The sequence below is a fragment of the Chiloscyllium plagiosum genome, unplaced genomic scaffold (assembly GCF_037043375.1).
Source record: "Chiloscyllium plagiosum isolate Xiang-an unplaced genomic scaffold, Cpla_swu_hap1 HiC_scaffold_48, whole genome shotgun sequence".
NCBI lineage: Eukaryota > Metazoa > Chordata > Chondrichthyes > Orectolobiformes > Hemiscylliidae > Chiloscyllium > Chiloscyllium plagiosum.
The window spans coordinates 37,592,524-37,663,181 of NW_028270186.1; the positions used below are offsets into that span (position 1 = coordinate 37,592,524).

Consider the following 70,658-nt stretch of genomic DNA (forward strand, 5'->3'; position numbering starts at 1 on the left):
GAGTTCGACCAAATGATATAGCATTGGAAGTCGGATATTCAGCCCATCGAGACTGCTCCACCATTCAACGAACTCATGGCTGATCTGATAATCTTCAACTCCATTCTCATACCTTACCTCGACAGAGCTTCATCGTCTTTCTGGTTAAATATCAGTCTGGCACAGTTTGAAAATACACAACTCAGCCTCAACAACAGTTTTAGTAAAGTGTTCCACCGATTCACTGGTCCCTGAGCAAAGAAATGACTCCTCATTTCTGAATTAAATAGGTAATATCTAATTCTGAGTTCATGTACTCTGGTGCTCTCCTCATACCAGAGGGTAAACCACATGCCTGTACCTACCCTGTCAAGATCCTATGAATAATGAACGTTTATAAATATTTTATGTGATTATACAGTTCCCCTCCGCATCTTTTGTTCTAACGGGAAGGTTAGAACTGGCGGAAGATGAGGGAGTGGGGATGAGGAAACTGATGAAGTCCACATTGATGTCATGGGGTTGAATGGTCCCGAGAAAGACGATGAGGCGTTCTTCCTCCAGGCATCGGATGGTGAGGGAGTGGTGATTAAGGTGGCTCAGGGCCTACATGTCCGTGGGAGAGGGAGTCGAAATGTTTGGCCATGCGTCAGTGGAGTTGAAGCTTGCAGTTGTGCTGAGATGTTCTCTGAAGTGCTCTGTCAGAAGACATCCCCAATGTGGAGGCGACCGCATCTGGAGCAGCAGATACAACAAATAACACGTGTGGGAGTGCGGGTGAACCTTTGATGGATGTGGAAGGCTCCATTGGAGCCTTGGATAGAGGTGAGGGGGGAGATGTTCGTGCAGGATTTGCAATTCCTGTGGTGGCAGAGGAAGGTGCAGGGAGCGAATGGTGGGTCATTTGAGGGCGTGGACATGACTAAGTAGTCGTGGAGGGAAAGGTGTTTGTGGAAATCGGATAGGTTTGGGGAAGGAAATATATCCCTGGTGCTGGGGTCAATTTAGAGGTGGCTAAAATGTCGGCAGATGATGTGATTTATGTGGAGGTTGGTGCAATGAAAGGTGTGGTCTTTGTTCTGTCCTTGTTCCGTCCATGTTGTGTTTGGAGATGTGGGGTTCATGGATGGAGTGCGGGATATGGATGAGATGCATTACAGAGCATCTTCAAACACATTGGAGGGGAATTTCCGATCTTAAATGAAGGAGGCCTTCTGGTGTGTTCTGTGGTGGAACTGGTCCTCTGGGAGCAGATGCAGAGGAGGCAGAGGAGTTAGGAACACAGAAAAGCATTTGTGCAGGAGGTGGGGTGGGAGGAGATGGAATCCACATATCTGTGGTTGTCAGTGGGTTTGTTAAAAATATCAGTAACACAGACCTCCAGGGATATTTTTTTCCCTCCCACCCCTATCCACTTTCCGCAAAGACCGGTCTCTCCACGACTACCTCGTCAAGTCCCCGCCCTCCAATGATCCACCCTCCCCTCATGGCACCTTCTCTGCCACCACAGGAATTGAAAAATCTGCGCCCACACACACTCCACCTCTGCCCAATGCCCCAAAGAAGCCTTTCACATCCATCAAAGTTTCACCTGCACTTCCACACACGTCATTTATTGCATCCGTTGCTCCCGATGCAGTCTCCTCTACAGTGGGGCCACCGGCCATCTTCTCACAGAGCGCTTCAGAGACCATCTTCAGGAGACTGGCAACAATCAATCCCAACGCCCCGTGACCGAACACTTCAACTCCTCCCCGCCACTTTCCGGGGGACATGCAGGTTTTCAGACTCCTCCACAGCCACTTCCTCACCACCCAACGCCTGGAGGAAGAACGTCTCATCTTCTGCCTCATGACACTTCAACCCCATGGCATCAATGTAGATTTCACCAGTTTCCTTATTCCCCAGCCCGCCACACACCTTACACTCGCTCCAACCTTCCAGCTTGGCACTGTACTACTGACCTGCCCCACCTGTCTATCTTCCTTCATACCGATCCGCTCCACCCTCTTCTCCGAACGAACACTCTTATCCCCACCTCCATCCTCCTATTGCACTCTCAGCTAAATTCTCCCAAGCCCGACCCCTCCCATTTATCTCTCCAACCTCGAGACTCCCAGCCTTATTCCTGATGAAAGCCTTTTGCCCAAAACGTCTTTTGTTTCTGCTACATGTGTGCTGCCTGACCTGCTGTGCTTCTTCAGCACCACTCTAATCTTGACTGTGATCTCCAGCATCGACAGTACTCACGTCCATCCAACTGATTCTCCTGTCCATTGATCTTCAGCGATCATGAATGTCCACGCCAAGATCTCTTTGTCTGTCTGCACCACACAGAATACTCACTGCTATTATTTCTTCTCCCTAATTTCGTTAACACTCCTTGGTCTGGATTCAATTTCATTCGCCATTTTCCTTTCCACCAGATTGATACTTCCTTGCAATCTCTGACATTCGTCGTCATAGTCAACTGCACGACCAATTGTTGCATCATCAGCAAACTTCTGAATTTTGGCTCCTGCAACTAAGTCTACATCACGGATCTACATCAGAAAACAATGGAACTCCACTTGAAACACGCATCCAAACAGGGTTCATTGCTTGTTGGGATGAACAGCTGCAATAACAGCAGTTTCGATCTCCTGCTGTCATTTGTAAACTCACTGTTGACTCTGTCAATTGGTCTCCTGAGGGATCAGTTCTCACAAATGGAAGTTGTGAATGACCTGTGCGCATTGTGACTGAGCAAGTGAGTTTACACCTAAGCAGGCAATTGAATCCCTTCCTGCAGTCACCCCATGGCCATAACTTCTTGGCGCCGTGGATATCCTTGTGTCTATTTATTTTGATAATCAGTTGAATTCGAGTCCACACAGACACGATTCCCATTTTCCCTGTTGTCCATGTATTTTTATTCTTCCTTATTCTCCCATGGAATGTTGTTATCCTTGGTCTGAAGAGCATTTGTTGTTCATTCTTAATTCACCTTGAACTGAGTCAGAGGGCATTCATGGGTGGACTACATTTTTGTGGGTCTGGAGTCACATGTTGACAGGACTCGTTCTGGTCGGCAGATTTCCCTTTCGAAGGAACATGAATAAATGAGTTTTCAGCAATATAAAGTTATTGTCTCTGTTGCTGAGATTAGGTGTATTTTCCAGATTTTACTCATCGAATTTAAGTAACAGCAGCTGCCGCATTCCAGTCTCCAAAGATTACTAGCCCAATACATCGACGCTGCACTAACAACTCCCTGCTGCATTTCTCCATTCAAAGAATGACATTGTCAAATCAGGTTATTCCAAATGGAGAGAGAATAGGACGTGTTTCTGTGTTGGAATGGAAGCAATGTACGCTGGATTGGAATGTTTACTGGAGCAAGAGAATGGTGTGGAGACGATGTGAGCAAAAGCAGTTCTTCCTGTAAAAGTAACAAAATACCGCTTTGTTGAGGAAAATCTCTTAGAATGCTTTCAATACATCGACCTCTCTCTTAAGGCTCCAGCACGCTTTCTCTGAGCCAACCCTCAGTACGGGTTAATGCTGCTGCTGAATTTTAACAATATAATAAATTGAGACTAATATGCCCTTCCACCTCGCCTTTGACCAGAAGCACTCCCAGCCTCAGCATTTCACGCGCTTGGATAAATAGACAAAGTCTTTTACCTGTTTCGGGGAGTCCAGAACGAGAGGGCATAGATTTAGGTTGAGAATGGAAACATATAAAAGAAACCTAAAGGTTTTCTTTTTCACACAGTGGGTGATGCGTGTATGGAATGAGCGGCCAGAGGAAGTGATGGAGGCTGGTACAATTGCAACATTTCAAAGGCATTTGGATGGGTATGTGAATAAGAAGGGTTTGGAGAGATATCGGCCGGGTGCTGGCAGGTGGGACAAGATTGGGTTGGGATATCTGATCAGCATGGACGGGTTGGACCAAAGAGTCTGTTTCCATGCTGTACATCTCTATAACTCTATGACTCTATGACTGCACCTTTACCAGTCATGTCACTGGTGCCATAGAATAGCTTCACGTGCTCATTTCCACCCCTACTTCCGGTTTGGTATTCGTGGCTCCTCCACGAAGTTTGTCTGACAAGGGTTCTCAGAACTGGGGTTATGTGACTGACTACAGCAATGGGTAACTCCTTGTGTGGGGAAGTTGGTGAAAAAACTGTTATTAACACACTGTTATTTAAACATACATTACACTAATATCCCGCACTTCCCCCTGAACCTTGTTGTTTCTAGAAATCTATCAAACTCAGTCATCAACATGCTGTCCTCGATGGAACCACCACAGCGTCTGGGGATATCGAATTTAAAGATTCAGCTAATTCTGAATTCCCACATGTCTGATATCGCTCGCCTAATATTCCTGTTGTGCATCTGCTACTCTTCCTAACATATCCTCTGTCACTGTGATTATCACTGTTTTAAAAGCGTGTCTCCTCATGACTCAGTGATTGTTTAATTGTTAAAAGATTCTGCATTGTGGCCGCAGTCAGCTCGTTAGAATCCGAGTCACTGCATTTTCCTCCTTGTGACTCATGCTGAAGAAACACGGAAAGGAATTAGTTGATTTTACATGAAAGCATTCTCAGAGATTACGATTTTCCCCCATCAAACCCCACTCTCTGACACACATCTCTGCGATTCATATTTAAGGATTCAGACTCACCCATTCTCAGAGAATTCCCTCCCTCCCGCAATCACTTACCACCTTTAAGTTCCCCCTCCCATTTCCCTTACAATCACTTTCACATTGACCCCGTTCAGTCTGTGTTGCTGCGCTCACTGTTGCTGGGTGACCATGCGTAAGTCTCACCATCGGGACCTTCAAACCAGTTGATCCATTTCGATACCGCGGTTGTGAGATCAATCCTCAGGTTGCAGCTTTTACTGACATGGACCTGCGATTATTGAAACATCAGGCTCAGGAAAAGGGCACAGGGCAACATTGAGGAAAATAAACTTTATTCAAAAAGCACCAGTTTCTGTGGACTTCCGCATCATTTATTTCACTTGTTCATTCGGCTCTAGCGAGGCTATTGTGTGTAGTTATGCAATTCACATTATAGCAGGGATGCGACAGCACTGGAAACAATGCAGGGGAGATTTGCCAGGATATTGTACGGGCTGAAGAAGAGGGATTGGACAAACTGGAGACATACAAGGTTATGGGACAAGTGATTTTAAAAAGGAGTTAAGCAATTCTTATTGGGCAAGACAGATATTCCGTTCAAAGTACGGGTTATAAATAACTGCCCTTCCATTCTCGAAGGGAAATGTCACAGGAAGAACTGTGCTATTTGAATCAACGTGGGTGAGTACTACTGCTCCCGGGGAGACAGACTGACAGTGCAAACACGTGACTTCTGAAAGCTGTACCTAGTGTCGGCATTGGAATGAAAATCATTTGGCAGTTTTGCTCCATTGTGAGGTGTTTTCTTATAACAGGAAGCTCAGGATGATATGCATTCTACTGCCCTTTCTTCACTAACCCATACAGCTGAATACCGGCACTATGCAGGACAATTTCTCTCTGTACACCCTCGTCCAATCCTCCTTGACCCTCCAGCACTTTCCTATATTATGACACCATTCCACGAAATCCCAGGAGGTGTAATGCTGCTCGATTACGATGTTCTCCTCACTGTGTAATGTTCCAGTGATTTATCTTCCCATCACTCAATTTAGCAAACTGCATTTCCGGCTCACAATGTGATATCGTCTAGACTGGGGAGAGAAAAACAGAGCGGGTGACAAACGTGAGTACAATATACGTTCTATCTGCAAGCAAGAAAAGGTACTGAGCTTCAAGGTCCCTGTCACTGCAACATCCCACTGTGTTCCCATGCCTCTATTTCAGTTTGGTCTGCTGCAGAGCTCCCGCATAGCAAAGCGCAAGTTGGAAGAGTGACACGTCATTTCCTACTGAGAGACCATGCAATCTTCATATCCAACATCAAGTTCAATCATTTTAGACCCTGTGCACCTTCTTTCACCTTCCTGCCCCACTTACACATATCATTCGTTCCAAAGGCGGATCGTTTGGCTCGAAAATCTCTCCCCAGATCCACTAGACCTGCTGGTTTTGTTCAGATATTTCTGCTTTTCTTTGGATAATTTTGTTCTGTTCTGATCACCAGCCACAGGCAACGTGTGTTTGCACGGGAGGGTGGTCAGAGGAGATTTACCAAGGTGGTGCACGAGCTCGACTATTCCCCCTGCGAAGATAAGCGAAAGTGAGGGCTGCAGGTGCTGGAGCTCAGAGTCCAGAGTGTCGTGTTGGAAAAGCACAGCACGTCAAACAGCATATGAAGAGAAGAGAATCGCTGCTTCGGGCAAAAGCCACCACCATTCCATTACCAGCCGATGCCTGGAGGAAGAACGTCTCATATTCCACCTTCGGATCTTGCAACCACACGGGATAAATGTGTATTGCACCAGTTTCATCATTTCACCTCGTCCCCCCATTATTCCAGTCCAAAGCCCCCAACTAGGCACCGGTCTCTGGACCCGGCCATCAATCCCCCCCCCCCCGGAACTACCACCTTCTCCCTCACCTTCATTCACCTATCGCTTTCACCAACCTGACCAACAACCCCATTCCTCTCCCTCAACACCGACTCAAAATTCTCATTCCTGATGAAGGGCGTATGCCCGATACATCGATTCTCCTGCTCCTCTGATGCTGCCTGACCTGTTGTGCTTTTAAAGCACGACATTCTCGCCACTGCAAAGATAGATGCGCTCGACTGGAGCTCTTTATCTGAGAGCGAAGAAAGCTGAGAGGAATTGTTTAACGTGCACAGAAAGGGGATAGATATGTGATACATGAATAAACTTCTAAGGGAAGTATTAATAGCCAGGGATATAGATGAAACGCTAGAGAGAGGATGTTCAGAGAAGATTTAGGAAGAACGTTTGCATCCTGAGAGTGTCGTTTGTCTGGAACTCACTATTTGAAGGTGTGGTGAAGCGAAGGGTCATTAAAATGTTTCAGGAGTACTGAGCCGATCACTTGAGGGGCTAGACCATACACGGATAAGGACCAAGTACTGTAAACTGGGGCGAGAATAAAGAAATGCTTGATGAAAGACTTGAGCACCGTAACTTTGGGTGCAGTAAAATGGAGGCTAGAACAGCTCTGTGGCACATTAAAAGACGTGTTGGACTTCTACTGAATTGTTAAGATTGCGATTCAAAGTTTGTGGGTTTGAGTTACAACAGAATCGGAGTTTAGTTCAGATTTCTGCTGAATGAATACTGATTCACCATCAGTTCCTGTCGTCTGGAGGTCTTCTCCCTGCTACTGAACAGAGAAGATTCCTCACTTTCTGGGTGGTGAGTTTTAAGGGAATCATATCACTTGAAACATGATCACCCCAGAATCGACTTCACATTCGCAAAACCCACTGCGGAAGCCCACTGTCTATAAAGACATCCCCCTCCCACAGTTACAGAGTTTTTCAGCTTATTCTGTGCCTTTTTTCCCTTTGGGCGATATATTGATGTGGATGTTCTGGGAAAAGACATTGATGTGTTTGGTCAGTCATGGTGACATCAAATGGTGGAGTAGCGCTGGCAAGCGAAATGCCCCCCTCCTATTCCTCTCTGTCTGTGTTGTTTCTGACAGAGGGTTTTAAACAATAATATGATGAGGACCCTGTGAATCTACACTACGGAATACCATGGACCTCCCCTTTATCCCACTGCTCTTACAGCTGGAATACACAGCTCCTGTTGTAGCTTTAGATCAGACAGTGGAGGATTTTCCAGGTGCTCTGTCAAACTACATGCCCCTTCACACAAGTTTCCAACTGGACACATGGAGCAACGGCAGTGTGGATATTGGGGATTCAGGGACAGTTCTGGCCCCGGTAATAATCCTGAATTTGGGAAATTCAGTATCTCACTCTGGATTCTTAACACGTTACAATTTCAGTATTCAGGAAAACCGTGCAACATGTCCTTGGATGTAGCCATGGTGAAGATTGATGATGAGTGCAGTATCTTTCATGCTGTCAGTAGGAACTTGCAGAAGGAAGTTAATGAAGTGTGGTTGAATCGAATTCTGTGCTAAATTGAAGCAGACCGAATGAGAAGCCCTGTGACAGCGATAATATAACATTCTCTATAAACAACGCTGCGACCCACGGAAACCCAATTTTCTATCAAGTCTATTTTGCTCAACATTTTCCTGTGTCCCATTTCCTGAACCTGATGATCGAATAGTCACAGAACCATATCAGTTCCTCCTTCTCTGCCTTAGCTTTAATTTCAGAACCACAGCAAAAGTAGAACATGCGGGTCAAAGGTCCCAGAGGTACGAGTAGGGCACTTTATAGGCTTGCTGCCGGCGGGTGCAGTGGAGCAACTGATCCGCTCTTGGCACTGAACAGTGTGTTAAAATGCCGCAGTTGTAATTTCAATCCTTACCTAACGCTGGTTTTACTGACGTTAATCAGGAATTATTGGAGCATCAGACTGAAGCGTAGTTGAAGAATAATGTCGAATAAAGCAGCATGATTCTAAAACTCCAGTTTCTGATTTGTGGGATTGTTCTGTCTTTGGGAAAGGTATCAATTATTAACGGTAAAACTGCACATATTCCCCACGTGACTATCCATCAATGGATCAAGAAACAGAGGTGATATTATAGTTTGATGACGTTTTTCAAATCTCTGAAACTGCAATGGATTACATTCTTGAAAAGGCTGTTCAACTCGTTTCATATCATCCTGTTTGCTGCAAACTCACACAGCTCATGAAACCGTTCGAAAGGAATTCGATTTATCTCTTAGGGTAGATTGAATGTTGTCAGCGAATCTGGTAAAGTCATGACAAATAGTTTTGCTGCTGTGCAGAACAGAGGGTTCCAACAGGAGTAAGGATAATTCTTGTCGCTGGATTTTTCGGGAGGAGATCAGTGAGTCTGAAAAGGTCTCAGTCCCGTTCCTGGTTATTGTGAACAAATGTTCAAGGCAACAGATGGCAAAGATAATTGTGCTTGACATTGACAGGTCCATTCCTACTTACTAGAGTTACAATTGTATTACAGATCACATGAGTGGTGGAGATGATGATCATTATGGCAACCTGAGACAGTGCGACAATTAATCCCACGTTCTTAGTCTCACTCTATACCATAAACCATTTAGCCAGTGGACTGAGGTAACCGGCTTCCAATTAATGCAAAGCTAAAACAAACAGCTCAGTACATTAACAATTTGTAGTAGTTCACGCCGAATCAGCTGCTACACCTTTCAACACCACCAGCTCTTCTTACACTTAACATGTCCAGTTGCAGGTATGATGCAATTTCTTTCCGATGAACGCTAAACAATTTGTGAGCGTGTCACTTTTGCCTCCCCATCCAGGTAGCCCAGAATCCCTGCCCCTATTAAATTCGCTCTTTGTGTGTCTGCAACTGGCCTTTGAAATACGCTGGAATCATCTTCTAATTTTTTTTCTGTCTGAAAAGTAATCTGCGATTTCAAAATCTCAGAATAAAAAGTACCTGCTGCAAACTTCGTTGTCTTTCATCGCTGGTTTTGAAGCTCTAACCTTTCGTTATACACTTACCTGAACGAGGTAATTTCCCTCTTATTTACCCTTACCAACCTCACATCCGCTGGAAAACCTCCATTAGGGCACAACTCAGTCATTCCTGATTTATGTCGCGTGAATCTTTATCTATTCCACCATCTTATTAAATCCCTTCTTTTCTTTTATCGTGGCTATACCTCCCAGTAAATCTAATTTCCATCGTCTCTAACGATTTTGTATCAAGGGAACTCTGACCATATCCTTCCGAACCAAATTGAACCCCCCAACCCCCGTGTATTTCATCAGTAAATCTCGCCCTGAGAAATGATGCTGGGTCTAATTCAACTCATGAAAACTTACCACTATGCTATGCAATCTCATTACTGGTACAGGAAAGATGAAGGCTATTTCACTTACAGCTGAATCTGTTGGTTGTAGCAACATTGGGTCAAATCGCAGTCACATAGGTGACTGTTGTTCTCATTTTTATTTCTTCTCAACGTGTGCTGAAGTAACACAGTGCAAAATAAATTAATATTGTTAGACATAAGTAAGGAGGCGTGTTAAATCTGAGGTTAAGAGAATAGGGCAGTTTTGATTAACATAGACCAGAGATTGTTCAAATCTCAGGCACATGAGATTGACAGAGAGCGATGTTGAGAGAAATAGACTGTCTTGGCAAATGCCAGTGTTATGAAGTTGTGGGTGTAACGTAATTTTAATGGTGCTGAAATGTCTGGCGAGCACAAGGAGTCCAGAACAAGGCAACAACATAACATTTGGTCAAAACAACTATGAACCGTGTTACATGGATACAAAAATCAAATTTAAATTCGGCCAATCAGTTTAAATTAAGTCCCAATCAAGTTGAAATTTGGTATTTTTACAATATTCAAACCAATGAAACGATCCGACGTTTTGTGGGACAAATATCAGACATTTTAAACAGTTAACCAGAGCGGCAAAGAACAGCAAAGAGAGCAGCTAAAAGACCAACAAATGTAGGATGCTAGTAAAATCTCCAAGAGGTGACTATCTGGAGATATAAATTGCATCGAAAAAAGGCATCAACACCGACCTCGAGAAAAACATCTACAGAGGAAGATACAAAGAGAAGATTCGGAAACTAGCTGGTTTGTAAATTTAAACTTTTTTGTAAAAGTTATTGGGATCGGAGTGAGGGAAGGTATTGTAGAGCAGAAGGTTTAGAGAAAAGAGTTGTAGGTTGATTATTCTCTGTTATAAAAGCAGTAAAGTTGTTATTTTTAACTTTAAGTCGTGATTTTTGGGTTGGTTCTTTGTCTCTGGAATTTTAACAGAATACAGCAAGGGGTGAATCCTTTCTGTTTTGCTGGTTTACATTAGCAGAGGGGGTTTACCCCGTCACGTAACACCAGATTCTGTGGTTGCTTTGTTGTTTTGCTAATTTGTGCATTTTGCCTCAGTTACGATTTTGACGTTGTCCCCTCTACACAAAACCTCCGTGCTTTTGCACCATTGTACAAAAGGTGCAGTGTGTCCAAGCGACAGGGATCCCTACAATAACATTCGACGCTGATTCAATCTATCTATCGTGTTAGTGACCCATGGAAACAGCACTGCGCACTCTCCTCCAGTCTGGAAAACGCTCCCCACACAGTTAATGTTACATCCCGCTCTCAAGGGGCTTTTCAGTCCATCGCTTTCAATTCCTCACAGAATCCGTTTCAACAGAATTTGTCACTGAGTCATTTCTTTGTTTGTGCTCAAATCCGGTGAGCGGAGGGTCACAGTTGGAGCGTGCTGACCCCATAGCCCAGAGATTAGACCATACTCTGTGAACTGTACTCTGCTGTTCATCATTTCACTGACAGCAGGTAGACGTATCTATGCTCTGCAACATTTTCACGCCTGTTTTAAGAAGCAAGATAAACAGTTCCTGGTTCTGCTTTTGTTGTCACACAGACCAAGATTGTAAATGCTGGGAACATGCACTGGTCGAGACTGTTTGCTCTCCCACATCGGCTTTCTCCCCAGCAGGTGGTAAGATGATGGTCTGAATCGCTTTCTTCTGTTCCCTGTCACTCTGGGATGATGTGAGCTGTGAAATCTGTTCTCTGAGCTGTCGGTAACGTGATAAAACTTATACACATCAGGTGCAACGTGTCTGAGCGACAGGACTCGCTGCAGTAACATCCCATGCTGATTCAGACAGCAGAGCCCTCGCTGTGACTTCGAGAAGGACAAAGACACAGATGACTGGGAGAGATTCTCTTTCCCTGCAGTTCTTCACATTTCTATCTGTCTCAGATGGCGTTATTTGCACAAGGTTCCCTGAAGATTATTAAGTCCTGTGCATGCGCGATCTCTCTTTTGTGCAGCTTTCCAGAATTTCCATAACTCCCTCTACCTCTAACCCCCTCCCGCGCTCCACAACCCCGTGTTTGATAGTGGGCTGAAAAGCGTGTTCATGTTTCTCTCCCACAACACTAATTGCCAATTGAAGATGAGTTCGTCCAGCTGCCAATTATGGGAACCTGCTTGCAAAGGAAGTGGCTAGCACAGCCTCCGGGGAACCGGAAGTCAGAATGGCAAGGAGCTACTATTAAAACTCAGTGCGGCCTTCCCTCCAAAACACCAGAAAACCCCTATTTTTTAAACAAGGAAACTCACCTGATTTATGGATCATGCTTCTGTTGCGGTTATGGCTTGTTGGTCTTGGTTGTGATATCGCCTCGGGTGGGTGATGTTCGTGTGAGAAGTCACACTTGAGCAGTGGAGTTTTGCATATGGTTCTATTTTTGACTCAGAATGTATAATTTTGATGAGCTCGAGTTCAGAACAAGGCACCGAAGCTTAAAGACACACAAAAGCAACTTCTTGGAGGTCGTTACAAGACTGAGAAATGGATTCCCTAACTTCATATGATGTTGATCCTGTTAATGTGGATTTTGCCGAGTGCACGTCCTGTGTGGAGTAACCTGAAAGCCTTAATCAGTCCAAAATTTTGTTTTACTTATGCTGTTATCTGCATGTCCTTGATTAGTATGATCTGCCTTTACCAATCGCAGACAAAAGTTTTCACTGTACTGAGGTTCATGTTATAATCAATCAATCAAATAACGTCAATTAATCGACCGACATAGACATTTCGTTAGTTTGGGGGCTGCATAGCCTCACTTTGCACTGTGACATATTTTGTGATTCTGAGTGAAATCACAGTTAAACCAACAGAATATGGCAAGTTAGTCACAGGTTACATTGACACAGCCGGGACACATCTGTGCTACAGTGTGTCACACAATAATAGTGAAGACCTTTTGAAATCATCCTCTGAGGTACAAGCCACGCGCCAGACGAAAAGCTGAAGACTGTGTGAGACTGCTGTGGTCAGCGCTAACAGAGCGGCCCAGAGGGGCGTATTGGGCTCATAACCATGAAATTAATGGATTGAAAACATCTTCTCCTCGTTGACAATTCCATGTTTCAGTGTGTGTACTGCCCCCTCCAGTGGTTCTCTATAATAGATCTCCATTATAAGCATTGTGTGCTGTTTCATTTCTGCTTCCTTTCATTCAATGTATCAGAAATGAATATTTCATACCGATACACATGGGGAATTTTCACAAATGAGGAAACACACTTGTGAAGTTCTGGAAGCTCTTTACCTGTTCTCTGTCGGTGTGCTCTGATCTGATTCGCAAAATCTCTTGCCTGAGCTGGGAATAAACTGGTGAAGGTGAGATACATCAGTTGTAGAGTGCTCTATGCGCATGACTCCCTGCAGTTATTCCCCACGCCGTTTCACACAACAGTGTTCTTCCTGTGAAATGAAAAGCTGTGAATTACAATTGGATCAATTTGTTGCAGACAGAATTGCGATACAGGGACATCTCCACATTATTAGGACATACATCACCAACTATGAATAACCACAGGGATATATAAGCGTCAGAGAGTCGCGATGGACTCGATGGGCTGAACAGCTTCTATCGGCGCGTGAGTGACGCCACGGATTGATGCTGTCCCTCTTCCTGTCTCTGGGACATGGTGGCTGATGGTGAAACAAAGTCTCATTGTTAACCCAGTCTTCTGCGTTAAACTGTCTGCAGGCCCGCAGCTCAGGGACGTGGGGATGGCTCTCAGTGAGTGAGACTTTCAATCGAATTGTCTTTATCTAGGAAAGTTGGGGTTCAGATGTTCACTGCTGCCCGATTGCAGCAAAGAAGCCGATGTTTGTGTTACAAAAGCCTTTCTGCAGGATTGCTGTGTGAAGATGGATTTTGAACAGCAATCAGGCTGCACAAAAATGCCCTCACATGACTTTACCTGAGGGTGGAGAGTCCGGAGTACATTTGTTTCTTACCCACCAGCTCAACATCTTTATCGTTGGCTCAGACAAATGATATTTGCAGGAACCTCCCAATCAAATTTGCTGATTCGCAGCACTTGATGGAACTGGCCGGGCCGATGACAGCGAGCTTTAGAGTGTAACCACACTTGCCTCTCCTCACACTGCTTGCCGGTGGAGGGAAAGAGCTGAATACTCTGCCGATGGAGACAACTTAGTCCAAGCAGAAGGGATAAACAGTACTGTTCTGTGAACAAGGAGACAAAATGTCAAGGCGATATTCTCAAAACACTTTGATGCTTAAAAATCTGAGAACAAATTGGGATGTAGTTGGACCTGACCGAATCTCAGCTGGTTTGGTGTTGGCAATGTAAGAGTGTCTAGGGCATGATCTTCGCTCAGCAGCTTGTGTTAATACTGGCATGGGAGAATGTCTTACTTCAAGTTGCCATCGAGCCTTGGTTGTTTGACTTCACTTTTGCTCAGTCGTCCTATCAACTGTCTGATAAAAAGATGTAAATCATTAAGTTGCACCTTTTGAAATAACTTTGAGTTTTGGGGTCAGAAGTGTCATTGTAGTGGGCATGGCACAGTACCACATGTGGTGGAAGTCAAACAAGTGTTAGAGGATGTTCACCCACAGAATCGTACTCTGAATAAATCCACCATCTGGATATTCGCACAGTTCTGGGTGTGAAACTTTAGGAAGTGGGGACGTGAAATGATTGAAAACAGCGCTGAACAGGTTGATGAGAATAGTGTGGTATATGAGGAATATCAACAATAAAGGTCATTTGGAAAGTTGGGACAGGACTCCTTGGAGAGCAGAAGGCCAAACGCTGGCCTTGTTCAACCTTTCCAAGACATGAGTAGGTTAGACAGAGGGAATAAGGAAGGGGAAATGCTCCCTACGCCTGAAAGGATCGAGAACGATTCGGCAGAGTTTTAAAGATATTAGTAAAAGAAGAAAAATGTACATGAGGAGAGATGTTTTCACATTGGGAGTAGTTAGGGTCTGACATTGACAAAGACGCAGTTTCAATCGAGTTGTTGAAAAACTAATTCAATGTTCATGTAGAGTTACAGGGAGAAGTCAAGAGAATGATACGAAAAGAGAAGCACATTTATCTCTGTAGAGAGCCAGCACAGCTAAGGTGTTTTGTTACACATTTGTGATTCTGACTGGAATCACAGTTCGACCAACAGGATTAGGAAGTAAAACAACGGTGATATTGGCAAAGCCGGGACACATGACACAATAGAAGGTTATCCAGCACGTAAATGTCACAGGGAGGATGGCGCTGTCTGAAAATCCTGCAGGATGTCCTGCGGATCAGAAACAGGAAATTTCACTATTCGAACCGAATCAGCCCGATGAATGGGAGCCAAGGAGCCGGAGGCGCCTGCTTCAGAACTCAATTATGAAAGAAGCTTCGGCTCGAGTCACCACACTGCAATTTCTGTGGCTGCGGCGTGTTGAAATAATAAGGAGGATCGGGAGTTTGTTTTATGGAGACGGGGTCAGTGTCCATCTTGTCATGATCGTGTTCGCCTCCCACATGGTAAATCGCGGGCTCAAGCTGCATTACGTTCCTGACAAGTTGAGCTTGTACTGAAACCGAATGCAGACTGTTATTTCATCGCTGTTGTGAACCAAAGTCCTGCGGTGACTCGACTCGCCCTAATTTGGTTTTCTGGCGAATGGAAAAATCGTTCCGATGAATTTCGGTGTCATATGTTATTGAATTTCTCCCATTTCCTTCATTCCGTCCTAGAAGGGACAGTCAAGACTGTGATCTAATCGAGACTGTGAGTGGTGAAATTCACTTTTTATGGCCCATTCTTATTAGGTTCTTACTTTCTCTCTTTTCAGTATTGACGGGGAAATGGTGGCGGATGCCACAAAGCCGCAAAAATGGCGGTAGGAGCTGGTTCCGGTAGTAGAGTGGTCATCGCGTTCGTCTAAAACGCGAAAAGTCCCCAATTCGAAACTCGGCCGAAACTGTGTTGTTCTTCGACTGAAAGAGCAGTTTGGAATTGCCCTGTTGTTAGTTGTGAGATTACTTTATGACTCATGCCCCCGGCCTGTCTCACATTTTGCATTCATGCTCGCTGTGTCTGAAAATGCATTTGGTTTGCCAGTTTTGTTTCTGTTCCGTGTTAAATGCTTTCTGTTTTGCGATTCGCTCAATACATTACGAATTAACAGGGTTACTGATGTAACTTCCAGCTGCAAAAATCCTCAACTGAGAATCTGGGAAAATTTCCCGGAGTATGGTCAGTCGGAGCAAAAGTAAGGAAGTCGTTCGTTTCTTCAGTGTCTTACAACGCTACCTTTCCCGTGAGCAGTCGAATAGACTAAATGATTGTGCCACAGACTGCGACGGCAAGCTCCGCGAAAAAGTAATCCTTTACAGCCGGTGTCAGCAACACAATGTTATTGGCGCACACCGCGTGGAAACAGATACTCCGGTGTATCTCGTCCATGCTCACCACATAGCCAAAATTAAAGAAGTCCCATTAAACAACGAGCGATTGGAAACAGAAAGGTGAAAGGTAAAATGGCTTCAACTTTCAGCGCAGGGTGCCACTAAGCCGTAGCAGTGGCGACTGCGCCTTGTTTCTGTAGTGTAGTATTCAGCACGTTTGCCTTATCACGCGAATGATCCCCAGCACGAAACTGGGCAGAAACTGCTGTGTTCTTCAACTGCTGCATTTTACATGGACAGGAGCGGAGTTTTCTTGCTTGCTTTCCCATCTGCAAACCTGCCTTCGAATTTGCTTGAACAAATCTGCTCTCGTAGTGAAATGTAATGCAACTCCATTTAATTACTGTGCAAAGCATTGTAAAGTTTTTCTCCAACCTGGTTGTGATCATATGCCATTCTGTTTGAGAGTGTAGTTACCGCCTTCTGATCCTTCCACGAAAAGCAGTACCGCACTTGCATTCCTTGCGCAGGCGGCCCGTTTCCAAGACAGGGAAGAAGCTGATGCGCTGGTGTCACAGCGCACCGCGGATTCCTGAACTAGTCTGTCTGTCAAATGTACCCCCAAAGTCGTCTATGAAGGACATCATTTGGAAGCTGTCTGTCGTTATTCAACCTGCGTGAGTTGTTGCCAGAGGTCCTGAATCATGTTTTGGAGCAGTTCGCACGTTAGTGGCTCATTCAATTAGCAACAGCAATGAAAGAAATTACACTCTCAGAGGAACCTCTGGACCTGTGCTTTGATAGCGTCCCGATATCTAACCACGTTGGAACTGAAACGGAGGAATCGACAGAGAGGCTACAGAATGACATCGCATCTATTTGGTTTTCTTTAAATCACTGACGAGCAGGAAAATGTAAACTGGGAGGGGGAGTGGGGAAGTGAGGCAGTTGCAGCTCTGGTGAAATTCCTTCTTTGTGATTCACTCAGCAACCAGAGACGTGTGAAGGTGACTCAGGCGTGAGAGCTCTCCACATCGAGAACAAAAAAACAATCAAGGGCAGTTAGCACCTCTTCCGGAGAGGGGGGTGGGTGAGCTAATTACCTTTTGACTTCTGTTACTTGGTTCAGAAACTGCCTTTTAGATTGATGTGAACAGAAACTGCATTTCTAATAAGCACCGTGGAGTTTAGCAAAATTTATTGAGTCGCTTCTCGTCGACTCAGTTGGTATCCATGTGGCTCATATCCAGGTGTGAACATCTATGCAGCGAATTGCACGGTTAAGGCAAAAAGGCAAGGAAAGTGTCATCTCGAACTGGCTCCGAGGACAAGAGCATCCTCACAATGTGATCTGTCGTTCTCGGATTGTAATGCTACCTCCGGTTTTAGGGTGGAGAACATTCTTTGGGACTCTTATTCTGCAAAACAGACACAGTGACTGAAACTATGCTGCGCGGTATGATGTGGAACACGGCCTGTTCAGCTTTGTGCATTTTCCCTGTAGTCCGGTGTGTTTCATGTTCCGTGTAAACGTGAAAGTTGTCCTGTTTCGATCAAAGGGTGAAATCATTTAGCAAAGCAAGAATCGAAATTGCAGTAATGTCAAGCAGCTCATGGTAATTTGACCAAATCATAACCGATCGTATGTTCTCACGCACTCACAGATACATTTTTAGTTGAAAAGATTCTGAGAAGATAGACTCAGCTTACCATTGATAGTTGTCTGGATTGATGGGCTATCATTATCTGCTGCGAAATTGATATTGTAGACGGGCACATTCCAGCAGTTGTGCGAGTCGGAGAGGGATCATGGAACCTTTTTCACGTGGATTTGCATCGGTTACTATGCAGGAGCACAATTGGAAGTGAAAGAAAATGGGGCCGCCCGGCTGGCTGGTAGTGTGGCCGAGCGGTCTAAGGCGCTGGATTAAGGCTCCAGTCTCGACAGAGGCGTGGGTTCGAATCCCACCGCTGCCATTTCTGCTGGTCGTTTCCAACGACGCATTTTGTTAAAATGCTGTTTCGACTCCTACTGCATTTCTGCTTAAAACCGAAGCAAAATGGGTTTGCTCCCCGGGCAATTAACTGTGGAGTGGGAAAGTGCCGACTTTACCGGTGTCTGTGCTGTCATGATCGTGTTCGCCTCCCGCGTGGAAAATCGCAAACAGCTCTGCTGTCCCAGGCAAGTTGAGCGTTTACTGGAACCGAATGGCGACTGTTATTTCATTGCTGTTGTGAAACAAAGTCCTGCGGTGGCACGACTCGTCGTTATTTTGTTTTATGGCCAATGGGAAAATCGTTCCAATGAATTGCGATGTCACATGTTATTGAATTTCTCCCATTTCCTTCATTTCCGTCCTGGGTACATCGGAAGGGAAAGGTAATCTAATCGAGACTGTGATTGGTGAAATTCACTTTTTTATGGCCCATTCTTATTGTGTTCTTTCTTTCACTCTTTTCAGCATTGTCTGGGAAGTGGTGGTGCACTCAGGCTCCAGTATGTTTGAAAGAGCAGTTTGGAATTGCCCTGTTGTTAGTTGTGAGATTACTTTATGACTCATGCCCCCGGCCTGTCTCACATTTTGCATTCACGCTCGCTGTGTCTGAAAATGCATTTGGTTTGCCAGTTTTGTTTGTGTTCCGTGTTAAATGCTTTCTGTTTTGCGATTCGCTCAATACATTACGAATTAACAGGGTTTCTGATGTAACTTCCAGCTGCAAAAATCCTCAACTGAGAATCTGGGAAAATTTCCCGGAGTATGGTCAGTCGGAGCAAAAGTGAGGAAGTCGTTCGTTTCTGCAGTGTCTTACAATGCTACCTTTCCCGTGAGCAGTCGAACAGACTAAATGATTGTGCCACAGACTGCGACGGCAAGCTCCGCGAAAAAGTAATCCTTTACAGCCAGTGTCAGCAACACAATGTTTTGGGCGCACACCGCGTGGAAAGAGGTACTTCGGTGTATATCGTCCATGCTCACCACATAGCCAAAATTAAAGAAGTCCCATTAAACAACGAGCGATTGGAAACAGAAAGGTGAAAGGTAAAATGGCTTCAACTTTCAGTGCTGGGTGCCACCGAGCCTTAGCATGAGCGACTGCGCCTTGTTTCTGTAGTGTAGTGGTCATCACGTTCGCCTTACGCGCGAAAGGTCCCCAGTTCGAAACTGGGCAGAAACTGCTGTGTTCTTCAACTGCTGCATTTTACATGGACAGGAGCGGAGTTTTCTTGCTTGCTTTCCCATCTGCAAACCTGCCTTCGAATTTGCTTGAACAAATCTGCCCTCGTAGTGAAATGTAGTGCAACTCCATTTAATTACTGTGCAAAGCATTGTAAAGTTTTTCTCCAACCTGGTTGTGATCATATGCCATTCTGTTTGAGAGTGTAGTTACCGCCTTCTGATCCTTCCACGAAAAGCAGTACCGCACTTGCATTCCTTGCGCAGGCGGCCCGTTTCCAAGACAGGGAAGAAGCTGATGCGCTGGTGTCACAGCGCACCGCGGATTCCTGAACTAGTCTGTCTGTCAAATGTACCCCCAAAGTCGTCTAAGAAGGACATCATTTGGAAGCTGTCTGTCGTTATTCAACCTGCGTGAGTTGTTACCAGAGGTCCTGAATCATGTTTTGGAGCAGTTCGCACGTTAGTGGCTCATTCAATTAGCAACAGCAATGAAAGAAATTACACTCTCAGAGGAACCTCTGGACCTGTGCTTTGATAGCGTCCCGATATCTAACCACGTTGGAACTGAAACGGAGGAATCGACAGAGAGGCTACAGAATGACATCGCATCTATTTGGTTTTCTTTAAATCACTGACGAGCAGGAAAATGTAAACTGGGAGGGGGAGTGGGGAAGTGAGGCAGTTGCAGCTCTGGTGAAATTCCTTCTTTGTGACTCACTCAGCAACCAGAGACGTGTGAAGGTGACTCAGGCGTGAGAGCTCTCCACATCGAGAACAAAAAAACAATCAAGGGCAGTTAGCACCTCTTCCGGAGAGGGGGGCGGGTGAGCTAATTACCTTTTGACTTCTGTTACTTGGTTCAGAAACTGCCTTTTAGATTGATGTGAACAGAAACTGCATTTCTAATAAGCACCGTGGAGTTTAGCAAAATTTATTGAGTCGCTTCTCGTCGACTCAGTTGGTATCCATGTGGCTCATATCCAGGTGTGAACATCTATGCAGCGAATTGCACGGTTAAGGCAAAAAGGCAAGGAAAGTGTCATCTCAAACTGGCTCCGAGGACAAGAGCATCCTCACAATGTGATCTGTCGTTCTCGGATTGTAATGCTACCTCCGGTTTTAGGGTGGAGAACATTCTTTGGGACTCTTATTCTGCAAAACAGACACAGTGACTGAAACTATGCTGCGCGGTATGATGTGGAACACGGCCTGTTCAGCTTTGTGCATTTTCCCTGTAGTCCGGTGTGTTTCATGTTCCGTGTAAACGTGAAAGTTGTCCTGTTTCGATCAAAGGGTGAAATCATTTAGCAAAGCAAGAATCGAAATTGCAGTAATGTCAAGCAGCTCATGGTAATTTGACCAAATCATAACCGATCGTATGTTCTCACGCACTCACAGATACATTTTTAGTTGCAAAGATTCTGAGAAGATAGACTCAGCTTACCATTGATAGTTGTCTGGATTGATGGGCTATCATTATCTGCTGCGAAATTGATATTGTAGACGGGCACATTCCAGCAGTTGTGCGAGTCGGAGAGGGATCATGGAACCTTTTTCACGTGGATTTGCATCGGTTACTATGCAGGAGCACAATTGGAAGTGAAAGAAAATGGGGCCGCCCGGCTGGCTGGTAGTGTGGCCGAGCGGTCTAAGGCGCTGGATTAAGGCTCCAGTCTCGACAGAGGCGTGGGTTCGAATCCCACCGCTGCCATTTCTGCTGGTCGTTTCCAACGACGCATTTTGTTAAAATGCTGTTTCGACTCCTACTGCATTTCTGCTTAAAACCGAAGCAAAATGGGTTTGCTCCCCGGGCAATTAACTGTGGAGTGGGAAAGTGCCGACTTTACCGGTGTCTGTGCTGTCATGATCGTGTTCGCCTCCCGCGTGGAAAATCGCAAACAGCTCTGCTGTCCCAGGCAAGTTGAGCGTTTACTGGAACCGAATGGCGACTGTTATTTCATTGCTGTTGTGAAACAAAGTCCTGCGGTGGCACGACTCGTCGTTATTTTGTTTTATGGCCAATGGGAAAATCGTTCCAATGAATTGCGATGTCACATGTTATTGAATTTCTCCCATTTCCTTCATTTCCGTCCTGGGTACATCGGAAGGGAAAGGTAATCTAATCGAGACTGTGATTGGTGAAATTCACTTTTTTATGGCCCATTCTTATTGTGTTCTTTCTTTCTCTCTTTTCAGCATTGTCTGGGAAGTGGTGGTGCACTCAGGCTCCAGTATGTTTGAAAGAGCAGTTTGGAATTGCCCTGTTGTTAGTTGTGAGATTACTTTATGACTCATGCCCCCGGCCTGTCTCACATTTTGCATTCACGCTCGCTGTGTCTGAAAATGCATTTGGTTTGCCAGTTTTGTTTGTGTTCCGTGTTAAATGCTTTCTGTTTTGCGATTCGCTCAATACATTACGAATTAACAGGGTTTCTGATGTAACTTCCAGCTGCAAAAATCCTCAACTGAGAATCTGGGAAAATTTCCCGGAGTATGGTCAGTCGGAGCAAAAGTGAGGAAGTCGTTCGTTTCTGCAGTGTCTTACAATGCTACCTTTCCCGTGAGCAGTCGAACAGACTAAATGATTGTGCCACAGACTGCGACGGCAAGCTCCGCGAAAAAGTAATCCTTTACAGCCGGTGTCAGCAACACAATGTTTTGGGCGCACACCGCGTGGAAAGAGGTACTTCGGTGTATATCGTCCATGCTCACCACATAGCCAAAATTAAAGAAGTCCCATTAAACAACGAGCGATTGGAAACAGAAAGGTGAAAGGTAAAATGGCTTCAACTTTCAGTGCTGGGTGCCACCGAGCCTTAGCAGGAGCGACTGCGCCTTGTTTCTGTAGTGTAGTGGTCATCACGTTCGCCTTACGCGCGAAAGGTCCCCAGTTCGAAACTGGGCAGAAACTGCTGTGTTCTTCAACTGCTGCATTTTACATGGACAGGAGCGGAGTTTTCTTGCTTGCTTTCCCATCTGCAAACCTGCCTTCGAATTTGCTTGAACAAATCTGCCCTCGTAGTGAAATGTAGTGCAACTCCATTTAATTACTGTGCAAAGCATTGTAAAGTTTTTCTCCAACCTGGTTGTGATCATATGCCATTCTGTTTGAGAGTGTAGTTACCGCCTTCTGATCCTTCCACGAAAAGCAGTACCGCACTTGCATTCCTTGCGCAGGCGGCCCGTTTCCAAGACAGGGAAGAAGCTGATGCGCTGGTGTCACAGCGCACCGCGGATTCCTGAACTAGTCTGTCTGTCAAATGTACCCCCAAAGTCGTCTATGAAGGACATCATTTGGAAGCTGTCTGTCGTTATTCAACCTGCGTGAGTTGTTACCAGAGGTCCTGAATCATGTTTTGGAGCAGTTCGCACGTTAGTGGCTCATTCAATTAGCAACAGCAATGAAAGAAATTACACTCTCAGAGGAACCTCTGGACCTGTGCTTTGATAGCGTCCCGATATCTAACCACGTTGGAACTGAAACGGAGGAATCGACAGAGAGGCTACAGAATGACATCGCATCTATTTGGTTTTCTTTAAATCACTGACGAGCAGGAAAATGTAAACTGGGAGGGGGAGTGGGGAAGTGAGGCAGTTGCAGCTCTGGTGAAATTCCTTCTTTGTGACTCACTCAGCAACCAGAGACGTGTGAAGGTGACTCAGGCGTGAGAGCTCTCCACATCGAGAACAAAAAAACAATCAAGGGCAGTTAGCACCTCTTCCGGAGAGGGGGGCGGGTGAGCTAATTACCTTTTGACTTCTGTTACTTGGTTCAGAAACTGCCTTTTAGATTGATGTGAACAGAAACTGCATTTCTAATAAGCACCGTGGAGTTTAGCAAAATTTATTGAGTCGCTTCTCGTCGACTCAGTTGGTATCCATGTGGCTCATATCCAGGTGTGAACATCTATGCAGCGAATTGCACGGTTAAGGCAAAAAGGCAAGGAAAGTGTCATCTCAAACTGGCTCCGAGGACAAGAGCATCCTCACAATGTGATCTGTCGTTCTCGGATTGTAATGCTACCTCCGGTTTTAGGGTGGAGAACATTCTTTGGGACTCTTATTCTGCAAAACAGACACAGTGACTGAAACTATGCTGCGCGGTATGATGTGGAACACGGCCTGTTCAGCTTTGTGCATTTTCCCTGTAGTCCGGTGTGTTTCATGTTCCGTGTAAACGTGAAAGTTGTCCTGTTTCGATCAAAGGGTGAAATCATTTAGCAAAGCAAGAATCGAAATTGCAGTAATGTCAAGCAGCTCATGGTAATTTGACCAAATCATAACCGATCGTATGTTCTCACGCACTCACAGATACATTTTTAGTTGCAAAGATTCTGAGAAGATAGACTCAGCTTACCATTGATAGTTGTCTGGATTGATGGGCTATCATTATCTGCTGCGAAATTGATATTGTAGACGGGCACATTCCAGCAGTTGTGCGAGTCGGAGAGGGATCATGGAACCTTTTTCACGTGGATTTGCATCGGTTACTATGCAGGAGCACAATTGGAAGTGAAAGAAAATGGGGCCGCCCGGCTGGCTGGTAGTGTGGCCGAGCGGTCTAAGGCGCTGGATTAAGGCTCCAGTCTCGACAGAGGCGTGGGTTCGAATCCCACCGCTGCCATTTCTGCTGGTCGTTTCCAACGACGCATTTTGTTAAAATGCTGTTTCGACTCCTACTGCATTTCTGCTTAAAACCGAAGCAAAATGGGTTTGCTCCCCGGGCAATTAACTGTGGAGTGGGAAAGTGCCGACTTTACCGGTGTCTGTGCTGTCATGATCGTGTTCGCCTCCCGCGTGGAAAATCGCAAACAGCTCTGCTGTCCCAGGCAAGTTGAGCGTTTACTGGAACCGAATGGCGACTGTTATTTCATTGCTGTTGTGAAACAAAGTCCTGCGGTGGCACGACTCGTCGTTATTTTGTTTTATGGCCAATGGGAAAATCGTTCCAATGAATTGCGATGTCACATGTTATTGAATTTCTCCCATTTCCTTCATTTCCGTCCTGGGTACATCGGAAGGGAAAGGTAATCTAATCGAGACTGTGATTGGTGAAATTCACTTTTTTATGGCCCATTCTTATTGTGTTCTTTCTTTCTCTCTTTTCAGCATTGTCTGGGAAGTGGTGGTGCACTCAGGCTCCAGTATGTTTGAAAGAGCAGTTTGGAATTGCCCTGTTGTTAGTTGTGAGATTACTTTATGACTCATGCCCCCGGCCTGTCTCACATTTTGCATTCACGCTCGCTGTGTCTGAAAATGCATTTGGTTTGCCAGTTTTGTTTGTGTTCCGTGTTAAATGCTTTCTGTTTTGCGATTCGCTCAATACATTACGAATTAACAGGGTTTCTGATGTAACTTCCAGCTGCAAAAATCCTCAACTGAGAATCTGGGAAAATTTCCCGGAGTATGGTCAGTCGGAGCAAAAGTGAGGAAGTCGTTCGTTTCTGCAGTGTCTTACAATGCTACCTTTCCCGTGAGCAGTCGAACAGACTAAATGATTGTGCCACAGACTGCGACGGCAAGCTCCGCGAAAAAGTAATCCTTTACAGCCGGTGTCAGCAACACAATGTTTTGGGCGCACACCGCGTGGAAAGAGGTACTTCGGTGTATATCGTCCATGCTCACCACATAGCCAAAATTAAAGAAGTCCCATTAAACAACGAGCGATTGGAAACAGAAAGGTGAAAGGTAAAATGGCTTCAACTTTCAGTGCTGGGTGCCACCGAGCCTTAGCAGGAGCGACTGCGCCTTGTTTCTGTAGTGTAGTGGTCATCACGTTCGCCTTACGCGCGAAAGGTCCCCAGTTCGAAACTGGGCAGAAACTGCTGTGTTCGTCAACTGCTGCATTTTACATGGACAGGAGCGGAGTTTTCTTGCTTGCTTTCCCATCTGCAAACCTGCCTTCGAATTTGCTTGAACAAATCTGCTCTCGTAGTGAAATGTAGTGCAACTCCATTTAATTACTGTGCAAAGCATTGTAAAGTTTTTCTCCAACCTGGTTGTGATCATATGCCATTCTGTTTGAGAGTGTAGTTACCGCCTTCTGATCCTTCCACGAAAAGCAGTACCGCACTTGCATTCCTTGCGCAGGCGGCCCGTTTCCAAGACAGGGAAGAAGCTGATGCGCTGGTGTCACAGCGCACCGCGGATTCCTGAACTAGTCTGTCTGTCAAATGTACCCCCAAAGTCGTCTATGAAGGACATCATTTGGAAGCTGTCTGTCGTTATTCAACCTGCGTGAGTTGTTACCAGAGGTCCTGAATCATGTTTTGGAGCAGTTCGCACGTTAGTGGCTCATTCAATTAGCAACAGCAATGAAAGAAATTACACTCTCAGAGGAACCTCTGGACCTGTGCTTTGATAGCGTCCCGATATCTAACCACGTTGGAACTGAAACGGAGGAATCGACAGAGAGGCTACAGAATGACATCGCATCTATTTGGTTTTCTTTAAATCACTGACGAGCAGGAAAATGTAAACTGGGAGGGGGAGTGGGGAAGTGAGGCAGTTGCAGCTCTGGTGAAATTCCTTCTTTGTGACTCACTCAGCAACCAGAGACGTGTGAAGGTGACTCAGGCGTGAGAGCTCTCCACATCGAGAACAAAAAAACAATCAAGGGCAGTTAGCACCTCTTCCGGAGAGGGGGGCGGGTGAGCTAATTACCTTTTGACTTCTGTTACTTGGTTCAGAAACTGCCTTTTAGATTGATGTGAACAGAAACTGCATTTCTAATAAGCACCGTGGAGTTTAGCAAAATTTATTGAGTCGCTTCTCGTCGACTCAGTTGGTATCCATGTGGCTCATATCCAGGTGTGAACATCTATGCAGCGAATTGCACGGTTAAGGCAAAAAGGCAAGGAAAGTGTCATCTCAAACTGGCTCCGAGGACAAGAGCATCCTCACAATGTGATCTGTCGTTCTCGGATTGTAATGCTACCTCCGGTTTTAGGGTGGAGAACATTCTTTGGGACTCTTATTCTGCAAAACAGACACAGTGACTGAAACTATGCTGCGCGGTATGATGTGGAACACGGCCTGTTCAGCTTTGTGCATTTTCCCTGTAGTCCGGTGTGTTTCATGTTCCGTGTAAACGTGAAAGTTGTCCTGTTTCGATCAAAGGGTGAAATCATTTAGCAAAGCAAGAATCGAAATTGCAGTAATGTCAAGCAGCTCATGGTAATTTGACCAAATCATAACCGATCGTATGTTCTCACGCACTCACAGATACATTTTTAGTTGAAAAGTTTCTGAGAAGATAGACTCAGCTTACCATTGATAGTTGTCTGGATTGATGGGCTATCATTATCTGCTGCGAAATTGATATTGTAGACGGGCACATTCCAGCAGTTGTGCGAGTCGGAGAGGGATCATGGAACCTTTTTCACGTGGATTTGCATCGGTTACTATGCAGGAGCACAATTGGAAGTGAAAGAAAATGGGGCCGCCCGGCTGGCTGGTAGTGTGGCCGAGCGGTCTAAGGCGCTGGATTAAGGCTCCAGTCTCGACAGAGGCGTGGGTTCGAATCCCACCGCTGCCATTTCTGCTGGTCGTTTCCAACGACGCATTTTGTTAAAATGCTGTTTCGACTCCTACTGCATTTCTGCTTAAAACCGAAGCAAAATGGGTTTGCTCCCCGGGCAATTAACTGTGGAGTGGGAAAGTGCCGACTTTACCGGTGTCTGTGCTGTCATGATCGTGTTCGCCTCCCGCGTGGAAAATCGCAAACAGCTCTGCTGTCCCAGGCAAGTTGAGCGTTTACTGGAACCGAATGGCGACTGTTATTTCATTGCTGTTGTGAAACAAAGTCCTGCGGTGGCACGACTCGTCGTTATTTTGTTTTATGGCCAATGGGAAAATCGTTCCAATGAATTGCGATGTCACATGTTATTGAATTTCTCCCATTTCCTTCATTTCCGTCCTGGGTACATCGGAAGGGAAAGGTAATCTAATCGAGACTGTGATTGGTGAAATTCACTTTTTTATGGCCCATTCTTATTGTGTTCTTTCTTTCTCTCTTTTCAGCATTGTCTGGGAAGTGGTGGTGCACTCAGGCTCCAGTATGTTTGAAAGAGCAGTTTGGAATTGCCCTGTTGTTAGTTGTGAGATTACTTTATGACTCATGCCCCCGGCCTGTCTCACATTTTGCATTCACGCTCGCTGTGTCTGAAAATGCATTTGGTTTGCCAGTTTTGTTTGTGTTCCGTGTTAAATGCTTTCTGTTTTGCGATTCGCTCAATACATTACGAATTATCAGGGTTTCTGATGTAACTTCCAGCTGCAAAAATCCTCAACTGAGAATCTGGGAAAATTTCCCGGAGTATGGTCAGTCGGAGCAAAAGTGAGGAAGTCGTTCGTTTCTGCAGTGTCTTACAATGCTACCTTTCCCGTGAGCAGTCGAACAGACTAAATGATTGTGCCACAGACTGCGACGGCAAGCTCCGCGAAAAAGTAATCCTTTACAGCCGGTGTCAGCAACACAATGTTTTGGGCGCACACCGCGTGGAAAGAGGTACTTCGGTGTATATCGTCCATGCTCACCACATAGCCAAAATTAAAGAAGTCCCATTAAACAACGAGCGATTGGAAACAGAAAGGTGAAAGGTAAAATGGCTTCAACTTTCAGTGCTGGGTGCCACCGAGCCTTAGCAGGAGCGACTGCGCCTTGTTTCTGTAGTGTAGTGGTCATCACGTTCGCCTTACGCGCGAAAGGTCCCCAGTTCGAAACTGGGCAGAAACTGCTGTGTTCTTCAACTGCTGCATTTTACATGGACAGGAGCGGAGTTTTCTTGCTTGCTTTCCCATCTGCAAACCTGCCTTCGAATTTGCTTGAACAAATCTGCTCTCGTAGTGAAATGTAGTGCAACTCCATTTAATTACTGTGCAAAGCATTGTAAAGTTTTTCTCCAACCTGGTTGTGATCATATGCCATTCTGTTTGAGAGTGTAGTTACCGCCTTCTGATCCTTCCACGAAAAGCAGTACCGCACTTGCATTCCTTGCGCAGGCGGCCCGTTTCCAAGACAGGGAAGAAGCTGATGCGCTGGTGTCACAGCGCACCGCGGATTCCTGAACTAGTCTGTCTGTCAAATGTACCCCCAAAGTCGTCTATGAAGGACATCATTTGGAAGCTGTCTGTCGTTATTCAACCTGCGTGAGTTGTTACCAGAGGTCCTGAATCATGTTTTGGAGCAGTTCGCACGTTAGTGGCTCATTCAATTAGCAACAGCAATGAAAGAAATTACACTCTCAGAGGAACCTCTGGACCTGTGCTTTGATAGCGTCCCGATATCTAACCACGTTGGAACTGAAACGGAGGAATCGACAGAGAGGCTACAGAATGACATCGCATCTATTTGGTTTTCTTTAAATCACTGACGAGCAGGAAAATGTAAACTGGGAGGGGGAGTGGGGAAGTGAGGCAGTTGCAGCTCTGGTGAAATTCCTTCTTTGTGACTCACTCAGCAACCAGAGACGTGTGAAGGTGACTCAGGCGTGAGAGCTCTCCACATCGAGAACAAAAAAACAATCAAGGGCAGTTAGCACCTCTTCCGGAGAGGGGGGCGGGTGAGCTAATTACCTTTTGACTTCTGTTACTTGGTTCAGAAACTGCCTTTTAGATTGATGTGAACAGAAACTGCATTTCTAATAAGCACCGTGGAGTTTAGCAAAATTTATTGAGTCGCTTCTCGTCGACTCAGTTGGTATCCATGTGGCTCATATCCAGGTGTGAACATCTATGCAGCGAATTGCACGGTTAAGGCAAAAAGGCAAGGAAAGTGTCATCTCAAACTGGCTCCGAGGACAAGAGCATCCTCACAATGTGATCTGTCGTTCTCGGATTGTAATGCTACCTCCGGTTTTAGGGTGGAGAACATTCTTTGGGACTCTTATTCTGCAAAACAGACACAGTGACTGAAACTATGCTGCGCGGTATGATGTGGAACACGGCCTGTTCAGCTTTGTGCATTTTCCCTGTAGTCCGGTGTGTTTCATGTTCCGTGTAAACGTGAAAGTTGTCCTGTTTCGATCAAAGGGTGAAATCATTTAGCAAAGCAAGAATCGAAATTGCAGTAATGTCAAGCAGCTCATGGTAATTTGACCAAATCATAACCGATCGTATGTTCTCACGCACTCACAGATACATTTTTAGTTGAAAGGTTTCTGAGAAGATAGACTCAGCTTACCATTGATAGTTGTCTGGATTGATGGGCTATCATTATCTGCTGCGAAATTGATATTGTAGACGGGCACATTCCAGCAGTTGTGCGAGTCGGAGAGGGATCATGGAACCTTTTTCACGTGGATTTGCATCGGTTACTATGCAGGAGCACAATTGGAAGTGAAAGAAAATGGGGCCGCCCGGCTGGCTGGTAGTGTGGCCGAGCGGTCTAAGGCGCTGGATTAAGGCTCCAGTCTCGACAGAGGCGTGGGTTCGAATCCCACCGCTGCCATTTCTGCTGGTCGTTTCCAACGACGCATTTTGTTAAAATGCTGTTTCGACTCCTACTGCATTTCTGCTTAAAACCGAAGCAAAATGGGTTTGCTCCCCGGGCAATTAACTGTGGAGTGGGAAAGTGCCGACTTTACCGGTGTCTGTGCTGTCATGATCGTGTTCGCCTCCCGCGTGGAAAATCGCAAACAGCTCTGCTGTCCCAGGCAAGTTGAGCGTTTACTGGAACCGAATGGCGACTGTTATTTCATTGCTGTTGTGAAACAAAGTCCTGCGGTGGCACGACTCGTCGTTATTTTGTTTTATGGCCAATGGGAAAATCGTTCCAATGAATTGCGATGTCACATGTTATTGAATTTCTCCCATTTCCTTCATTTCCGTCCTGGGTACATCGGAAGGGAAAGGTAATCTAATCGAGACTGTGATTGGTGAAATTCACTTTTTTATGGCCCATTCTTATTGTGTTCTTTCTTTCTCTCTTTTCAGCATTGTCTGGGAAGTGGTGGTGCACTCAGGCTCCAGTATGTTTGAAAGAGCAGTTTGGAATTGCCCTGTTGTTAGTTGTGAGATTACTTTATGACTCATGCCCCCGGCCTGTCTCACATTTTGCATTCACGCTCGCTGTGTCTGAAAATGCATTTGGTTTGCCAGTTTTGTTTGTGTTCCGTGTTAAATGCTTTCTGTTTTGCGATTCGCTCAATACATTACGAATTAACAGGGTTTCTGATGTAACTTCCAGCTGCAAAAATCCTCAACTGAGAATCTGGGAAAATTTCCCGGAGTATGGTCAGTCGGAGCAAAAGTGAGGAAGTCGTTCGTTTCTGCAGTGTCTTACAATGCTACCTTTCCCGTGAGCAGTCGAACAGACTAAATGATTGTGCCACAGACTGCGACGGCAAGCTCCGCGAAAAAGTAATCCTTTACAGCCGGTGTCAGCAACACAATGTTTTGGGCGCACACCGCGTGGAAAGAGGTACTTCGGTGTATATCGTCCATGCTCACCACATAGCCAAAATTAAAGAAGTCCCATTAAACAACGAGCGATTGGAAACAGAAAGGTGAAAGGTAAAATGGCTTCAACTTTCAGTGCTGGGTGCCACCGAGCCTTAGCAGGAGCGACTGCGCCTTGTTTCTGTAGTGTAGTGGTCATCACGTTCGCCTTACGCGCGAAAGGTCCCCAGTTCGAAACTGGGCAGAAACTGCTGTGTTCTTCAACTGCTGCATTTTACATGGACAGGAGCGGAGTTTTCTTGCTTGCTTTCCCATCTGCAAACCTGCCTTCGAATTTGCTTGAACAAATCTGCTCTCGTAGTGAAATGTAGTGCAACTCCATTTAATTACTGTGCAAAGCATTGTAAAGTTTTTCTCCAACCTGGTTGTGATCATATGCCATTCTGTTTGAGAGTGTAGTTACCGCCTTCTGATCCTTCCACGAAAAGCAGTACCGCACTTGCATTCCTTGCGCAGGCGGCCCGTTTCCAAGACAGGGAAGAAGCTGATGCGCTGGTGTCACAGCGCACCGCGGATTCCTGAACTAGTCTGTCTGTCAAATGTACCCCCAAAGTCGTCTATGAAGGACATCATTTGGAAGCTGTCTGTCGTTATTCAACCTGCGTGAGTTGTTACCAGAGGTCCTGAATCATGTTTTGGAGCAGTTCGCACGTTAGTGGCTCATTCAATTAGCAACAGCAATGAAAGAAATTACACTCTCAGAGGAACCTCTGGACCTGTGCTTTGATAGCGTCCCGATATCTAACCACGTTGGAACTGAAACGGAGGAATCGACAGAGAGGCTACAGAATGACATCGCATCTATTTGGTTTTCTTTAAATCACTGACGAGCAGGAAAATGTAAACTGGGAGGGGGAGTGGGGAAGTGAGGCAGTTGCAGCTCTGGTGAAATTCCTTCTTTGTGACTCACTCAGCAACCAGAGACGTGTGAAGGTGACTCAGGCGTGAGAGCTCTCCACATCGAGAACAAAAAAACAATCAAGGGCAGTTAGCACCTCTTCCGGAGAGGGGGGCGGGTGAGCTAATTACCTTTTGACTTCTGTTACTTGGTTCAGAAACTGCCTTTTAGATTGATGTGAACAGAAACTGCATTTCTAATAAGCACCGTGGAGTTTAGCAAAATTTATTGAGTCGCTTCTCGTCGACTCAGTTGGTATCCATGTGGCTCATATCCAGGTGTGAACATCTATGCAGCGAATTGCACGGTTAAGGCAAAAAGGCAAGGAAAGTGTCATCTCAAACTGGCTCCGAGGACAAGAGCATCCTCACAATGTGATCTGTCGTTCTCGGATTGTAATGCTACCTCCGGTTTTAGGGTGGAGAACATTCTTTGGGACTCTTATTCTGCAAAACAGACACAGTGACTGAAACTATGCTGCGCGGTATGATGTGGAACACGGCCTGTTCAGCTTTGTGCATTTTCCCTGTAGTCCGGTGTGTTTCATGTTCCGTGTAAACGTGAAAGTTGTCCTGTTTCGATCAAAGGGTGAAATCATTTAGCAAAGCAAGAATCGAAATTGCAGTAATGTCAAGCAGCTCATGGTAATTTGACCAAATCATAACCGATCGTATGTTCTCACGCACTCACAGATACATTTTTAGTTGAAAAGATTCTGAGAAGATAGACTCAGCTTACCATTGATAGTTGTCTGGATTGATGGGCTATCATTATCTGCTGCGAAATTGATATTGTAGACGGGCACATTCCAGCAGTTGTGCGAGTCGGAGAGGGATCATGGAACCTTTTTCACGTGGATTTGCATCGGTTACTATGCAGGAGCACAATTGGAAGTGAAAGAAAATGGGGCCGCCCGGCTGGCTGGTAGTGTGGCCGAGCGGTCTAAGGCGCTGGATTAAGGCTCCAGTCTCGACAGAGGCGTGGGTTCGAATCCCACCGCTGCCATTTCTGCTGGTCGTTTCCAACGACGCATTTTGTTAAAATGCTGTTTCGACTCCTACTGCATTTCTGCTTAAAACCGAAGCAAAATGGGTTTGCTCCCCGGGCAATTAACTGTGGAGTGGGAAAGTGCCGACTTTACCGGTGTCTGTGCTGTCATGATCGTGTTCGCCTCCCGCGTGGAAAATCGCAAACAGCTCTGCTGTCCCAGGCAAGTTGAGCGTTTACTGGAACCGAATGGCGACTGTTATTTCATTGCTGTTGTGAAACAAAGTCCTGCGGTGGCACGACTCGTCGTTATTTTGTTTTATGGCCAATGGGAAAATCGTTCCAATGAATTGCGATGTCACATGTTATTGAATTTCTCCCATTTCCTTCATTTCCGTCCTGGGTACATCGGAAGGGAAAGGTAATCTAATCGAGACTGTGATTGGTGAAATTCACTTTTTTATGGCCCATTCTTATTGTGTTCTTTCTTTCTCTCTTTTCAGCATTGTCTGGGAAGTGGTGGTGCACTCAGGCTCCAGTATGTTTGAAAGAGCAGTTTGGAATTGCCCTGTTGTTAGTTGTGAGATTACTTTATGACTCATGCCCCCGGCCTGTCTCACATTTTGCATTCACGCTCGCTGTGTCTGAAAATGCATTTGGTTTGCCAGTTTTGTTTGTGTTCCGTGTTAAATGCTTTCTGTTTTGCGATTCGCTCAATACATTACGAATTAACAGGGTTTCTGATGTAACTTCCAGCTGCAAAAATCCTCAACTGAGAATCTGGGAAAATTTCCCGGAGTATGGTCAGTCGGAGCAAAAGTGAGGAAGTCGTTCGTTTCTGCAGTGTCTTACAATGCTACCTTTCCCGTGAGCAGTCGAACAGACTAAATGATTGTGCCACAGACTGCGACGGCAAGCTCCGCGAAAAAGTAATCCTTTACAGCCGGTGTCAGCAACACAATGTTTTGGGCGCACACCGCGTGGAAAGAGGTACTTCGGTGTATATCGTCCATGCTCACCACATAGCCAAAATTAAAGAAGTCCCATTAAACAACGAGCGATTGGAAACAGAAAGGTGAAAGGTAAAATGGCTTCAACTTTCAGTGCTGGGTGCCACCGAGCCTTAGCAGGAGCGACTGCGCCTTGTTTCTGTAGTGTAGTGGTCATCACGTTCGCCTTACGCGCGAAAGGTCCCCAGTTCGAAACTGGGCAGAAACTGCTGTGTTCTTCAACTGCTGCATTTTACATGGACAGGAGCGGAGTTTTCTTGCTTGCTTTCCCATCTGCAAACCTGCCTTCGAATTTGCTTGAACAAATCTGCTCTCGTAGTGAAATGTAGTGCAACTCCATTTAATTACTGTGCAAAGCATTGTAAAGTTTTTCTCCAACCTGGTTGTGATCATATGCCATTCTGTTTGAGAGTGTAGTTACCGCCTTCTGATCCTTCCACGAAAAGCAGTACCGCACTTGCATTCCTTGCGCAGGCGGCCCGTTTCCAAGACAGGGAAGAAGCTGATGCGCTGGTGTCACAGCGCACCGCGGATTCCTGAACTAGTCTGTCTGTCAAATGTACCCCCAAAGTCGTCTATGAAGGACATCATTTGGAAGCTGTCTGTCGTTATTCAACCTGCGTGAGTTGTTACCAGAGGTCCTGAATCATGTTTTGGAGCAGTTCGCACGTTAGTGGCTCATTCAATTAGCAACAGCAATGAAAGAAATTACACTCTCAGAGGAACCTCTGGACCTGTGCTTTGATAGCGTCCCGATATCTAACCACGTTGGAACTGAAACGGAGGAATCGACAGAGAGGCTACAGAATGACATCGCATCTATTTGGTTTTCTTTAAATCACTGACGAGCAGGAAAATGTAAACTGGGAGGGGGAGTGGGGAAGTGAGGCAGTTGCAGCTCTGGTGAAATTCCTTCTTTGTGACTCACTCAGCAACCAGAGACGTGTGAAGGTGACTCAGGCGTGAGAGCTCTCCACATCGAGAACAAAAAAACAATCAAGGGCAGTTAGCACCTCTTCCGGAGAGGGGGGCGGGTGAGCTAATTACCTTTTGACTTCTGTTACTTGGTTCAGAAACTGCCTTTTAGATTGATGTGAACAGAAACTGCATTTCTAATAAGCACCGTGGAGTTTAGCAAAATTTATTGAGTCGCTTCTCGTCGACTCAGTTGGTATCCATGTGGCTCATATCCAGGTGTGAACATCTATGCAGCGAATTGCACGGTTAAGGCAAAAAGGCAAGGAAAGTGTCATCTCAAACTGGCTCCGAGGACAAGAGCATCCTCACAATGTGATCTGTCGTTCTCGGATTGTAATGCTACCTCCGGTTTTAGGGTGGAGAACATTCTTTGGGACTCTTATTCTGCAAAACAGACACAGTGACTGAAACTATGCTGCGCGGTATGATGTGGAACACGGCCTGTTCAGCTTTGTGCATTTTCCCTGTAGTCCGGTGTGTTTCATGTTCCGTGTAAACGTGAAAGTTGTCCTGTTTCGATCAAAGGGTGAAATCATTTAGCAAAGCAAGAATCGAAATTGCAGTAATGTCAAGCAGCTCATGGTAATTTGACCAAATCATAACCGATCGTATGTTCTCACGCACTCACAGATACATTTTTAGTTGAAAAGATTCTGAGAAGATAGACTCAGCTTACCATTGATAGTTGTCTGGATTGATGGGCTATCATTATCTGCTGCGAAATTGATATTGTAGACGGGCACATTCCAGCAGTTGTGCGAGTCGGAGAGGGATCATGGAACCTTTTTCACGTGGATTTGCATCGGTTACTATGCAGGAGCACAATTGGAAGTGAAAGAAAATGGGGCCGCCCGGCTGGCTGGTAGTGTGGCCGAGCGGTCTAAGGCGCTGGATTAAGGCTCCAGTCTCGACAGAGGCGTGGGTTCGAATCCCACCGCTGCCATTTCTGCTGGTCGTTTCCAACGACGCATTTTGTTAAAATGCTGTTTCGACTCCTACTGCATTTCTGCTTAAAACCGAAGCAAAATGGGTTTGCTCCCCGGGCAATTAACTGTGGAGTGGGAAAGTGCCGACTTTACCGGTGTCTGTGCTGTCATGATCGTGTTCGCCTCCCGCGTGGAAAATCGCAAACAGCTCTGCTGTCCCAGGCAAGTTGAGCGTTTACTGGAACCGAATGGCGACTGTTATTTCATTGCTGTTGTGAAACAAAGTCCTGCGGTGGCACGACTCGTCGTTATTTTGTTTTATGGCCAATGGGAAAATCGTTCCAATGAATTGCGATGTCACATGTTATTGAATTTCTCCCATTTCCTTCATTTCCGTCCTGGGTACATCGGAAGGGAAAGGTAATCTAATCGAGACTGTGATTGGTGAAATTCACTTTTTTATGGCCCATTCTTATTGTGTTCTTTCTTTCTCTCTTTTCAGCATTGTCTGGGAAGTGGTGGTGCACTCAGGCTCCAGTATGTTTGAAAGAGCAGTTTGGAATTGCCCTGTTGTTAGTTGTGAGATTACTTTATGACTCATGCCCCCGGCCTGTCTCACATTTTGCATTCACGCTCGCTGTGTCTGAAAATGCATTTGGTTTGCCAGTTTTGTTTGTGTTCCGTGTTAAATGCTTTCTGTTTTGCGATTCGCTCAATACATTACGAATTAACAGGGTTTCTGATGTAACTTCCAGCTGCAAAAATCCTCAACTGAGAATCTGGGAAAATTTCCCGGAGTATGGTCAGTCGGAGCAAAAGTGAGGAAGTCGTTCGTTTCTGCAGTGTCTTACAATGCTACCTTTCCCGTGAGCAGTCGAACAGACTAAATGATTGTGCCACAGACTGCGACGGCAAGCTCCGCGAAAAAGTAATCCTTTACAGCCGGTGTCAGCAACACAATGTTTTGGGCGCACACCGCGTGGAAAGAGGTACTTCGGTGTATATCGTCCATGCTCACCACATAGCCAAAATTAAAGAAGTCCCATTAAACAACGAGCGATTGGAAACAGAAAGGTGAAAGGTAAAATGGCTTCAACTTTCAGTGCTGGGTGCCACCGAGCCTTAGCAGGAGCGACTGCGCCTTGTTTCTGTAGTGTAGTGGTCATCACGTTCGCCTTACGCGCGAAAGGTCCCCAGTTCGAAACTGGGCAGAAACTGCTGTGTTCTTCAACTGCTGCATTTTACATGGACAGGAGCGGAGTTTTCTTGCTTGCTTTCCCATCTGCAAACCTGCCTTCGAATTTGCTTGAACAAATCTGCTCTCGTAGTGAAATGTAGTGCAACTCCATTTAATTACTGTGCAAAGCATTGTAAAGTTTTTCTCCAACCTGGTTGTGATCATATGCCATTCTGTTTGAGAGTGTAGTTACCGCCTTCTGATCCTTCCACGAAAAGCAGTACCGCACTTGCATTCCTTGCGCAGGCGGCCCGTTTCCAAGACAGGGAAGAAGCTGATGCGCTGGTGTCACAGCGCACCGCGGATTCCTGAACTAGTCTGTCTGTCAAATGTACCCCCAAAGTCGTCTATGAAGGACATCATTTGGAAGCTGTCTGTCGTTATTCAACCTGCGTGAGTTGTTACCAGAGGTCCTGAATCATGTTTTGGAGCAGTTCGCACGTTAGTGGCTCATTCAATTAGCAACAGCAATGAAAGAAATTACACTCTCAGAGGAACCTCTGGACCTGTGCTTTGATAGCGTCCCGATATCTAACCACGTTGGAACTGAAACGGAGGAATCGACAGAGAGGCTACAGAATGACATCGCATCTATTTGGTTTTCTTTAAATCACTGACGAGCAGGAAAATGTAAACTGGGAGGGGGAGTGGGGAAGTGAGGCAGTTGCAGCTCTGGTGAAATTCCTTCTTTGTGACTCACTCAGCAACCAGAGACGTGTGAAGGTGACTCAGGCGTGAGAGCTCTCCACATCGAGAACAAAAAAACAATCAAGGGCAGTTAGCACCTCTTCCGGAGAGGGGGGCGGGTGAGCTAATTACCTTTTGACTTCTGTTACTTGGTTCAGAAACTGCCTTTTAGATTGATGTGAACAGAAACTGCATTTCTAATAAGCACCGTGGAGTTTAGCAAAATTTATTGAGTCGCTTCTCGTCGACTCAGTTGGTATCCATGTGGCTCATATCCAGGTGTGAACATCTATGCAGCGAATTGCACGGTTAAGGCAAAAAGGCAAGGAAAGTGTCATCTCAAACTGGCTCCGAGGACAAGAGCATCCTCACAATGTGATCTGTCGTTCTCGGATTGTAATGCTACCTCCGGTTTTAGGGTGGAGAACATTCTTTGGGACTCTTATTCTGCAAAACAGACACAGTGACTGAAACTATGCTGCGCGGTATGATGTGGAACACGGCCTGTTCAGCTTTGTGCATTTTCCCTGTAGTCCGGTGTGTTTCATGTTCCGTGTAAACGTGAAAGTTGTCCTGTTTCGATCAAAGGGTGAAATCATTTAGCAAAGCAAGAATCGAAATTGCAGTAATGTCAAGCAGCTCATGGTAATTTGACCAAATCATAACCGATCGTATGTTCTCACGCACTCACAGATACATTTTTAGTTGAAAAGATTCTGAGAAGATAGACTCAGCTTACCATTGATAGTTGTCTGGATTGATGGGCTATCATTATCTGCTGCGAAATTGATATTGTAGACGGGCACATTCCAGCAGTTGTGCGAGTCGGAGAGGGATCATGGAACCTTTTTCACGTGGATTTGCATCGGTTACTATGCAGGAGCACAATTGGAAGTGAAAGAAAATGGGGCCGCCCGGCTGGCTGGTAGTGTGGCCGAGCGGTCTAAGGCGCTGGATTAAGGCTCCAGTCTCGACAGAGGCGTGGGTTCGAATCCCACCGCTGCCATTTCTGCTGGTCGTTTCCAACGACGCATTTTGTTAAAATGCTGTTTCGACTCCTACTGCATTTCTGCTTAAAACCGAAGCAAAATGGGTTTGCTCCCCGGGCAATTAACTGTGGAGTGGGAAAGTGCCGACTTTACCGGTGTCTGTGCTGTCATGATCGTGTTCGCCTCCCGCGTGGAAAATCGCAAACAGCTCTGCTGTCCCAGGCAAGTTGAGCGTTTACTGGAACCGAATGGCGACTGTTATTTCATTGCTGTTGTGAAACAAAGTCCTGCGGTGGCACGACTCGTCGTTATTTTGTTTTATGGCCAATGGGAAAATCGTTCCAATGAATTGCGATGTCACATGTTATTGAATTTCTCCCATTTCCTTCATTTCCGTCCTGGGTACATCGGAAGGGAAAGGTAATCTAATCGAGACTGTGATTGGTGAAATTCACTTTTTTATGGCCCATTCTTATTGTGTTCTTTCTTTCTCTCTTTTCAGCATTGTCTGGGAAGTGGTGGTGCACTCAGGCTCCAGTATGTTTGAAAGAGCAGTTTGGAATTGCCCTGTTGTTAGTTGTGAGATTACTTTATGACTCATGCCCCCGGCCTGTCTCACATTTTGCATTCACGCTCGCTGTGTCTGAAAATGCATTTGGTTTGCCAGTTTTGTTTGTGTTCCGTGTTAAATGCTTTCTGTTTTGCGATTCGCTCAATACATTACGAATTAACAGGGTTTCTGATGTAACTTCCAGCTGCAAAAATCCTCAACTGAGAATCTGGGAAAATTTCCCGGAGTATGGTCAGTCGGAGCAAAAGTGAGGAAGTCGTTCGTTTCTGCAGTGTCTTACAATGCTACCTTTCCCGTGAGCAGTCGAACAGACTAAATGATTGTGCCACAGACTGCGACGGCAAGCTCCGCGAAAAAGTAATCCTTTACAGCCGGTGTCAGCAACACAATGTTTTGGGCGCACACCGCGTGGAAAGAGGTACTTCGGTGTATATCGTCCATGCTCACCACATAGCCAAAATTAAAGAAGTCCCATTAAACAACGAGCGATTGGAAACAGAAAGGTGAAAGGTAAAATGGCTTCAACTTTCAGTGCTGGGTGCCACCGAGCCTTAGCAGGAGCGACTGCGCCTTGTTTCTGTAGTGTAGTGGTCATCACATTCGCCTTACGCGCGAAAGGTCCCCAGTTCGAAACTGGGCAGAAACTGCTGTGTTCTTCAACTGCTGCATTTTACATGGACAGGAGCGGAGTTTTCTTGCTTGCTTTCCCATCTGCAAACCTGCCTTCGAATTTGCTTGAACAAATCTGCTCTCGTAGTGAAATGTAGTGCAACTCCATTTAATTACTGTGCAAAGCATTGTAAAGTTTTTCTCCAACCTGGTTGTGATCATATGCCATTCTGTTTGAGAGTGTAGTTACCGCCTTCTGATCCTTCCACGAAAAGCAGTACCGCACTTGCATTCCTTGCGCAGGCGGCCCGTTTCCAAGACAGGGAAGAAGCTGATGCGCTGGTGTCACAGCGCACCGCGGATTCCTGAACTAGTCTGTCTGTCAAATGTACCCCCAAAGTCGTCTATGAAGGACATCATTTGGAAGCTGTCTGTCGTTATTCAACCTGCGTGAGTTGTTACCAGAGGTCCTGAATCATGTTTTGGAGCAGTTCGCACGTTAGTGGCTCATTCAATTAGCAACAGCAATGAAAGAAATTACACTCTCCGAGGAACCTCTGGACCTGTGCTTTGATAGCGTCCCGATATCTAACCACGTTGGAACTGAAACGGAGGAATCGACAGAGAGGCTACAGAATGACATCGCATCTATTTGGTTTTCTTTAAATCACTGACGAGCAGGAAAATGTAAACTGGGAGGGGGAGTGGGGAAGTGAGGCAGTTGCAGCTCTGGTGAAATTCCTTCTTTGTGACTCACTCAGCAACCAGAGACGTGTGAAGGTGACTCAGGCGTGAGAGCTCTCCACATCGAGAACAAAAAAACAATCAAGGGCAGTTAGCACCTCTTCCGGAGAGGGGGGCGGGTGAGCTAATTACCTTTTGACTTCTGTTACTTGGTTCAGAAACTGCCTTTTAGATTGATGTGAACAGAAACTGCATTTCTAATAAGCACCGTGGAGTTTAGCAAAATTTATTGAGTCGCTTCTCGTCGACTCAGTTGGTATCCATGTGGCTCATATCCAGGTGTGAACATCTATGCAGCGAATTGCACGGTTAAGGCAAAAAGGCAAGGAAAGTGTCATCTCAAACTGGCTCCGAGGACAAGAGCATCCTCACAATGTGATCTGTCGTTCTCGGATTGTAATGCTACCTCCGGTTTTAGGGTGGAGAACATTCTTTGGGACTCTTATTCTGCAAAACAGACACAGTGACTGAAACTATGCTGCGCGGTATGATGTGGAACACGGCCTGTTCAGCTTTGTGCATTTTCCCTGTAGTCCGGTGTGTTTCATGTTCCGTGTAAACGTGAAAGTTGTCCTGTTTCGATCAAAGGGTGAAATCATTTAGCAAAGCAAGAATCGAAATTGCAGTAATGTCAAGCAGCTCATGGTAATTTGACCAAATCATAACCGATCGTATGTTCTCACGCACTCACAGATACATTTTTAGTTGAAAAGATTCTGAGAAGATAGACTCAGCTTACCATTGATAGTTGTCTGGATTGATGGGCTATCATTATCTGCTGCGAAATTGATATTGTAGACGGGCACATTCCAGCAGTTGTGCGAGTCGGAGAGGGATCATGGAACCTTTTTCACGTGGATTTGCATCGGTTACTATGCAGGAGCACAATTGGAAGTGAAAGAAAATGGGGCCGCCCGGCTGGCTGGTAGTGTGGCCGAGCGGTCTAAGGCGCTGGATTAAGGCTCCAGTCTCGACAGAGGCGTGGGTTCGAATCCCACCGCTGCCATTTCTGCTGGTCGTTTCCAACGACGCATTTTGTTAAAATGCTGTTTCGACTCCTACTGCATTTCTGCTTAAAACCGAAGAAAAATGGGTTTGCTCCCCGGGCCATTAACTGTGGAGTGGGAAAGTGCCGACTTTACCGGTGTCTGTGCTGTCATGATCGTGTTCGCCTCCCGCGTGGAAAATCGCAAACAGCTCTGCTGTCCCAGGCAAGTTGAGCGTTTACTGGAACCGAATGGCGACTGTTATTTCATTGCTGTTGTGAAACAAAGTCCTGCGGTGGCCCGACTCGTCGTTATTTTGTTTTATGGCCAATGGGAAAATCGTTCCAATGAATTGCGATGTCACATGTTATTGAATTTCTCCCATTTCCTTCATTTCCGTCCTGGGTACATCGGAAGGGAAAGGTAATCTAATCGAGACTGTGATTGGTGAGATTCACTTTTTTATGGCCCATTCTTATTGTGTTCTTTCTTTCTCTCTTTTCAGCATTGTCTGGGAAGTGGTGGTGCACTCAGGCTCCAGTATGTTTGAAAGAGCAGTTTGGAATTGCCCTGTTGTTAGTTGTGAGATTACTTTATGACTCATGCCCCCGGCCTGTCTCACATTTTGCATTCACGCTCGCTGTGTCTGAAAATGCATTTGGTTTGCCAGTTTTGTTTGTGTTCCGTGTTAAATGCTTTCTGTTTTGCGATTCGCTCAATACATTACGAATTAACAGGGTTTCTGATGTAACTTCCAGCTGCAAAAATCGTCAACTGAGAATCTGGGAAAATTTCCCGGAGTATGGTCAGTCGGAGCAAAAGTGAGGAAGTCGTTCGTTTCTGCAGTGTCTTACAATGCTACCTTTCCCGTGAGCAGTCGAACAGACTAAATGATTGTGCCACAGACTGCGACGGCAAGCTCCGCGAAAAAGTAATCCTTTACAGCCGGTGTCAGCAACACAATGTTATGGGCGCACACCGCGTGGAAAGAGGTACTTCGGTGTATATCGTCCATGCTCACCACATAGCCAAAATTAAAGAAGTCCCATTAAACAACGAGCGATTGGAAACAGAAAGGTGAAAGGTAAAATGGCTTCAACTTTCAGTGCTGGGTGCCACCGAGCCTTAGCAGGAGCGACTGCGCCTTGTTTCTGTAGTGTAGTGGTCATCACATTCGCCTTACGGGCGAAAGGTCCCCAGTTCGAAACTGGGCAGAAACTGCTGTGTTCTTCAACTGCTGCATTTTACATGGACAGGAGCGGAGTTTTCTTGCTTGCTTTCCCATCTGCAAACCTGCCTTCGAATTTGCTTGAACAAATCTGCTCTCGTAGTGAAATGTAATGCAACTCCATTTAATTACTGTGCAAAGCATTGTAAAGTTTTTCTCCAACCTGGTTGTGATCATATGCCATTCTGTTTGAGAGTGTAGTTACCGCCTTCTGATCCTTCCACGAAAAGCAGTACCGCACTTGCATTCCTTGCGCAGGCGGCCCGTTTCCAAGACAGGGAAGAAGCTGATGCGCTGGTGTCACAGCGCACCGCGGATTCCTGAACTAGTCTGTCTGTCAAATGTACCCCCAAAGTCGTCTATGAAGGACATCATTTGGAAGCTGTCTGTCGTTATTCAACCTGCGTGAGTTGTTACCAGAGGTCCTGAATCATGTTTTGGAGCAGTTCGCACGTTAGTGGCTCATTCAATTAGCAACAGCAATGAAAGAAATTACACTCTCAGAGGAACCTCTGGACCTGTGCTTTGATAGCGTCCCGATATCTAACCACGTTGGAACTGAAACGGAGGAATCGACAGAGAGGCTACAGAATGACATCGCATCTATTTGGTTTTCTTTAAATCACTGACGAGCAGGAAAATGTAAACTGGGAGGGGGAGTGGGGAAGTGAGGCAGTTGCAGCTCTGGTGAAATTCCTTCTTTGTGATTCACTCAGCAACCAGAGACGTGTGAAGGTGACTCAGGCGTGAGAGCTCTCCACATCGAGAACAAAAGAACAATCAAGGGCAGTTAGCACCTCTTCCGGAGAGGGGGGTGGGTGAGCTAATTACCTTTTGACTTCTGTTACTTGGTTCAGAAACTGCCTTTTAGATTGATGTGAACAGAAACTGCATTTCTAATAAGCACCGTGGAGTTTAGCAAAATTTATTGAGTCGCTTCTCGTCGACTCAGTTGGTATCCATGTGGCTCATATCCAGGTGTGAACATCTATGCAGCTAATTGCACGGTTAAGGCAAAAAGGCAAGGAAAGTGTCATCTCAAACTGGCTCCGAGGACAAGAGCATCCTCACAATGTGATCTGTCGTTCTCGGATTGTAATGCTACCTCCGGTTTTAGGGTGGAGAACATTCTTTGGGACTCTTATTCTGCAAAACAGACACAGTGACTGAAACTATGCTGCGCGGTATGATGTGGAACACGGCCTGTTCAGCTTTGTGCATTTTCCCTGTAGTCCGGTGTGTTTCATGTTCCGTGTAAACGTGAAAGTTGTCCTGTTTCGATCAAAGGGTGAAATCATTTAGCAAAGCAAGAATCGAAATTGCAGTAATGTCAAGCAGCTCATGGTAATTTGACCAAATCATAACCGATCGTATGTTCTCACGCACTCACAGATACATTTTTAGTTGAAAAGATTCTGAGAAGATAGACTCAGCTTACCATTGATAGTTGTCTGGATTGATGGGCTATCATTATCTGCTGCGAAATTGATATTGTAGACGGGCACATCCCAGCAGTTGTGCGAGTCGGAGAGGGATCATGGAATCTTTTTCACGTGGATTTGCATCGGTTACTATGCAGGAGCACAATTGGAAGTGAAAGAAAATGGGGCCGCTCGGCTGGCTGGTAGTGTGGCCGAGCGGTCTAAGGCGCTTGAATTAGGCTCCAGTCTCGACAGAGGCGTGGGTTCGAATCCCACCGCTGCCATTTCTGCTGATCGTTTCCAACGGCGCATTTTGTTAAAATGCTGTTTCGACTCCTACTGCATTTCTGCTTAAAACCGAAGAAAAATGGGTTTGCTCCCCGGGCAATTAACTGTGGAGTGGGAAAGTGCCGACTTTACCGGTGTCTGTGCTGTCATGATCGTGTTCGCCTCCCGCGTGGAAAATCGCAAACAGCTCTGCTGTCCCAGGCAAGTTGAGCGTTTACTGGAACCGAATGGCGACTGTTATTTCATTGCTGTTGTGAAACAAAGTCCTGCGGTGGCCCGACTCGTCGTTATTTTGTTTTATGGCCAATGGGAAAATCGTTCCAATGAATTGCGATGTCACATGTTATTGAATTTCTCCCATTTCCTTCATTTCCGTCCTGGGTACATCGGAAGGGAAAGGTAATCTAATCGAGACTGTGATTGGTGAAATTCACTTTTTTATGGCCCATTCTTATTGTGTTCTTTCTTTCTCTCTTTTCAGCATTGTCTGGGAAGTGGTGGTGCACTCAGGCTCCAGTATGTTTGAAAGAGCAGTTTGGAATTGCCCTGTTGTTAGTTGTGAGATTACTTTATGACTCATGCCCCCGGCCTGTCTCACATTTTGCATTCACGCTCGCTGTGTCTGAAAATGCATTTGGTTTGCCAGTTTTGTTTGTGTTCCGTGTTAAATGCTTTCTGTTTTGCGATTCGCTCAATACATTACGAATTAACAGGGTTTCTGATGTAACTTCCAGCTGCAAAAATCCTCAACTGAGAATCTGGGAAAATTTCCCGGAGTATGGTCAGTCGGAGCAAAAGTGAGGAAGTCGTTCGTTTCTGCAGTGTCTTACAATGCTACCTTTCCCGTGAGCAGTCGAACAGACTAAATGATTGTGCCACAGACTGCGACGGCAAGCTCCGCGAAAAAGTAATCCTTTACAGCCGGTGTCAGTAACACAATGTTATGGGCGCACACCGCGTGGAAAGAGGTACTTCGGTGTATATCGTCCATGCTCACCACATAGCCAAAATTAAAGAAGTCCCATTAAACAACGAGCGATTGGAAACAGAAAGGTGAAAGGTAAAATGGCTTCAACTTTCAGTGCTGGGTGCCACCGAGCCTTAGCAGGAGCGACTGCGCCTTGTTTCTGTAGTGTAGTGGTCATCACATTCGCCTTACGCGCGAAAGGTCCCCAGTTCGAAACTGGGCAGAAACTGCTGTGTTCTTCAACTGCTGCATTTTACATGGACAGGAGCGGAGTTTTCTTGCTTGCTTTCCCATCTGCAAACCTGCCTTCGAATTTGCTTGAACAAATCTGCTCTCGTAGTGAAATGTAATGCAACTCCATTTAATTACTGTGCAAAGCATTGTAAAGTTTTTCTCCAACCTGGTTGTGATCATATGCCATTCTGTTTGAGAGTGTAGTTACCGCCTTCTGATCCTTCCACGAAAAGCAGTACCGCACTTGCATTCCTTGCGCAGGCGGCCCGTTTCCAAGACAGGGAAGAAGCTGATGCGCTGGTGTCACAGCGCACCGCGGATTCCTGAACTAGTCTGTCTGTCAAATGTACCCCCAAAGTCGTCTCTGAAGGACATCATTTGGAAGCTGTCTGTCGTTATTCAACCTGCGTGAGTTGTTACCAGAGGTCCTGAATCATGTTTTGGAGCAGTTCGCACGTTAGTGGCTCATTCAATTAGCAACAGCAATGAAAGAAATTACACTCTCAGAGGAACCTCTGGACCTGTGCTTTGATAGCGTCCCGATATCTAACCACGTTGGAACTGAAACGGAGGAATCGACAGAGAGGCTACAGAATGACATCGCATCTATTTGGTTTTCTTTAAATCACTGACGAGCAGGAAAATGTAAACTGGGAGGGGGAGTGGGGAAGTGAGGCAGTTGCAGCTCTGGTGAAATTCCTTCTTTGTGATTCACTCAGCAACCAGAGACGTGTGAAGGTGACTCAGGCGTGAGAGCTCTCCACATCGAGAACAAAAAAACAATCAAGGGCAGTTAGCACCTCTTCCGGAGAGGGGGGTGGGTGAGCTAATTACCTTTTGACTTCTGTTACTTGGTTCAGAAACTGCCTTTTAGATTGATGTGAACAGAAACTGCATTTCTAATAAGCACCGTGGAGTTTAGCAAAATTTATTGAGTCGCTTCTCGTCGACTCAGTTGGTATCCATGTGGCTCATATCCAGGTGTGAACATCTATGCAGCGAATTGCACGGTTAAGGCAAAAAGGCAAGGAAAGTGTCATCTCGAACTGGCTCCGAGGACAAGAGCATCCTCACAATGTGATCTGTCGTTCTCGGATTGTAATGCTACCTCCGGTTTTAGGGTGGAGAACATTCTTTGGGACTCTTATTCTGCAAAACAGACACAGTGACTGAAACTATGCTGCGCGGTATGATGTGGAACACGGCCTGTTCAGCTTTGTGCATTTTCCCTGTAGTCCGGTGTGTTTCATGTTCCGTGTAAACGTGAAAGTTGTCCTGTTTCGATCAAAGGGTGAAATCATTTAGCAAAGCAAGAATCGAAATTGCAGTAATGTCAAGCAGCTCATGGTAATTTGACCAAATCATAACCAATCGTATGTTCTCACGCACTCACAGATACATTTTTAGTTGAAAAGATTCTGAGAAGATAGACTCAGCTTACCATTGATAGTTGTCTGGATTGATGGGCTATCATTATCTGCTGCGAAATTGATATTGTAGACGGGCACATCCCAGCAGTTGTGCGAGTCGGAAAGGGATCATGGAACCTTTTTCACGTGGATTTGCATCGGTTACTGTGCAGGAGCACAACTGGAAGTGAAAGAAAATGAGCCCGCCTGGCTGACTGGTAGTGTGGCCGAGCGGTCTAAGGCGCTGGATTAAGGCTCCAGTCTCGACAGATGCGTGGGTTCGAATCCCACCGCTGCCATTCCTGCTGATCGTTTCCAACGACGCATTTTGTTAAAATGCTGTTTCGACTCCTACTGCATTTCTGCTTAAAACCGAAGAAAAATGGGTTTGCTCCCCGGGCAATTAACTGTGGAGTGGGAAAGTGCCGACTTTACCGGTGTCTGTGCTGTCATGATCGTGTTCGCCTCCCGCGTGAAAAATCGCAAACAGCTCTGCTGTCCCAGGCAAGTTGAGCGTTTACTGGAACCGAATGGCGACTGTTATTTCATTGCTGTTGTGAAACAAAGTCCTGCGGTGGCCCGACTCGTCGTTATTTTGTTTTATGGCCAATGGGAAAATCGTTCCAATGAATTGCGATGTCACATGTTATTGAATTTCTCCCATTTCCTTCATTTCCGTCCTGGGTACATCGGAAGGGAAAGGTAATCTAATCGAGACTGTGATTGGTGAAATTCACTTTTTTATGGCCCATTCTTATTGTGTTCTTTCTTTCTCTCTTTTCAGCATTGTCTGGGAAGTGGTGGTGCACTCAGGCTCCAGTATGTTTGAAAGAGCAGTTTGGAATTGCCCTGTTGTTAGTTGTGAGATTACTTTATGACTCATGCCCCCGGCCTGTCTCACATTTTGCATTCACGCTCGCTGTGTCTGAAAATGCATTTGGTTTGCCAGTTTTGTTTGTGTTCCGTGTTAAATGCTTTCTGTTTTGCGATTCGCTCAATACATTACGAATTAACAGGGTTTCTGATGTAACTTCCAGCTGCAAAAATCCTCAACTGAGAATCTGGGAAAATTTCCCGGAGTATGGTCAGTCGGAGCAAAAGTGAGGAAGTCGTTCGTTTCTGCAGTGTCTTACAATGCTACCTTTCCCGTGAGCAGTCGAACAGACTAAATGATTGTGCCACAGACTGCGACGGCAAGCTCCGCGAAAAAGTAATCCTTTACAGCCGGTGTCAGCAACACAATGTTATGGGCGCACACCGCGTGGAAAGAGGTACTTCGGTGTATATCGTCCATGCTCACCACATAGCCAAAATTAAAGAAGTCCCATTAAACAACGAGCGATTGGAAACAGAAAGGTGAAAGGTAAAATGGCTTCAACTTTCAGTGCTGGGTGCCACCGAGCCTTAGCAGGAGCGACTGCGCCTTGTTTCTGTAGTGTAGTGGTCATCACATTCGCCTTACGCGCGAAAGGTCCCCAGTTCGAAACTGGGCAGAAACTGCTGTGTTCTTCAACTGCTGCATTTTACATGGACAGGAGCGGAGTTTTCTTGCTTGCTTTCCCATCTGCAAACCTGCCTTCGAATTTGCTTGAACAAATCTGCTCTCGTAGTGAAATGTAATGCAACTCCATTTAATTACTGTGCAAAGCATTGTAAAGTTTTTCTCCAACCTGGTTGTGATCATATGCCATTCTGTTTGAGAGTGTAGTTACCGCCTTCTGATCCTTCCACGAAAAGCAGTACCGCACTTGCATTCCTTGCGCAGGCGGCCCGTTTCCAAGACAGGGAAGAAGCTGATGCGCTGGTGTCACAGCGCACCGCGGATTCCTGAACTAGTCTGTCTGTCAAATGTACCCCCAAAGTCGTCTATGAAGGACATAATTTGGAAGCTGTCTGTCGTTATTCAACCTGCGTGAGTTGTTACCAGAGGTCCTGAATCATGTTTTGGAGCAGTTCGCACGTTAGTGGCTCATTCAATTAGCAACAGCAATGAAAGAAATTACACTCTCAGAGGAACCTCTGGACCTGTGCTTTGATAGCGTCCCGATATCTAACCACGTTGGAACTGAAACGGAGGAATCGACAGAGAGGCTACAGAATGACATCGCATCTATTTGGTTTTCTTTAAATCACTGACGAGCAGGAAAATGTAAACTGGGAGGGGGAGTGGGGAAGTGAGGCAGTTGCAGCTCTGGTGAAATTCCTTCTTTGTGATTCACTCAGCAACCAGAGACGTGTGAAGGTGACTCAGGCGTGAGAGCTCTCCACATCGAGAACAAAAAAACAATCAAGGGCAGTTAGCACCTCTTCCGGAGAGGGGGGTGGGTGAGCTAATTACCTTTTGACTTCTGTTACTTGGTTCAGAAACTGCCTTTTAGATTGATGTGAACAGAAACTGCATTTCTAATAAGCACCGTGGAGTTTAGCAAAATTTATTGAGTCGCTTCTCGTCGACTCAGTTGGTATCCATGTGGCTCATATCCAGGTGTGAACATCTATGCAGCGAATTGCACGGTTAAGGCAAAAAGGCAAGGCAAGTGTCATCTCGAACTGGCTCCGAGGACAAGAGCATCCTCACAATGTGATCTGTCGTTCTCGGATTGTAATGCTACCTCCGGTTTTAGGGTGGAGAACATTCTTTGGGACTCTTATTCTGCAAAACAGACACAGTGACTGAAACTATGCTGCGCGGTATGATGTGGAACACGGCCTGTTCAGCTTTGTGCATTTTCCCTGTAGTCCGGTGTGTTTCATGTTCCGTGTAAACGTGAAAGTTGTCCTGTTTCGATCAAAGGGTGAAATCATTTAGCAAAGCAAGAATCGAAATTGCAGTAATGTCAAGCAGCTCATGGTAATTTGACCAAATCATAACCGATCGTATGTTCTCACGCACTCACAGATACATTTTTAGTTGAAAAGATTCTGAGAAGATAGACTCAGCTTACCATTGATAGTTGTCTGGATTGATGGGCTATCATTATCTGCTGCGAAATTGATATTGTAGACGGGCACATCCCAGCAGTTGTGCGAGTCGGAAAGGGATCATGGAACCTTTTTCACGTGGATTTGCATCGGTTACTGTGCAGGAGCACAACTGGAAGTGAAAGAAAATGAGCCCGCCTGGCTGACTGGTAGTGTGGCCGAGCGGTCTAAGGCGCTGGACCTGTGCTTTGATAGCGTCCCGATATCTAACCACGTTGGAACTGAAACGGAGGAATCGACAGAGAGGCTACAGAATGACATCGCATCTATTTGGTTTTCTTTAAATCACTGACGAGCAGGAAAATGTAAACTGGGAGGGGGAGTGGGGAAGTGAGGCAGTTGCAGCTCTGGTGAAATTCCTTCTTTGTGATTCACTCAGCAACCAGAGACGTGTGAAGGTGACTCAGGCGTGAGAGCTCTCCACATCGAGAACAAAAAAAAATCAAGGGCAGTTAGCACCTCTTCCGGAGAGGGGGGTGGGTGAGTTAATTACCTTTTGACTTCTGTTACTTGGTTCAGAAACTGCCTTTTAGATTGATGTGAACAGAAACTGCATTTCTAATAAGCACCGTGGAGTTTAGCAAAATTTATTGAGTCGCTTCTCGTCGACTCAGTTGGTATCCATGTGGCTCATATCCAGGTGTGAACATCTATGCAGCGAATTGCACGGTTAAGGCAAAAAGGCAAGGAAAGTGTCATCTCGAACTGGCTCCGAGGACAAGAGCATCCTCACAATGTGATCTGTCGTTCTCGGATTGTAATGCTACCTCCGGTTTTAGGGTGGAGAACATTCTTTGGGACTCTTATTCTGCAAAACAGACACAGTGACTGAAACTATGCTGCGCGGTATGATGTGGAACACGGCCTGTTCAGCTTTGTGCATTTTCCCTGTAGTCCGGTGTGTTTCATGTTCCGTGTAAACGTGAAAGTTGTCCTGTTTCGATCAAAGGGTGAAATCATTTAGCAAAGCAAGAATCGAAATTGCAGTAATGTCAAGCAGCTCATGGTAATTTGACCAAATCATAACCGATCGTATGTTCTCACGCACTCACAGATACATTTTTAGTTGAAAAGATTCTGAGAAGATAGACTCAGCTTACCATTGATAGTTGTCTGGATTGATGGGCTATCATTATCTGCTGCGAAATTGATATTGTAGACGGGCACATCCCAGCAGTTGTGCGAGTCGGAAAGGGATCATGGAACCTTTTTCACGTGGATTTGCATCGGTTACTATGCAGGAGCACAACTGGAAGTGAAAGAAAATGGGGCCGCCTAGCTGACTGGTAGTGTGGCCGAGCGGTCTAAGGCGCTGGATTAAGGCTCCAGTCTCGACAGATGCGTGGGTTCGAATCCCACCGCTGCCATTCCTGCTGATCGTTTCCAACGACGCATTTTGTTAAAATGCTGTTTCGACTCCTACTGCATTTCTGCTTAAAACCGAAGCAAAATGGGTTTGCTCCCCGGGCAATTAACTGTGGAGTGGGAAAGTGCCGACTTTACCGGTGTCTGTGCTGTCATGATCGTGTTCGCCTCCCGCGTGGAAAATCGCAAACAGCTCTGCTGTCCCAGGCAAGTTGAGCGTTTACTGGAACCGAATGGCGACTGTTATTTCATTGCTGTTGTGAAACAAAGTCCTGCGGTGGCCCGACTCGTCGTTATTTTGTTTTATGGCCAATGGGAAAATCGTTCCAATGAATTGCGATGTCACATGTTATTGAATTTCTCCCATTTCCTTCATTTCCGTCCTGGGTACATCGGAAGGGAAAGGTAATCTAATCGAGACTGTGATTGGTGAAATTCACTTTTTTATGGCCCATTCTTATTGTGTTCTTTCTTTCCCTCTTTTCAGCATTGTCTGGGAAGTGGTGGTGCACTCAGGCTCCAGTATGTTTGAAAGAGCAGTTTGGAATTGCCCTGTTGTTAGTTGTGAGATTACTTTATGACTCATGCCCCCGGCCTGTCTCACATTTTGCATTCACGCTCGCTGTGTCTGAAAATGAATTTGGTTTGCCAGTTTTGTTTGTGTTCCGTGTTAAATGCTTTCTGTTTTGCGATTCGCTCAATACATTACGAATTAACAGGGTTTCTGATGTAACCTCCAGCTGCAAAAATCCTCAACTGAGAATCTGGGAAAATTTCCCGGAGTATGGTCAGTCGGAGCAAAAGTGAGGAAGTCGTTCGTTTCTGCAGTGTCTTACAATGCTACCTTTCCCGTGAGCAGTCGAACAGACTAAATGATTGTGCCACAGACTGCGACGGCAAGCTCCGCGAAAAAGTAATCCTTTACAGCCGGTGTCAGCAACACAATGTTATGGGCGCACACCGCGTGGAAAGAGATACTTCGGTGTATATCGTCCATGCGCACCACATAGCCAAAATTAAAGAAGTCCCATTAAACAACGAGCGATTGGAAACAGAAAGGTGAAAGGTAAAATGGCTTCAACTTTCAGTGCTGGGTGCCACCGAGCCTTAGCAGGGGCGACTGCGCCTTGTTTCTGTAGTGTAGTGGTCATCACGTTAGCCTTACGCGCGAAAGGTCCCCAGTTCGAAACTGGGCAGAAACTGCTGTGTTCTTCAACTGCTGCATTTTACATGGACAGGAGCGGAGTTTTCTTGCTTGCTTTCCCATCTGCAAACCTGCCTTCGAATTTGCTTGAACAAATCTGCTCTCGTAGTGAAATGTAATGCAACTCCATTTAATTACTGTGCAAAGCATTGTAAAGTTTTTCTCCAACCTGGTTGTGATCATATGCCATTCTGTTTGAGAGTGTAGTTACCGCCTTCTGATCCTTCCACGAAAAGCAGTACCGCACTTGCATTCCTTGCGCAGGCGGCCCGTTTCCAAGACAGGGAAGAAGCTGATGCGCTGGTGTCACAGCGCACCGCGGATTCCTGAACTAGTCTGTCTGTCAAATGTACCCCCAAAGTCGTCTATGAAGGACATCATTTGGAAGCTGTCTGTCGAAAAAGTAATCCTTTACAGCCGGTGTCAGCAACACAATGTTATGGGCGCACACCGCGTGGAAAGAGGTACTTCGGTGTATATCGTCCATGCTCACCACATAGCCAAAATTAAAGAAGTCCCATTAAACAACGAGCGATTGGAAACAGAAAGGTGAAAGGTAAAATGGCTTCAACTTTCAACCTGCGTGAGTTGTTACCAGAGGTCCTGAATCATGTTTTGGAGCAGTTCGCACGTTAGTGGCTCATTCAATTAGCAACATGCAATGAAAGAAATTACACTCTCAGAGGAACCTCTGGACCTGTGCTTTGATAGCGTCCCGATATCTAACCACGTTGGAACTGAAACGGAGGAATCGACAGAGAGGCTACAGAATGACATCGCATCTATTTGGTTTTCTTTAAATCACTGACGAGCAGGAAAATGTAAACTGGGAGGGGGAGTGGGGAAGTGAGGCAGTTGCAGCTCTGGTGAAATTCCTTCTTTGTGATTCACTCAGCAACCAGAGACGTGTGAAGGTGACTCAGGCGTGAGAGCTCTCCACATCGAGAACAAAAAAACAATCAAGGGCAGTTAGCACCTCTTCCGGAGAGGGGGGTGGGTGAGCTAATTACCTTTTGACTTCTGTTACTTGGTTCAGAAACTGCCTTTTAGATTGATGTGAACAGAAACTGCATTTCTAATAAGCACCGTGGAGTTTAGCAAAATTTATTGAGTCGCTTCTCGTCGACTCAGTTGGTATCCATGTGGCTCATATCCAGGTGTGAACATCTATGCAGCGAATTGCACGGTTAAGGCAAAAAGGCAAGGAAAGTGTCATCTCGAACTGGCTCCGAGGACAAGAGCATCCTCACAATGTGATCTGTCGTTCTCGGATAATAATGCTACCTCCGGTTTTAGGGTGGAGAACATTCTTTGGGACTCTTATTCTGCAAAACAGACACAGTGACTGAAACTATGCTGCGCGGTATGATGTGGAACACGGCCTGTTCAGCTTTGTGCATTTTCCCTGTAGTCCGGTGTGTTTCATGTTCCGTGTAAACGTGAAAGTTGTCCTGTTTCGATCAAAGGGTGAAATCATTTTGCAAAGCAAGAATCGAAATTGCAGTAATGTCAAGCAGCTCATGGTAATTTGACCAAATCATAACCGATCGTATGTCCTCACGCACTCACAGATACATTTTTAGTTGAAAAGATTCTGAGAAGATAGACTCAGCTTACCATTGATAGTTGTCTGGATTGATGGGCTATCATTATCTGCTGCGAAATTGATATTGTAGACGGGCACATCCCAGCAGTTGTGCGAGTCGGAGAGGGATCATGGAACCTTTTTCACGTGGATTTGCATCGGTTACTATGCAGGAGCACAATTGGAAGTGAAAGAAAATGGGGCCGCCCGGCTGGCTGGTAGTGTGGCCGAGCGGTCTAAGGCGCTTGATTAAGGCTCCAGTCTCGACAGCAGGCGTGGGTTCGAATCTCACCGCTGCCATTTCTGCTGATCGTTTCCAACGACGCATTTTGTGAAAATGCTGTTTCGACTCCTACTGCATTTCTGCTCAAAACCGAAGAAAAATGTGTTTGCTCCCCGGGCAATTAACTGTGGAGTGGGAAAGTGCCGACTTTACCGGTGTCTGTGCTGTCATGATCGTGTTCGCCTCCCGCGTGGAAAATCGCAAACAGCTCTGCTGTCCCAGGCAAGTTGAGCGTTTACTGGAACCGAATGGCGACTGTTATTTCATTGCTGTTGTGAAACAAAGTCCTGCGGTGGCCCGACTCGTCGTTATTTTGTTTTATGGCCAATGGGAAAATCGTTCCAATGAATTGCGATGTCACATTTTATTGAATTTCTCCCATTTCCTTCATTTCCGTCCTGGGTACATCGGAAGGGAAAGGTAATCTAATCGAGACTGTGATTGGTGAAATTCACTTTTTTATGGCCCATTCTTATTGTGTTCTTTCTTTCTCTCTTTTCAGCATTGTCTGGGAAGTGGTGGTGCACTCAGGCTCCAGTATGTTTGAAAGAGCAGTTTGGAATTGCCCTGTTGTTAGTTGTGAGATTACTTTATGACTCATGCCCCCGGCCTGTCTCACATTTTGCATTCACGCTCGCTGTGTCTGAAAATGCATTTGGTTTGCCAGTTTTGTTTGTGTTCCGTGTTAAATGCTTTCTGTTTTGCGATTCGCTCAATACATTACGAATTAACAGGGTTTCTGATGTAACTTCCAGCTGCAAAAATCCTCAACTGAGAATCTGGGAAAATTTCCCGGAGTATGGTCAGTCGGAGCAAAAGTGAGGAAGTCGTTCGTTTCTGCAGTGTCTTACAATGCTACCTTTCCCGTGAGCAGTCGAACAGACTAAATGATTGTGCCACAGACTGCGACGGCAAGCTCCGCGAAAAAGTAATCCTTTACAGCCGGTGTCAGCAACACAATGTTATGGGCGCACACCGCGTGGAAAGAGGTACTTCGGTGTATATCGTCCATGCTCACCACATAGCCAAAATTAAAGAAGTCCCATTAAACAACGAGCGATTGGAAACAGAAAGGTGAAAGGTAAAATGGCTTCAACTTTCAGTGCTGGGTGCCACCGAGCCCTAGCAGGGGCGACTGCGCCTTGTTTCTGTAGTGTAGTGGTCATCACATTCGCCTTACGCGCGAAAGGTCCCCAGTTCGAAACTGGGCGGAAACTGCTGTGTTCTTCAACTGCTGCATTTTACATGGACAGGAGCGGAGTTTTCTTGCTTGCTTTCCCATCTGCAAACCTGCCTTCGAATTTGCTTGAACAAATCTGCTCTCGTAGTGAAATGTAATGCAACTCCATTTAATTACTGTGCAAAGCATTGTAAAGTTTTTCTCCAACCTGGTTGTGATCATATGCCATTCTGTTTGAGAGTGTAGTTACCGCCTTCTGATCCTTCCACGAAAAGCAGTACCGCACTTGCATTCCTTGCGCAGGCGGCCCGTTTCCAAGACAGGGAAGAAGCTGATGCGCTGGTGTCACAGCGCACCGCGGATTCCTGAACTAGTCTGTCTGTCAAATGTACCCCCAAAGTCGTCTATGAAGGACATCATTTGGAAGCTGTCTGTCGTTATTCAACCTGCGTGAGTTGTTACCAGAGGTCCTGAATCATGTTTTGGAGCAGTTCGCACGTTAGTGGCAAGTTGAGCGTTTACTGGAACCGAATGGCGACTGTTATTTCATTGCTGTTGTGAAACAATGTCCTGCCGTGGCACCAGTCGTCGTTATTTTGTTTTATGGCCAATGGGAAAATCGTTCCAATGAATTGCGATGTCACATATTGTTGAATTTCTCCCATTTCCTTCATTTCTGTCCTGGAGACATCGGAAGGGAAAGGTAACCTAATCGAGACTGTGATTGGTGAAATTCACTTTTTATGGCCATTTCTTATTATGTTCTTTCTTTCTCTCTTTTCAGCATTGTCTGGGAAGTGGTGGTGCATTAAGGCTGCAGTATGTTTGAAAGAGGAGTTTGGAATTGCCCTGTTGTTAGTTGTGAGATTACTTTATGACTCATGCCCTCGGACTGTCTCACATTAAGTATTCATGCTTCCCTGTGTCTAAAAATGTATTTGGTTTGCCAGTTTTGTTTGTTTTCCGTGTTAAATGCTTTCTGTTTTGCGATTCGCTCAATACATTTCGAGTTAAAAGGGTTTCTGAGGTAACTTCCAGCAGCAAAAACCCTCAACCGAGGATCTGGGGAAATTTCAAAGAGTATGGTCAGTCGGAGCAAAAGTGAGGAAGTCGTTCGTTTCTGCAGTGTTTCACAATGCTACCTTTCCCGTGAGCAGTCGAACAGACTAAATGATTGTGCCAGAGACTGCGACGGCAAACTCCGCTAAAAAGTGATCCTTTGAAGCCGGTGTAAGCAACACAATGTTATTGGGCACACCGCGTGGAAACAGATACTTCGGTGTATCCCCTCCATGCTCACCACATAGCCAAAATTAAACAAGTCCCGTTCCCCAGCATTTGACCCCAATCCCTCTAAACCCATCCTATCCGGAAACTCATCCGATTATCGTGCAATTTTCTGAGTGTAATAGCCACCTCCACTTCCTCTGGTAGCTCATTCCAAACACGCACAACTTTCTGCGTGGGAAATGTGCCTCAGATCCTTTGTCAATTTCAGTCCACTCACCTAAAACCTATGCTCTCGAGTTTTCAACTCACACCAACTTGGGTAAAACACGTAAATACTCAGTTTACCACCCTTCCATAAGATCATGTCCCAGCCGTTACGCTGCAGGGAAAGACGTCCCAGCCTATTCTACCTCGCCCTCCGGATCCAAACATTGACGACATCCTTGTCTATATTTTGTCATCAATTTCACGTGTCTTTTTTTAATGTTTTCAAGATGTCAGTTACGCTGGACAACAACAAGCTCTGGGAAACAGAAAGATGAAACGGAGAATGGCTTCAACTTTCAGTGCTGTTCTCGTAGTGAAATGTAATGCAATTCCATTTCATGACTGTGCAGAGCATTGTAAAGTTTTTCTCCAACCTGGTTCTGATCATATGCCATTCTGTTTGAGAGTGTAGTTACCGCTTTCTGATCCTTCCACGAAAAGCAGTACCGCATTTGCATTCCTTGCGCAGGCGGCCCGGTTCAAAGACAGGGAAGAAACTGATGCTCAGGTGTCACAGCGCACCACGAATTCCTGAACTTGTCTGTCTGCCAAATGCAATAGCTGTAGAAGGAAAAATAAAACGTGCTCCAAACTTCCCTTTATCATTCATCCCTGGTTTTCAAGTTCTAAACTCTAGATATAGATCCATACGAATGAGCGAATTTACCTCCTGTTAACTCCCACCAAACTCACATCGCCTGGAACTCTTCCATATGGACACAACTCAGTTTTACCTGGTGTCACACCACATGATCTATTCGTCTTTTCCACCACGCAATGAAACCCCGTCTTGTATTTTCAAATGTCATTATCACTCACTCCATCGATGGATTCCTTTCCATTTTTTTCTTTCCAAGTAAACACTGTCCATTCTTCCTGACGACTTTTCATTCCAGTCATCGCTATCCATGTCTTTTATTATCTCTTTATATTCCAGTATTTTTCATGTTGAAAAAGGATGCTGGGTCCAATGCAACAAATTAAAGCCCGCTCTAATGCTGTATACTGCCATGACCAACGTAGTGAAAATAGAAGCTAATTCTTTCAAAAGTGAATCCGTTAGTTGTCACATTATGTATCAATCCCTGACTGGGAAGTGACCGTTTTTCCTCACTTGTCTCTCCTTTCTGAACATTTGCTAAAGCAATGCCTAAAGTTCAGAAACTGACTATTCGCTGCAAGAAATGCACACCAATCCTCCAGGGATTAACCCTCACAGAGCAATACTTTACCCTTTTTCTCTTCATTTGCTCCTGAATAAGGCACCTTACTGACAGTCGACCCAGTTGTCGGCAAATCATATCTCTGGCGCAGTGAGGCAGCAGTGATAACCAGTGAGCCAACTTGCGGCCCTGTACAATATTGCAAGGCACATGCGGACGCGTTTGAAATGCAATTCCTGTCAAAGATGCTCTCCTTTCGTTGTTGCCCTTATTAGGAACAATAAATCCTGATTCCCTGACCAAGAAATGAACCCAAACCACAGCGGTGAAAGCGCTGCATCGTAACCATTAGCCGACCAGGAAGGACGGCATGTGCAGTTGTATCTTCTCTCAGCAGCACAGCTTTCTTTTCCAGCGATGAGAAATTTATATCAAAAAAGAATGTTCGTGACACCATTCTTTTACAGCACAGAATAATACATTATGTCAGTGCCAGTCATTAAACATCCATCCATTCTCGTTTCCAGATACCAATACTTGGCCCACAGCCTGACGTCTGAAGTGTTCATTTCAATGAGACTTTCCATGCAAAGTTTTAATCTCAAATGAACCAGCGATAGAGACTGAAGTCAGATACCGTCACATTTGTTCCTGACCTGCGGGAGAACTGAACCTCATTTTGACCCATATAGGGAACTATACAGACACATCTTTTGATAGCGACGAAGGACTCAGGAGAGCCCAATTTCCATAAAATGAATAATTGAACAGTCTGGCCTCTTCTTTGTTCACTATTAGCTTTAAAACCCGTTTCTGTTTACATAGGTAAACTGGCAGGAGGCTGTCCTTCTAAGACTGCCCCAATCGTGAATATTTGGAACCTGCTAAACGTTAATTTCTCCACCTCTGGGGCAGCCTGGCTAGCTATGCTCTTCCAGCCTCCTATCTGTTTAATTTGGATTCCAGCACATTCCTGTTTCTACATAAGGAACGGAAGCACACAGCCTCATCCCTGTACGTTTTCGTCCTGCACTGTTTCACCATTACTTTACTGCTTCTACTGAGTCACGTTGTTCTTCCTGCCAAACAAAGGCATTCTTCGCATCAGAAGCTTGTCATTTTCATATTGCTCGAAAGAAAAACACGGATGTGGGCTTCCAAACTGAAACAGATGAGGCATGGTCTGCATAAAAAAATGACTTCCAGCTGTTCCTTCAAAAATATTTCCTAACAACATATAGAACGCACCTTCGGATGCTTGCTGCAATAGTTGTAAGAAAATTCAGCAAGACTGCCGTGAGAATGGAGGCTACAACTCCTGGTTTACAAAACCAGGGCTCGAACCACTGAGTTAAGGAAGCACTAACGTCTTGAGACTGACAAAAGATGATGACCTCGAGCAGAACAAATTCTGTCAAATCAGTTTTTTGATACAAGCTTCGTTTTGTGTGACAAAATACGACTTGAAACCCACTTCTTTGATCACTTGTTTGTTATAACACTTTGTCAGCTTCCCAATATCTCATAATGTGACAGGGATCAACATTTGTTTAAACTCACACAGAGGAAAAGTTTTGAAGTTTCTATTATGAAAAAGGCACGTTGTAGTGTTAATACCAATTAATTGTCATTGATTTCAGCATGTATTACAGTTTTTCTTCATCCTTTCCTATAGCCCTGTGCGATTTACATAGCGATGGGATTTCATAATTTATGGCTTTGGTAGATGACGTTTAGGCACCAAACGTGAAACAGTTCAAATTGAACATGCTCTGGAGGTTGGAATTCGAGAGAATGCAGATATCTGAGAGAGCACTTTAAAACACAATCTCGGGTGTCGTGTCCGCTGGCTGGGTTGGCATACTATTGACCAGCTCTGTTTGCTCTTGAGTGGGCTGGACGACGTGACAGTGATACATAGAGGGAAGACAGTCAAGGGATTTGTGGAAAATGATGAAACCTTTGAAATTTAGCTGCCCAGTGGTGGCTGAGCAACCCTTGTTGTGAGTGCACCCACATGCAGAGGAGGTATTGGAAGACATCAGGATTACATCATTGGGTGAATAACCTGCAACTCCTTCCCTTCCACCATGAGGGAGCCCGTGTGGAAAGATAAAGCTGTGAAGGCCGCATTGCACGTTTGGGAAAATGGGCGTTGGTAAAAATGTCATTCAGATAATGAACAATGAAACAGTGAACAGAACGCAAGTGCACCGTTGAACAGAAGCTGAGGGAGTTAGAGCATAGAACATAGAACATTACAGTGCAGTACCGTCCCTTCGGCCCTCGATGTTGCGGCGACCTGTGTACCAATCTGAAGCCCACCTTACCTACATTATTCCATGTACGTCCATATGCTTGTCCAATGACGACTTAAATGTACTTAAAGTTCGGGAATCTACTACCGCTGCAGGCAAAGCGTTCCATACCCTTACTACTCTCTGAATAAATAAACTACCTCTGACACCTGTCCTCTATCTATCATTCCTCAATTTAAAGCTATGCCCCCTCGTGCTGGTTGTCGCCATTCTTGGAAGAAGGCTCTCCCTATCCACCCTGCCTCACCCTCTGAATATAATATATGTCTCTGTTAAGTCACTTCTCAACCTTCTTCTCTCTATCGAGAAAATTACAAGTCCCGCAGCCTTTCCTCGTAAGACTTTCCCTCCATACCAGGCTGCATCCGAGTAAATCTCCTCTGCACCCTTTCCAAAGCTTCCATATCCTTCTTATAATGCGGTGACCAGAACTGTACACAATACTCCAAGTGTGGCCGCACTAGAATTTTGTGCATCTGTAGCATAACCTCATGGTTGCAGAACACGATCCCTCTATTAATAAAAGCTAAAACACTGTGTGCCTTCTTAACAACTCTGTCAATCTGGCTGGCAACTTTCTAGGATCTGTGTACCTGGACACCGAGATCTTTCTGCTCATCTACACTATCAGGAATCTTACCATTAATCTAGTACTTTGCATTCCTCTTACTCTGACCAAAGTGAATCACCTCACACTTGCCCGCATTAAATTCCATTTTCCACCTCTCAGCCCAGCTCTGCAGCTTATCTATATCTCGCTGCAACCTTCTACGTAACTCGTCACTATCCACAACTCCACCAACCTCAGTGTCGTCTGCAAACGTACTAACACACCCTTCTACACCCTCATCCACGTCGTTTATAAAACGAACAGCAGTGGACCCAACAGCGATCCTTGCGGCTCAGCACTGTTAAGTGGACTCCAGGGGCAACATTTCCCAACAACTATCACCCTGTGTCTTCTTTCAGCAAGCCAATTACTGACACAAACTGCTTTATCTCCAACAATCCCATTCCTCCGGATTTTTTACAATAGCCTACTGTGGGGAACCTTATCGAACGCCTTGCTGAAATCCATATACACAACATCATCTCATCTACCTGCTTGGTCACCTTCTCAAAGAACTCCATAAGGTTTTTGTGGCACGACGTAACCTTCACAAAACTATACTGACTATCCCTAATCAAATTATTCTTTTCTAGATGATTATAAATCCTATCTCTTATAACCTTTTCCAACACTTTACCAACAACTGAAGTGAAGCTTACTGGTCTATAATAAACAGGATTGTCTCTACTCCCATTCTTGAACATGGGAACCACATTTGCTATCCTCCAGTCTTCTGGTACTATTCGTGTAGACAATGACGATTTAAAGATCAATGCCAAAGGCTCGGCAATCACCCCAATGGCTTCCCAAAGGATCCTAGGATAAATCCCATCCGGCCCAGGGGACATATCTACTTTCACACTCTTCAGGATATCTAATACCTCCTCCTTGTGAACCTCAATCACACCTCGTCCAGTTGCCTGTATCTAAGTATTCTCCTCGACAGCATTGCCGTTTTCTAGACTGAATACTGTTGAAAAGTATTCAGTTGGTGCTTCCCCTATCTCCACTGACTCTGCACTCAACTTCCCACTAATGTCCCTGATTGGCCCTAATCTTACACTCGTCATTCTTTTATTCCTTAAATACATATCGAAAGCCTTCGGTTTAACCCTGATCCTATCGGCCAACAACTTCTCACGTCGTCTCCTGGCTCATCTGAGCTCTCTCTTTAGGTCTTTCCTGGCTACCTTGCAACCATTAAGCGCCCTAAATGAGCCTTCATATCTCACCCTAACATAAGCCTTCTTCTTCCTCTTTACCAGAGAATCTACTTCCTTCATAAACCACGGCTCCCGCGCTCTACAGATTTCTCCCTGCCTGACAGATTCATACTTATCTAGCGTGACTTCTCCTTTCCTGTTTCTAACTCCAGCCCATATTACGTCAGTTGACGAGACCCAAATATCCTTTCTGCAACTGTAATACTGTCCTTGACCAACACAGCCACACGTCTCCCTCTTTTACCTTCTTCTCTGTTCTTATTGTAATCCTGGAATCTGCAACAACCATTCCTGTCCCTGCTCTGTCCATGTCTACGAAATGGCCACAACATCGAATTCCCAGGTACCAATGCAAGCTGCAAGTTCGTCCACCTTATTCTGGATGCTCCTGGATTTAAGCAGACACACTCCAAACCAAATGTTTGCTTGCTGGTGCCATCTTGCGCCCCTGAAGCTTGATTCTGGACCTCCCTACTCTCAAAAATTTATATACTTGAACTGCAATTTTGGTTCACATCCCCTTGCTGGATTAGTTTAAACCCACCCCAATAGCCTTAGCGAATTTCCCGCTCCCACCCAAAGATATTGGTACCCCTCTGGTTCAGATGAATATCATCCTGCTTGTACAGGTCCCACCGACCCCAGAAAGAGCCCCAATTATCCAAGAATCCAAAACCCTCCCTCCTGCACCATCAGTGTAGCCACGTGCTCAACTCCTCTCTCTCTCTATCCATTGCTCCACTAGCACCAGAGCAGGGAGGGAATTTGAAAGAACGGATCGAAGTGTATTCTGACCGTGTCGTCCAAACGAATGGTTTAGCGTTTGAGCTGCAGAAGGGCAGAGAAGTGGAAGAGTTAATTATGTTAATGAGGTGCAAGTCGGCTGACATGGTGATGATGGGGATATGTGGTTAAAAACATCACGAATTGAAGGATGTCACCATGGTAATGACGTGTCTGTTCAGACTCAAACCTATGCCAGGGAGAAATTTAAATCAGTGGCGACGCATTTTCTCCTGTCACGTCGTCGATGATGCCTTCCAGCTCATCTCATCCACTTCCCTCAACCCCACTCCCAAAACCCATCCCTTCAAATATGACGAGGGCATAACTTCCTTCTTCAACACTTTAAAATCTTGCAGCCTCTGTAGACATCATGTCATCCTCCGGTATTTCCGTCAGCTGCAAATGAACCCCAACAATTAAGATGTGCTTCCCTCCCCACCCCTATCCATTTTCTATAAAGATCATTCACTCTTCCAATCTCTTACAAAGTGCACGCTACCACAAAACCACACTCCTCTCCCAGCACCTTCTCATTCCTACACGGGATTTGCAAAACATCCACCCACACATCCGTCCTCAAGTCTGTCAAAGGCCCAAAAGACCCTTGCATGTCCATCAGAAGATTACCTGCATTTCCACGCATGTCATTTACTGTAACAATTGCTCCCTCTGCTGTCTCCTCGACATTGTGGAAATTGGATGCCTAATTACAGACCGCTTTGGAAAACATCTCCGGGACACCCGCACCAAACAACACCACTGGCCTCTGGCTGAACAGTCAACTCTCCCTCCCACACAGCCAAATTCATTCAGGTCCAGGTCCTCCGCCGCTCTCATGAACTGTCCTATCTGTACATCTTCCATCCCACCTATCTGCTCCAGCCTGCGCTGCGACCTTTCATCATTATCCCTACCTCCGTCAATCTAGCACACTCTCCGCTACCTTGTCCCACCCCACCCGCTTCCATTTGTGTCTGTACCCCCTCGGTTCACAAGCCTCTTTCCTGATGAAGTCTCGTGTCCAAAGTATCGATTATCCTGCTCATTCGTTGCTTCCTGCCCTGCTGCGCTTTTCCAGCATCACACTTTCGACTCAGTGGAGAGGTAGTGGATTTTGAGCTGGGGATTGAAGTCAGAGGCCTCAGTTTTGCAATGATTGAATTGTAAGAAATGTCTGCTCCATCAGGACTGTATGTCAGACATGCCAGGACAATGTTTGACCTGGAGGGAACACGGAGGCGATCGTGTTCATATCCACCTGCTGACCTGCTCGTTCCCTGTGGTGGAAGTTGCGTGCATGAAAGATTCTGACAAAATTCTGGTCAAATTCTTAGTGTCGAAAATCCCTTACCTTCAAGCCATATCTTCAGACAGATTCTAGAGTCTTTTGAAAGACGGTTTCACACTCTCATTTTGGGATCACATCAATTTCGCAGGATATTAGAAGGGGTAGATTTAGAGATCAACCCCTCCACCATAATCTGATGAAGCCACGAATTCTATCCCAAATACAACTTGATCAGATTTCGAACGTGAAAGGAAAAAGCTCTGGTAATAGTGTGAGATAAGTCGTTCACTTATTGTGCGTGTGGACCAAGTTTTTACCTGTCATCAGACTTACACATCTCAATTGCAGTCATAGTGAGGAATGACTGGAAATGTAGGGATTCATTTCTCTGTCTGAGCTGAAATCCCTTGGACGCAATGATACCAGGAACAAGCCATTCACCTGCTCAGATTGTGGGAAGGGATTCACTCTGTCACTGACCTGCTGCGACACCAGCTCGTTCAAAATGATGAGAAACGATTTCAGTGTCTGAACTGCGGAAAATGCTTTAAAAAGTCCTGCGATTGGAGAACCGAACACGATGCTCATACTAATGAGAAACCTTTTCTCTCTCCGGACTTTGGAAAATGTTATCAAACCTCTATGTGTTTCATCTCTGAGAAATATGCCCACATAAATAAGAGTCCATTAAGATATATAGAGACCTGACGTCTGACCCACGTGCTCACCCGGAATAGAGACCTCTCCAATTCCAAATCTGTGGGACCGTGCTCCAAAGTCCGAGCGACCGGATGACTCATCACCTTTCTCGCCATATTAACAGGACTTTCTAAATGGCATGACTGCGGGAAGTGCTGCAGAAGGTGCTGAATACTTGCGTGTGTTCAACGTGTTCACACTGACTAAAGACATTAATCATTATAAACGTTCCTGGGGACAGATCATCATGAACGTCATCACATTGTGGAGAGACCTATCAAATATGTAGCCTGTGGGATGTGCTCTCTAGTCTCTGTAGAACTGATTTCCCATCGATATTTTCGAATTGTGAGAGAAGTTTCAAGGAACCTATTCCAGGAATAGGTTTAAGCGATCATCTCAACTCTCAGTACACCATCTGGTTTGCATTTGGCCGCAAGCATTTACCTGCTCCATGTGAGCAAAACAGTTAGGTCACTCATCGACCCTGTTGAGAGAATAGAGGATCCCACTGAGGGAAGGAATTCACTCACTCATCGACCCTACTAAGGCAGCGTAGTGTTTACATATCGCAACATCAATTGAACATTGTTGTTCTTCACATTCAGGCCTGCAATCAAAGTTGGAATATTCTAGATAACAATCAAATAAATCAGCTTTGTGTTAAATGCTTTGAGTAGGTAATGAGCAAGCTAGACGAAGTCAAGCCGGTGGAGGTGACCAGCTTGAATTTCCCCAGGCATATGTCAAGGTGCAGTACGGCAAACTGCTGAGGAAGAGGACATGGATTGAGGCTTGGCTGATAGGCAGAAGGCAGACAGTTGGGTAAAGGGGTCTTCTCCAGGATGGCAGCCCGTGACTAGTGGAGTTCAGCAGGAGTCAGTGTTGGCAACACATCTATTCACATTCAGTATGAAGGATCCATTCAAAGGAATTGAGGGTGTTGTTGCTCCATTTGAAGAAGACCCAATGAAAGGTGGAAGTGCAGATCTTATTGTTGAAGCGGGCATGCTGCAGGATGACTTGAACAAACTGAGTGCTTTGAAAAAATAGTTGCAGTTGTGGTACTTTGTGGAAAAGTGTGTGGTCATATGTTTGGTGGTAAGAGTAGAGGCACAAACAATTTTATGAAAGCAGAAAGAATTCAAAGTTCAATTTTCTCTTATGTTTCACATGCAGTTTCAGTTGGTGTTTTTGAACGCAAATACAATGCAGGTGTTCAGTTCAAGCGAATAGGAAAGCACGGGCAGAGGTTTATACCTAAGTCAATCGGAGGCTCTGGACAGATACATTTGGAACATTAGGAGGAGGTCTAGACCCCATATCGAAGTGATGATATGTTTTGAGTGGTGGATCGGAGGTTTATAATGGCTGACTCAGTGGCGAGTACCCATGTCTTGCGGGCTCAACGATGTTGGTTCGATATCTACTTTGGATGACTGTGTATTTGGAGTTTGCACATTCCTCCCCAGACGAAAGAAGTGCGGCTGACGTTCTTTGGTAAAGGGAAATGCAGAGTTACAGGAATTGAGTAGAGGTGTGAGTTTGGGTGTGATTCCCTTCGCAGGATTAGTGGGGGCTTCTTGGTCCGAATGGCCGGGTTCCACATTGTAGGTATTCCGTTAGAACAATGTTGGTTGCTGAGATTTACGCCATGTCATAAGACATTTTTTTAAAAAAAGGGACAGCTTCCATATAAACACATGGTTTCAAGTGAATCTCTTGAACGATATAAGGAGTGGAGGGGCATTCTTAAGGAGGATATTATAAAGGTCAATCGAGGATATGAGATGTCATCAGAACATAAAGCTAAGTATAGTCTAAAGAGAATCTACAATAATTAAGAACTTGAGACCAAATAGGACTTTAAGATGAAAGAGCTCAGCTTTGTCTTGTATCTCAGCAGATGGAGAGACATATAATGTTCACCTCGCGTCAGTTTACACCATGGAGAACGACATAACGGGTACAATTAAATAATGATGTTTTGAAAGTCATTCACATTGAAAAGGGGATGGGCTGGAGGACCTGGAAAATATAAAGTTGGATATTTCTCTGGGATCTGATCTCCTGTATCCCGGAAACTTGTGGGAATTCGGGAAAGAAACCTTTGGAACTTGTGTAGAAATATTTTTATAATCTATTATGACGAGTGGGGCGCCGAATGACCAGGGGATGGCTATTGTGCCTTTGTTTAGAAAGGAATTCACGGAGAAGCCTGGGAGCGGGAGATGATTGTGTCTGGTTATGGTCGTGGGGAAGTTGGTTGGTGCAATTCTAAATGATAGGATTTATATGAATGTTTAGATACAAGGAATGAATCGGGATAATCAGCATGGTTTTGCACAGAATTGATTGAGTTTTTGAGCGCGTAACCAAGAAGATCAATGAGGACAAAGTAACAGACTTTGCTAACTTGGACTTTAATACAATATTTTACACGGTTCCACATGGTTGACTAATTCATAAAGTTAGATCGCATGGAGTTAAATGTAAGTTTTCCACTTAGATATAAAATTAGTTTAACAGCAGTTTGCTGAGAATGGTGGTGCAGGGTAGTTTTCAGACTGAAGGACTGTTACCAAAGGTGTCCCATTGGCTGAGCGCACATTCATTTCTTTTACATTTAAATAAATGATTTAGGTGGCAAGATAGAAGTAAATTTGCGAAATTGGTAGTAGAAGGTTGTGAAGCGATTTTCTCGTCAGGTCAGTTTCTCTCTGGCCTCGAGTTTAAAAAGCGTGTGGGAAAGGAGTGGAGAAGGGTCATTCGTCCATCTTGAAGCACACGATATCAGGCATCCAACTATTCTCGTCCCGGTTTGCTGCAGTTACATTCTCCCTGTGATCTTAAATGACATAACAATGGTACTGAAGGTTGACATGGTCACACTGTTGTAACCCCTTTGAGGAGCGTATTCTCATGTTCACATACAGAGGCAGTCACACAGGCACATTCCCCGACAGTGACAGTGTCCTCAGGATTCTCCCCACTCCATGTGCTTTACGTCTGTAAATTTCTCCAGAGCAAGGCGGCTTTAAGTGGAATACAAGGCACTTCGCCAGAAAATGTGCACCGTTGCGGTGAGCCGCAATATGAAATGGATACTGAGCTGAAATAATCGAACACGCTTCTCATGTGTAACTTTCAATAACACAAATCCCACCAAAACAAGCCGTCTGGCTCCTGGGACCTGACAGCATAGCGCCCAGCAGACATTCCTCACAAAACATAACGGACCCACGGCAAAATCTAAACACTTTCACGTCTCATCTTGTTCCATTTCTGCCTCTGTCACAATTCCACTTTCCCCTGAACGTCCAGTCCCGATGTCAATGAGCTGTTTGATATAAACACAGGCACATCGAGAAAGTAATCTTTATCTCAAAAGCAGAGCCAGGGATTGTAAGCTGCAAGGGCTTGCTCTCGGCTGGTTAATGAGACATCACGGTCTCATCGTCCTGATTATCAGATAGACTGATTCCACAAATATGCACCGTAATAGTTATTACCAATTGAAATGTGCCAATGAATACCATGACTGTCAGAACTATCGGGGAGAGTAGCTTCGACCTCTTCCTCGCCGAGGGACATTTTGCAAAGAATGTCCTGTTACTTCACAAACTGACCAACTCGCAGCTGGCCATGGAAGTGTCTAGCACAAAAATGCCCTTTGACCCACTAAGTCTGCACCAGTCCAACACAATCCCCTGAACGGTTCTTATCTCATTTGGCGTCACATTTGTCAGAGTGGCAAACGTATTCAGTAATGGAAGTGTACAACTAAATGGATCTTACCTGCTTTGGAGTTTTCTGCCTTTTCCATCCTGACAGGCGGTTGGTTGCAGATTACTAACGTTCCTTGCCTGGGTTATACGCATTTCACCTCATCCTGCAATTTGAATTTGAAACAAGAAAGCAGAGAACAAGCACTCTTCAAGTTCACTCTCGGCTCTCAATTACAGTTAGAAAATGCTTAACTGCAATGAGGAATCCACAGTGGAATTAATGCCCATCGCGTCAACCACTTGGCCACAACTGCAGAAGCGCGCTAGTAAACTTGTTTCAAGTTTATTTGTTTGAATTCAATCACCACAGTTTCGATAGGGTTAAATGTCAGGACATGTTTGGACTGTGTAAACAATCTCGATGGTTGAAATGGTCATTCAGTTAAAAAGAAAGGGAGAGATTGCAGGAGAAACTAAACAGATCTGGCAGCATCTGGGGAGAGGTAAACAGAGACAACGATTTCTGTTCCGAACTCGGTAAAATCCCGGAACTGTGCGGACAAAAAAAACAACAGATGGTGTGAGAACAGCTGTCGCTCTGTTCCTGGGTCGTGGGAGAACAGCAACCTGTCAGTGAAGAGCCGAACGCACTGACTAACATCGCCACAGAGACTGTTGAGCCAATGGCTTCAATGATCCCCGAATGCAAGCTGCAGCCTGCTCCTCCCATATTGACAATCATCTTTAATTAGTATGTTGTTTCCGAAATAAATCCTGGGCAATTCACGTTGAAGACATGGGAATAGTCTGATCCCACCCTTTACAGTCACATGCATGACACCGGAAATCAGTTATCCTCCTACAGGGAACGCCTCATTTCCAGCCTTTCAGTGTCCTATCTGTTCCCGCATTTTCTAATTGCCCCGGAGCTGAGATGAGATTTGACTTCCTGACGTGCAGGAACAGAATCCTTCAATGTCACAGATCAATTCAAGTCCGGAGTACATCAGAGTCAAAATACCGGCCTCCGAAATAACAGAAAGATTTCTAAACTGTCTCTGCCCAGCCGGCCAGTTCACCCCTCATTTTCCACTGAATCCGCGCCCCAAGGAATATCTAAAGATTCACAAAGCTCGACGCTGGGATTTCTGGTTTGCTTGTTGAAAGGTTTCCCATTTGACAATTGGCAACATTTTCCCAGATTCTTTTCACAATCCTCTGCTTTGCACCATGTCGAGAAATAAATAAACCTCCTTTTGTAGAGAGATAAATAAACCTCCTTTTGTGGAGAGATTCACGTCTCTGGAAATGTTTTCTTTGGAGCAAGATTCCTGTATGTCAAGCAATGAGCAGACCTGAGAACATATCGAGTTGTTGAGACGGTTTTTCTGGAGTTCCAGAGATAACTAATCCAACAAGAAATCATTTAAAATCAACTGAGAGTGATACATGCTCGGTATTGATGAGAGATTGAATGCATATAAAGGATCCATTTTCATGACCAGAGAGATTAATAATATAGCAATGGTCGAGCGAAAAAAGATGCATTTTTATTGCACCTTTCAGCTCCACTCCAATCACAGGCACTGAAGCACCTGTGAAGCAGTTGTGTCATTGTCAGTAATAATGTGCTCATCAGGGCAGTT

The 70,658-nt window shown here is 45.4% G+C and overlaps 16 non-coding genes across 16 annotated transcripts; all 16 read left to right on the forward strand.

Annotated features, from left to right (window-relative positions):
• Nucleotides 1-18,188: 18,188 nt before the first annotated feature.
• trnal-aag (transfer RNA leucine (anticodon AAG)) lies at nt 18,189-18,270 on the forward strand. The gene has a single exon. It is a non-coding gene; the product is annotated as a tRNA-Leu (tRNA).
• Nucleotides 18,271-19,397: 1,127 nt separating this feature from the next.
• Nucleotides 19,398-19,470, forward strand: trnav-uac (transfer RNA valine (anticodon UAC)). Its single transcript has one exon. It is a non-coding gene; the product is annotated as a tRNA-Val (tRNA).
• Nucleotides 19,471-21,101: 1,631 nt separating this feature from the next.
• Nucleotides 21,102-21,183, forward strand: trnal-aag (transfer RNA leucine (anticodon AAG)). The gene has a single exon. It is a non-coding gene; the product is annotated as a tRNA-Leu (tRNA).
• Nucleotides 21,184-22,310: 1,127 nt separating this feature from the next.
• On the forward strand, nt 22,311-22,383 carry trnav-uac (transfer RNA valine (anticodon UAC)). Its single transcript has one exon. It is a non-coding gene; the product is annotated as a tRNA-Val (tRNA).
• Nucleotides 22,384-24,014: 1,631 nt separating this feature from the next.
• Nucleotides 24,015-24,096, forward strand: trnal-aag (transfer RNA leucine (anticodon AAG)). Its single transcript has one exon. It is a non-coding gene; the product is annotated as a tRNA-Leu (tRNA).
• A 1,127-nt stretch (nt 24,097-25,223) lies between these two features.
• On the forward strand, nt 25,224-25,296 carry trnav-uac (transfer RNA valine (anticodon UAC)). Its single transcript has one exon. It is a non-coding gene; the product is annotated as a tRNA-Val (tRNA).
• Nucleotides 25,297-26,927: 1,631 nt separating this feature from the next.
• Nucleotides 26,928-27,009, forward strand: trnal-aag (transfer RNA leucine (anticodon AAG)). The gene has a single exon. It is a non-coding gene; the product is annotated as a tRNA-Leu (tRNA).
• Nucleotides 27,010-28,136: 1,127 nt separating this feature from the next.
• trnav-uac (transfer RNA valine (anticodon UAC)) lies at nt 28,137-28,209 on the forward strand. Its single transcript has one exon. It is a non-coding gene; the product is annotated as a tRNA-Val (tRNA).
• Nucleotides 28,210-29,840: 1,631 nt separating this feature from the next.
• trnal-aag (transfer RNA leucine (anticodon AAG)) lies at nt 29,841-29,922 on the forward strand. The gene has a single exon. It is a non-coding gene; the product is annotated as a tRNA-Leu (tRNA).
• Nucleotides 29,923-31,049: 1,127 nt separating this feature from the next.
• Nucleotides 31,050-31,122, forward strand: trnav-uac (transfer RNA valine (anticodon UAC)). Its single transcript has one exon. It is a non-coding gene; the product is annotated as a tRNA-Val (tRNA).
• Nucleotides 31,123-32,753: 1,631 nt separating this feature from the next.
• Nucleotides 32,754-32,835, forward strand: trnal-aag (transfer RNA leucine (anticodon AAG)). Its single transcript has one exon. It is a non-coding gene; the product is annotated as a tRNA-Leu (tRNA).
• Nucleotides 32,836-33,962: 1,127 nt separating this feature from the next.
• Nucleotides 33,963-34,035, forward strand: trnav-uac (transfer RNA valine (anticodon UAC)). Its single transcript has one exon. It is a non-coding gene; the product is annotated as a tRNA-Val (tRNA).
• A 1,631-nt stretch (nt 34,036-35,666) lies between these two features.
• On the forward strand, nt 35,667-35,748 carry trnal-aag (transfer RNA leucine (anticodon AAG)). Its single transcript has one exon. It is a non-coding gene; the product is annotated as a tRNA-Leu (tRNA).
• A 1,127-nt stretch (nt 35,749-36,875) lies between these two features.
• Nucleotides 36,876-36,948, forward strand: trnav-uac (transfer RNA valine (anticodon UAC)). The gene has a single exon. It is a non-coding gene; the product is annotated as a tRNA-Val (tRNA).
• A 1,631-nt stretch (nt 36,949-38,579) lies between these two features.
• On the forward strand, nt 38,580-38,661 carry trnal-aag (transfer RNA leucine (anticodon AAG)). The gene has a single exon. It is a non-coding gene; the product is annotated as a tRNA-Leu (tRNA).
• Nucleotides 38,662-41,492: 2,831 nt separating this feature from the next.
• On the forward strand, nt 41,493-41,574 carry trnal-aag (transfer RNA leucine (anticodon AAG)). Its single transcript has one exon. It is a non-coding gene; the product is annotated as a tRNA-Leu (tRNA).
• Nucleotides 41,575-70,658: the final 29,084 nt, after the last annotated feature.